At 35.8% G+C, this 72089-nt stretch overlaps 2 protein-coding genes and 1 long non-coding RNA gene across 3 annotated transcripts; 2 read left to right on the top strand and 1 right to left on the bottom strand.

The window, feature by feature from the left end:
- The first annotated feature begins 37362 nt into the window (after positions 1–37362).
- On the top strand, positions 37363–38072 carry LOC149214546 (uncharacterized). The gene is made up of 2 exons (XR_016250396.1): positions 37363–37519; positions 37609–38072. It is a non-coding gene; the product is annotated as an uncharacterized LOC149214546 (long non-coding RNA).
- Positions 38073–43402: 5330 nt separating this feature from the next.
- On the bottom strand, positions 43403–45354 carry LOC149214545 (cytochrome P450 71AU50-like). Its single transcript, XM_089390923.1, has 2 exons — positions 44381–45354; positions 43403–44269 (listed from the first exon to the last, which is right to left on the bottom strand). Exons 1-2 carry the CDS (start codon positions 45287–45289, stop codon positions 43646–43648), a joined length of 1533 nt encoding a protein of 510 aa, XP_089247049.1. The 5' UTR covers positions 45290–45354; the 3' UTR covers positions 43403–43645.
- Positions 45355–57067: 11713 nt separating this feature from the next.
- Positions 57068–59743, top strand: LOC149214544 (uncharacterized). Its single transcript, XM_089389426.1, has one exon. It carries the CDS (start codon positions 57068–57070, stop codon positions 59741–59743), a length of 2676 nt encoding a protein of 891 aa, XP_089245552.1.
- The last annotated feature ends 12346 nt before the right edge of the window (positions 59744–72089 follow it).

The raw sequence follows: 72089 nt of genomic DNA, 5'->3' as shown, positions 1-72089 counted from the left end.
CACACTACTAGAAACTCTACCTACTTATTCTTTCTTTATTTCTCAATATCCAATCTCTTTCCTTTAATGTGTACTTTCTCTCCTAGTGCTTTAATGTCATATTTATATCAATCTCCTCCTGTTGCTTCAATGTCTTCTTTCTCTCCTTCTTTGACATCAATGGAAAAGAGACATGTTGATGATAACTGCTGAATAGTTGACCACTTGCCAACTCTATATAATTATTCCTATATCTTCGTATGGACCTAATCCTTTTGTGAATGAGATCTCCCCTTGAGAATATGCTCATTGTAATGTGAAAATACATTCCCCTTTTCAATAAACTATCTTCCTAAATTCTTCCTGCTATGCACATATTCCTCGTGTAAAAGGATGCGATATTCTTTTAAAATCATCTGTACATATCATATTTGAGATATCACCTCCACAAATCCTTTTAACTTCTCTTATATTTTCTTCTTGTCACATAGAGATACTCCATTTCATGTTTCACAAATAATTGATCCACTACAAGTGTCCTAATATCCATTCATGAATTGCTCAAATTCCATGGACTACTCAATTTCTTCTTTGAACGACTGCTTCCTTGTGGATGGCCATCCTAAATTTATCCTACATAATATTGCTTCTTCATTTTTATAGAATAACTATATTCTTGAGGAATGTTTCACCATTGGATTTGATCTGAGTGATCAGATCTAACCTTCATTGTTCTTGTTTCATTATCCATGCCATTTTGTTCATTCTTGAGCTATAAGAGAGTCCTTCTCCATTGAAACGCATCTAATTGATGGTACAAATTATGTTATATGTCCTTCATTATGAAAATTGTAACATTCTATGTTGGGCTTTAATTTTGATGGGAATGACCGATATGGCCTATTGTTATAACTTCTCATTTGATTCCCCGTATATTTTTTCTTGTAAGTCTGATAACATCCTTTATACCTACCATAATCATTTCTGGCAATCCCTTGTTTTGTTACCAAATTTAGTGCATTTTTTTTTTCTAAATAAGATTAATCTATTAACATAAATGGAGTAAAATTACAATGTGACCGAAGTCAAAAACGCTGCCCTGAAGAGAGGCAAAGTTGTCAAGATAAGCTTAGAAGGAGACTGCCCCATGTCAGGGAGCTCAGTCTTGAACCAGTTATCGGAACCCACGTAGGGGAACAAGTTATGATCTTCTTGATATTGCAGAGTTTACAAAAATTCAAAAATGAACTAAAATTCCACATAGCAATCTGAACAAAAACTTGCCCAATAGTATGGGCCGCATGGCACGATAACAAGGCAACAGTGAGCAAACTAATCATCTGGAGGCTCTTCAACTATTCGGCACCAACCTGTATCAGGCATATCCCCTACAAGAGCAGCTTCAGAATTGGAAGGACCAGGATCAGCCGGTGCCATCAACACCACCTAAGCACTGCGAGCTTGAGCATCTGGAACTTGCAAAGACGCGTTGCCAATCCCCATCTGGAGGTTCGAAGTCAGAACAGTGATAGAGCTAGGGCCCTCCTGATGAGAGCTAGACTCCCCCTCCTGGGCTTCCTCATGGAAGACCACCGAAATGTGAGCGGTAATCCTTGGGCGGTTCAGAGAGCAGTTGAAGGTGAAGAGCGCGGAGCCAGATGAGGGAGAAGGCACAGGATAGTGGCTGGCAGCAAGAAGACGCCCTCTCCCACTTCGGGTGCGAGGGTAGTGGCCGACAAAGAAATCGCTGGAAAGGGAAGGCGAATCGGAGGAAGGGCTGGAAGGCGCGCGCTGAGGATGGCCTCTGCGGGACCGCATTTTATGGCATCAACGAGGCATTGGGGAGACAGAAGCAGTAGGAGGAAAATGAGGTGGGGCAGCAGCAATGACAGGGCCAGAGCAAATCAAAAGAATGACAAAGCAAAGGCCAGAGGCCCAAGAGAAAAACCAAGGGATTGACGGAGGCGGCTCCTTAGAAAGACCAGAGCAAAGCTTCAGAGCAGCCTCCCCTTTCAAGCTACAAGAGGCAACAGAGATGACGGAGCCCTCATTATATAAACAGAAACCATAGCTGAGACTAGAAGCGGGATAGTACTACGGATGAATCGACGGAAGCGGCTCCATAGCAAGCTCATAGCTTAGCCTTAAAGTATCTACCTCCTTCATGCATCGAGAAGCATAGGTCATTACTATTGCAATGAATAGAGCTGAGGTCTGAGACGAGCTGGAGCGTGCGAAGGCATTAACTAGAGCGTCAGACATTATGGGAGATCCAGAGCCGATTGACATAAAACAAATGAACACCGCACATTCCAATACCGAGAGCCTCTGTTCATAAACCGAGTTACCATTCTGTACTGGGTAGGCAGGTGTCATCCCACCTCGTGCCACCCCTGTCCCATCAGAATTGAATCCTATCTATACACCCACATCCGGGGGAGCTACGTCTCGTTGGACCAGAATTTTGCATTCATGTTCTTGATCATGATTCTGAATTATGTCCAAATCTCCAGTGAGCAGAGTGTGCCCATTTTCCACCCCCAGGTTAGCAAGTAGATCAGCGACCTTGTTGCCTTCCCGTTTAACATGATTGAATATGATGGCACGATTGGTGTGAAGCGATTGTTCTATTGCATCCAATCTGGCTTCGAGTCTCCAACTGTTGGCAATTTTATGCACATGAGCCCCATTGAGGAGTTGATTGACCAGGTTGATGAGGAGTAGGGAGTCACCTTCGATCTCCAGAGGTTGGAAGCCATGTCGCTGGGAAAGGAGTAATCCTTGCCAGAGACCCTCCAGTTTAGCCGAGTTGTTAGTGTCCCAGCCAATGTTTCCAAAGTATATTAGGAGAGGCGAGCCCTCATGATCTCTGAATATGCCACCAAATCCTGCTTTACCGGGGTTTCCCTTTGAAGCTCCATCAAAGTTGAGTTTGAAAGTGTGCTTTGGAGGGGGGGTCCATGAGTGCTTTCTGATGCTGTTGCCTTCTGAAGGTCTGAGATTGTGAGTACCTTGTGGGAGTTGAATGTTCCAGTTTTCCCATATGGCTTTCTCATTTGCAAGAGTGGGGAAATCGTCTGGGAGCCAGGTTTGAAGCACCAAGGTCTCTTTAAGATTGAGACAAAAGTTGCTCCAAATGATTTCTAAAGGAGTGCTTTGATCTTTGAATATGCATTTGTTCCTTTCTTTCTAGATTGTCCAGAGGAGGAGGTCGGGAATCAAACTCCATAATTGGTTAAGAAGCTTGCTTTTATAAGGGTTTTGGAGCCAATGACGAATGGAGTTGATAATGTCTTCGGACCCTCTACATTGCTTTTGGCAACAGAAGCTAGCCTTCTCCCACATTTGGTTGGCAAGAGTGCAAGAGTCCAGGAGATGTTGTAGCGTTTCCTCCTGAGAATTACAATTGGGACACATGGAGGGCCCATGAAAGTTTCTTTTCCTGAGATTGTCCCAAGTGAGGATTTTCCGATGCCCAACAAGCCAGAGGAAGAGAGAGACTTTGGGCCAAGTACTCGGTGACCAGATTCTATCCCAGATAGGATCCAAGGGCGTTGCATCTTTGCATACAATGTTATAAGCCTCTTTGGTGGTGAAGGATCCTCTGGGGGTATATCCCCATCTTAATATATCCCTGCCTTCTAAAGATCTAATGCGCTGATTTTGGAGCTCCCTCTCCAAGACCTCCTTAGTCTGGTTATCTGCATTCCTGATCAACTTGTTGATCTGCTTCCATTGTCTGTACCCTTGTTCTATCTCCGGAGTCCAAAGATAATTTTAGGGGCGAATGTTCGCCCTTTGGCGAAATTAAGGGGTTTTAAATTTTTAGTGGGCGAATATTTTGTATCATAGTACATTTTTACAAATCACCTCAAATAGCCCACCTTATTTTAAGGGAGAGGGTAAAAAAGGTAAATTTAGCCCTTGAAATTAGGACTTACAACCTTCCATTCGCCCATTTTCAAGAATAGGTTTTATTTAAGTGAATCCATTCGCCCATTTTCAAGAATAGGTTTTATTTAAGTGAATCCTATGGGCCAAATACCATATTTATAAAAGAGGTATGGTAAATTAATAAAAATGTAAATAAATGAGAGGTATGGTAAATAAATAAAACATTTTTTATATTTACTCCATAAGTCACCTTATATACATACATGTAAGGGTGTAAACAAATAAAAATATAAATAAAGTGGAGGTATGGTAAATAAATAAAACGTCTTTTTATACTTACTCAAAAGGTATGGTAAATAAATATAAATATAAATAAACTAGACGTATCGTAAATAAATAAAACCTCCTTTTATATTTAGTCCATAACCCTCGTTCTATTTATGAAGGCTCAAGAAAGAGGTTTTATTTAAGTGAATCCTATGGGCCAAATACCATATTTGTAAAAGAGGTATGGTAAATTAATAAAAATATAAATAAACGAGAGGTATGGTAAACAAATAAAACATTTTTTCATTTACTCCATAAGTCACCTTATATTTACGAACACTCAAAAAATGGGTTATATTTAGGTGAAACCTATGGCCAAAATACTATGGGACAAATACCATGGACTAGATTGTTATTAATACCATGCAAAAAACCATTATTAACCCTAATATTAGAATTAATAAAAATAAAAATGGCACATGGTATTGACCCATGGTATTCACCAAAATGGCACATGGTATTGACCCATGGTATTCACCTGGAATGTAGCCTATTTAAATGGGGGAATTAAACCAGTATGTAGCCTATGCTAAGATTCACTAGGACTTTACAAAGTTTTATTATTTAGTGAAAGACTCGCCAAGATCTTACAAGATTTTATAATTGAGTAAAATATTCGCCATGCCTGGTGAGAGATTCACCAAAAAATTATATATACATATTATATTATTGATAAAATCGCCTTCCATTTTTCCTATATACCATGGAGATTCGCCCATTTATTATATTTATAAATTTAGGGGGGGTTCTTAAAATTTTCCCTGCCGGAGTCCACTGTTGCTGGACGGATTCCTTTTGTTGCTCCTCCCACTCTTGGCAAGGAGGCAGACTAAGGATGTCGTTAAGCTTTGGTAGTTGGTTCCAGGCATCCGTCTAGAACCTAGCAGTGCTGCCATTTTTTATTTCCCAAAAACTGTGTTGTTGGATCAGCAAAAAGTGTTGTCTAGCAGCGTTCCATATTAGTGATCCTTTTTCAGTAGGAATGAATCTAATAAGCTCCTCTGTTGGTTTATGATTGGCATATTTGGCTGTCCATATGGCTGCCCATGGCTTATTGGGAACAGAGAGCCATTGCCACCATATTTTTGCGCCCATGATTGCATTGCTGTGACTGGGATCTCGCAGACCTATACCCCCTTTTTCTTTTGGCTTGCATGCTGTGGTCCATTTTGCCAAGGCCCATTTGCGATTTGTGCCTGTTGCACCCCAAAGAAAATTGCGCTGTAGAGCTTTTATTTTTTTAAGGACCCATTTAGGCACTGCCAGGATTGAGAAAAGGTAGAGAGGCATTGCTTGTAGCACAGCTTTGATTAGCACTAATATGCTAGCTATGTTCAGAGTTCTGTGCGTCCATAAAGTGAGACGAGATTCAAGTTTCTCAAGGAGCATACGCCAAGAGGCGTGCTTGATGGCAGAGTCTATAAGGGGGGCTCCAAGGTATTTGGAAGGAAGGGAGGCTATGGAGAAGCCCAGAATGCGGGCAATAACATGTTGTATGACAGGGGGTGTGTGAAAGAAGAATATCTACGATTTAGCCATGTTTATACTCATTCCTGAAGCGTCAGAGAAGTCATTCAAAAGGGATTTAAAAAGGGAGGCTTCCTGAACAGAGGGGTACCCAAAAAGCATGTTGTCATCAACGAACTGTTGATGAGTAATGGCTGGAGAATTGTGAATGGATAAACCTTTAAGATGCTGGGAGAGGAGGGCTTGCTTGATATGGCGTCCCAAACCTTCCGCCATTAGAACAAAAAGGAAAGGGGAGAGGGGATCTCCTTGTCTGATACCTCTGGAAGGACTGAAAGGTCGAGAGGGTATGCCATTTATGAGGATAGAGAAGAATGATATAGAAATTAAACTCAGAATCCAACAAACCCACATTGGGGAAAAACCAAAGGCTGTTAACATTTTTTGAATATAGGTCCAGCTCAACTTATCAAAGGCTTTAGAGAGGTCAATCTTGAGAATCATACCTGCCTGTTTGGAGTGCTTGAGGGAGTGTATGATTTCATGCGTGAGGATGATGTCGTCCAATATTTTTCTTCCTTCTACGTATCTAGATTGTTCAGGTGATATGAGCAAGGGCAGAAGTGGCTTCAACCTGTTGGCAATGACTTTAGATATCACCTTGTAAATGACATTGCAAAGTGTGTTTGGACAAAATTTGTTTGGAGTACTGATGTTCTCTTCTTTTTGGATGAGGGTGATGAAAGTTGAATTTAGGGAGGGTAGAAGCCAATGAAGAGTACACGATTCCTCCACCACTTGCCACACCTCTTCTTTTATAAGGTCCCAGAAAGTGTGTAAGAATGTAGTAGTGAAGTCGTCTGAACTAGGGGCTTTTCCCTCCTTGAGCTAGTTCATAGCCAAATCCACCTCCTGAGGCATAACTGGTCGCAGAAGGAGTTGGTTGTGTTCTTCTGTGATGATTTTCGGCACATTTCGAGTGATCCTTTCTATAGCAAGCGGTCTATCAGTTTGGGGTTCTTGATGGACTTCCTGGAAGTGACTGATGAACCCCTGTTCGATCTCTGCATGGTTTTCCACTCTTTCCCCTACTTGCTTTTGTATGAAAGAGATTGTATTGTGCATTCTTATCTGTATTGTTGTTCTGTGGAAAATTTAGTGTTCCTTTCTCCTTCTTTCAGCCATCTAATCCTTGATTTTTGCTTCCAGAGGATTTCCTCCTACTTCCTTCTCTCCTCCAATTGATTGTGAATGTGCTTTTCCTGTTCCAAAGTCCCTTCCTTGTATCCCTATGTGATTATCTATTGCTAGAGTTCTCTCATTTCTTTGTTAAGATCTTATTGAGCCTAGAAGATGTTGCCAAAAGTCTCTTGATTCCAATGTTTGATTTGGGATTTCAGGAATTTGAGTTTCTATTGAAACTGAAACATTTTTGAGCCTTCTAGTGAAGGGAAATTGTTCCATGTGGATTTGATGAAGTCTTTGAAAGCAGGATGAGTGAGCCAAAAAGCTTCGAAATGGAATGGGCGCCTGATCGAGTCTCTTGTTCTTTGCCATTGGAGAGAGATATGCCAATGATCAGAGCCTGAAAATGGAAGAATTGATGTCTAGATGTTGCCTCCAAGATGCAATGTGTTATCAGAGATGAGGTATCTGTCTAGTTTGGAAGCAATTTGTTGCCTCCCAGCCCTGCGATTGTTCCAAGTGTGCATTCCATTGCAGAATTGCAGATCAATTAGCAGATTGTTTTGGATAAATTATTTAAAGTGGCCATTTTCCAATTCCAGCTTAGCGTGACCTCCCTGCTTTTCCTCCAACTTGGTGATCATATTGAAGTTGCCTCCGATGATCCAAAAGGGATGGAATCTATTGAAGTTAAGCACTTGTATTGTGTCTAGAAGAGAAATTTTGTTACCTGCCTCTTGTGGGAAGTAAACATTGGTGAGATGGCCATGAATGTTGGTGCCAATTATATGAAAAGTAGCCTGTATAATGTGATGGGAAGCATGAAAGTATGAAAGCGTTATAGCTTGCATGTTCCAAGTAATTTCCAGTCCCCCGGAGGCACCTGAAGCATCCAGTGCAACCGAATGACAACTTGGCCATGCTCTGGAGAGGATGTTTCCAAGAGTGTTACTATTACATTTATTTTCCTACAAAAAGAAAATCTGGGGCTGCTCCTGTTTTATCATAGCCCTCTTATATTCCATGAGGTGAGCTTCATGATTCACTATTAGTGGTGGACATGTAATACTTAGTCAGCTTAGCATATCTGCCTGAGTCTACCAGGATTTTCCCTATTGCAATAGTTCTTTGAAGATCTGTCTTTCTTCCACGTTTTTTGGAGTCTTTAGGAAGGAAGCTGCCATCCCATTGACTGCCCAGCTGTATGCCTAGTTGTTGTTGCTGGTAAGACCAGGAGATGATGACTTCCAGTGTACTGAGCTGATTCTCTTGAATCTTGTCGTAGTCTTTCTTTCTACATCCTTGCTCAAGCTTGAAAATGTCAAGTCCTTTGAAATCAATGCTTTCCAGTTATTCTTCCATGTTTTGCGTCTGACTGCTTTCTACTGAAGTGATTGCTAGGGGTAGAGTTTGACTGGGGGTCAACATCCATTTCATTAGGTTTCCAATCAAGGTCCTTTCGAGCCACCTCAAGGATTCGAAAGCTGTCTTTTAGGGGCAAGGGAGTGGGAGAGGAGCCAGAAAGAGGGTGGGAGAGGACGAGATGATCATCGGTGGGGTTGGCAAAGAGATCTGAGGTGGGTCTTCTGAAGTTTTAGCAAGAACCTCAAAGCTGTTGCTTGTGGAGGGAATGGAGGCAGCATCCTGCTGGGTCTTTTTTTCGGTGGAAGGTTTTTTATGTGATCTTTTGTGGTTGGTGACCTTGGTGAAGCCATCATGGGCCGACTTGTTTGAGGGGTCAGAGGCTTGGGGTTTGGCTTTTAGAGGACAATCCCAGAAGAGATGTCCATGGGCATGACACTTACGACAGTGAAAAAGAACATGTTCAAAATCCAAGGGTTGGATCCATTCATAGTCATCATGGAAGAGACTTACCGAGTCCAGAAGGGCTTTGTCTAGGTGCATGAAGACACAAATATGAGCATATGAGGTGTATCTGCGCAGCTTCATTTCTTCAACAATTTTTATAAACTCCCCCAGCCCCTTGCTAATGTCTCTGAGTGATTCTTCATCCCAGTATTCCGACGGGAGCGAGTACATCCTGATCCAGACTGGTGCCCAGCTGAAATCCTCCTTGTCAGGGTTAAATCTCTCTACCCAGTCCCTTAAGTACAAACCAGCTGAGTTGAAGAAGTAGGGACCTTCATCCATGACCCTGTTCCGATCTTCGATGCAAATGAAAATTGCAATGAAAAACCCTTTAGGTCCTAGCCGCAGGGTGACATGGCCCTTGGGTTTCCATTTGGCAGAGATCCATCCTTGCAAAGCTTTTTCAGTCGGTCAGAATCTAATAAATTTTCCAATGAGCGCATGGTCTTTCATGTACTAGATGTGTCCATTGATTCTTTGGCTGGGAAGTTCTATCTTGGGTCTTTCAGCCGCTATGGGTTTGTACCAAATTTAGGGCATTAGAAATAATGGAAAAAAAACATATTTCGATACATGCTTGCATGAAATTTTCTTAATGAGGCATATCTCTTGAAGTCGTTCCTTCGAAGAGATTCATCTCCTTATTGATCGTTGACTCCTATTCCATTGTTGATTGTGGATCCCTTGAGTAGATTATCTGTCATCATGGGCCTTATACTTTCATCTTGATTTTTCTTACTTAGGCTAGATGAGTCCATCTTATTCCTGGTGTCTTTCTAAGTATCATTAGAAATGTTAAAACTAACATGCTTGGGATGATTCATCACTTGCTTAGAATCTTCAATTGTGTTGCTACAATATCCAATGATTGTATGTGCATGAATCTTAGGTTGTTCTCCATTTTGGGTTCTTGAGAGATCTTTATATTTGGATATCTCACATTCTTCCAAATAAACAAGACCTATTTTGATGAGGGGAGATTTTTGGATGCTAAAGATGCAATCTGGTGACTCAAACCCTTTAAGGAGATTTAAGTTGTGATTGAGTTGTGCTAATTCTCCTTTCAAAAGAACAACTACTATAAATTTTCACAAATATTTCCCTTTTTGTTCAACTATTTTTATAGAAAGTCATTTATCGTTTTGTCTTCTTCTAGTTCAACTTTGAGAGATACAATGTGTTTGCATCACAATATTTGTCTTGCAGTTGTTATTCTAGTTGATCAACCATCTTTCTTAGAGTTTAATTTCTTTCAATGCACTTCTGAGTTCTCCTTTATAATCTACTTCCTCTTCAATTTTTTCGTCTTCAACTATGGATGGTATTTCTCCTCTTTCATCATTAAACATGCTTCCATTTATTTCGTAATCACTCACTTCCTTTGATTACACGCTTTTCCTTTTCACATTTAATCTTTTCTTATGATTATTAGATTTGAATTTCACTTCATCATCACTATAATTCATTTTTACATCAGGACATTTAGAAGTATAGTGTCCTATTCTTCCACATTCAAAAAATTTAAAAGGATTCTTACCTTTAAACTTTCCATTTCCCTTCTTTATATTCCTAACAAACTTGGATTATTCCTCATCTAATTCATGAATAGAGTCTTCTTGATTCTCATGCTTACTTCCTTCCTTACTTGCTTTAAATGTTTCTTCCTTGATTCCTCACATAATTTTTTGTCCTCGGCTCATATGTAGTGAGTGTTCAATGAAGCATATCCATTCTCAACTTATCCATATCTGATAACTCTGTAAGAGATGATAATCTGGGATTGAATATTGAAGGAAGTGATCTCAATGTTTTTTGAATGATATCAACTTCCTTAACTTATTCATTGGGACGTATGATAGGGTTGACAATATTGTCTACTCCAAGAAAGTATGAAGAAATGTTCTCATCCTCTTCCATTTTCAATCTTCCAAACTGACTTATGTAAGTTTGAAGCTTGGCCTCGTTCATTTTCTTGTCTACTTCATAACAATTTATGACCTTGTTCCATATATCATGGGCTAACTTGTGTTGTGTTACTTTGAAAAAATCAGTGTCTCGTAAACCACTAAAGATAGAATGTTTATCTATTGCATTGGATGTACAAATATCTTTACTAATTGTATAAGAGGGAGGGGCAACAGGCACTTGGTAAACATAATCAACAACTACCCAAATATCTGTACCCAAGGACATGATGCTGATTTACATTCTTATCCTCTAGAAATCATATTTGGTTCCATCAAACTAAGGAGTCTTCCTTGACTATTTGAGAGAGGTCATATACCCTATGATCAACCTTCAAGTGATTAATTGTTCTTTAAGGAACCTACTCTGATTGAAATTTTTAGACTAAGAATTACACGAGAGAAAGGTTGAATTAGTTTAATAACCATTTTTGATCAATCTAAAAAATTTAGTAATCAATCAAAATTTCAAACATAATAATTCATCGTTAAAGAACACCATCACATCATCATAATAAAACATTGAGAAATTTGGCTGGCATTGGGGATAATGAGTTAGGGTTGGTTAGATAGTGGTTATGTATTTGATGAATATGGTGGATGTATGCCTATTTCTAGTAGGTTGAATGGGATAGTCATATGAGTCCAATTATTGTCATTGTCAAAATCAAGAAGGCCAAGCATGTTAAGGTTATTAGGTGGATGACATTGGTAGGGTGCAATTGGGAGAGTAATTCTCTTTCATTAAGGTCCATGGATTTTGGAGTCTAGGTTTCATGAGTTGTTGAGTTTGAATTTACAATAGTAGGAAACTCAAATTGTTTGCGGTGAAGATTCTAAGGTATGCAAGAAGGGTGATACTGTTGCTAGCTTGCAATGAAATCTTCAACTAAATTTCCTATATCCAAAGCAATAGTATGAAATTGTATGTATAGCATAAGTTCAATTCTATAGAAGTCAACGTAAGAGGGTTCATCTATGGATGGTATTGTGGAGTAGCGTGGCATGACACGAACAAAGAATTTTTGAGGTATACATTTCCATTTGTTTGTTTCTTTTAGAGGATCATATGACCAATACATTTCTAGCTCTATAAGTGAACCAGAGTGGAGGGGAGATGGGTGTGCGACATATTCATCTATGAAGTGCGGAAATGGAGAGGGGGTGGTGCATTTTTGTGGAAGGCACATATAAATTTTTTGGCTAGCATTTAAGGAAAGAAATATCGGCTAGAAGTTGTGAGTGGTAGTTTTTGTAGAATATGGAAGGTTTATTATGCTCGGATTTCATGATCAAAAAGGGTTCCTGCAAGGAATTTTCCAACTATGGTTGTTGAAGGGTCAACATTAATTAAATCGAGCATAATTCTATGTAGCATGTGGTGGAATCTTTCAAACTTTGTTTCTGATTTGGATGCATACTTTGCAATGTTTTTTGAATATGGAGAGAGAGTATAGGTTAGAAATCAACATTTTGCATGCAAAATGGAGAGTATGGTAGGATTATGGCTATTTAGTTGATCATACTTACAAGTGGGGGTATATGTCTTTTTCCAGCTGGAGTCAATGAATAAGGATGAGGTTGGATATAAATCCTAAGGTGCTTTATAACAACACTAACATTGAGCATTTCTTTTGCAAGCAAGTTGTTTCAATGAATTTTGTGTGCCGTTAAATGTAGTTGACGATTTATTCATAATCCTTTGAAGGATTAGATTGAAGATATTGGGTGTGGATAATAGAAAAGGATCTTCTAAATTGGAGTGAAGAACAAGTTGGTATGAACGGGGGAAAGGAAAGGGTTCCAAGCTTATATGCATGTGTCAAAGAAATGCTTAGCATTATTAACTGCATCCTCATCATCCCAATTCAGATTCTCTATATCATGTATGTTTTTAAACTAGAAAAACCATGGACATATGTAGATCCTCTATGTTTCCATTCATACTTGTAAAGAAAACGTTTTTTTTCAGAAATTATTGCATTGGTTGAAATTTGATGTATATATAAAGATGTTAGTATTATAACCGAGTGCATACCTGTACCAATAGTCTTTTGATTGTAGGTGTTTTTCTAAGATTACTTCACAAAATATTATGAATATATGGTGCATATATAGTGATGTTAAGTGGGGCGTGGAGATAATATTTTCATTTCTCCATTTTTGTTGTTTGGTAACATCGCGAGGATGAGTGCTTGGCATGACTACATGAATCTGAGGCCATTTTACATTAGTAGTAATCATTGTGAAGAATAATGTTGGGCTTATGAGTTAAGAGATCATGTATGTTAGCTCATTCTTAGCTTTGTTCTAGATATATCTTGTTCCATGGAGGGAGCAACCTAACCGCATAACTTGATATGCTAGTTTATCATCTAGTAATTGTTCTAGTTGGATGTTGAGATCATGGATAAATGTTGGGAAGTTGTCTTTAATATTTTTCTTTATGAAAATGATGGTTTTTCCCTGACTGCGATGACACATCATTATATTGTATAGGTAGTAGAAAAACTTTGGGTGATTTTCAAACTTATTGTCATGGTACCATATGAAGTGAAGTGTGTATTCTTATATTTAAACTTCTTTCACTCTCGATTGATTGAGCATTGCAACTCCGGTGGCGAAAGATGGTAAGGATGCAAGTGTGTTGTGGGTAATGCAAACATCTTTATAGTAGGGGTCATTCGATAGTTTATATTATAATGTTGCTAAAACATGATGCCTATTTATGATGCAATTGTAAGCTCGATGGTCAAGCCTATTAGCAGAAATTTCAACTAAAAAGTAGGCACCTAAGAAAAAAATTAAGAAATTAATAAAATAATGTCATGTGGACAATTTTTTAATCTATCGGTTTTATTTTATTTTTTTCAAAATTACCCAAATAAATGTCACGTTTATAAAAAAAAAATCATATATATATTTTATCTTTAAATTAATTTATTAGCACAAGATTGAATAAAATTTAAATTAAATTGATAAATTTAAAATTCTAATTAGTCACTCATTATTAAAAATAAATAATTGTATGTATATATTTTATATTTAAATTAAATTATTAACACAATATTTAATAAAGTTTAAATTAAAAAGGTAAATTTAAATTTTAAATTACCCAAATAAATGCACTTTTATTAAAATAATCATCCATATATATTTTATATTTAAATTAATTTTTTTACACGAGATTTAATAAAAGTTAAAAAATTCAACCCATGATTTACCCTTCAATAAAAAATAGTATCGAAATTATAACTTTTATAGAATAAGATATTAATTTTATTTTAATATTTAATGTAGCTTTTGGTCACTTGGGCACCATTCACGCTTAAGATAGGTAAATTATATTATCAAAAAAATATCGGTGCCTAATCACATATGTATCTCCTTTGAATTTTAAAGGATTTTGATTGGCTTACACAATATGACATGGAAATTCAATGTTAACTTTGTATAATAAATTTTTCTCTAATAAGCTACAATGGATAACCAAAAAGGTGTCTAATTCCTCAAAATGTCGAGGAAATATGTTGTTGAACATTGTTAGAATATCTTTTGGAAAACTTATTGTGTGGCCACTGTATTTATATTGGCCACCACATGCATGTGTTACTCAGAGTATCAGGTTGACTCTAACTATGAGCATTCTTTTATTTATTTAAGAAAATCTAGGACAAGTGGTTAACAACAAGGGTCCATGTTTTTTGACAATGAAAAGCAAAATGACCATTTGTTTCAGACATGCATCTGGAGCAACAATGCATGTTGTTGGAGATACAAAGATGGATTCTAGGGTACAACTGAAGACAAATGGAACATGAATTTTTTGGTAGGATTTAATCAATCCTTGCACAAAATTCATGATGTGCATGTGCATTGTGGGTGTTGTTAAAAGAATTTGCTAGTGAGTTGATGGCATGAGGAATAGTTTGATTGTTTTTCTGAGTGGTTTGTTGATAAACAAGATGGTATGTTGATTGTAAAAGATATTTTTTTTAGAAGTGAGAAGAGGTAGCCACATCTAGATTTTAGGGAAAATGTGAAGTAGTGGCATATGGCTAAAAGGGGGAGGGTTGGGTGAGTTTTGTTTCTTTTTTCTTTGGGAGCTTGTAGAGTCTTTATTAGCATGATAATGTTAATATCAACATTCATTTATTCCTTGTTTATTTGCAGCATGTTATCTTCAGGAACATTCATCATTAGAAGTAGTGGGCATTTGCAGAAGTAATTGCAAACAAGGCAAGGCACCTAGATGTGGCAACAACTTGATGGTCAAAGTTACGATGAGTGTTTCCTAGATTTTTTCTTCTAATTTTCAGATGAGTGCATGTTGGGGTTGTGATCAATTCTTCCAAATAAATATTCTTGAAAAGAAAGGTTAACTTCTTCCTAAGGATGATATCATTCCTTTTAATTTTCATGTCAAACTTCTGATGTTTTCACAACAATGTTGGGATTCGAAGAGGGCACTTTCTTTTGTTCAAATTGAACAAAATATTGCTTTGACTTACTTAACAATAGCATGTAGATATTTTATAACAAATATCTGGTATGTGGCCACGAAATTATTAAAACTTTAATAATTTAATAAATTGTTTTAAAAAATTTATAGATTAATTTAAAGAATTTAGTTTGACCAATTAATTACAATATACTCTGCCTTATACACGTATAATAACTACAAATTTCAATCATTATTTTAATTTATATAGTAAAACATTTTTTTTATTTCTCACACACATATTTCAAATTATATATATATTTTTAATTAAAATTTAATATTCTTATCTTTTACGATGTCAAAATTATAGTGAGCTCCGGAGGCTTCTCTCTAGGCTTTTTGAGCATAGGAATAAAATCTTAAATCAAACTAAATAATTTGTTTCTTTAAGTCCAATAGACCAAAGTTTGGTCTCAGTGGACGTTAACCATCATCATCATCATCATCGTTTACTAACAAAATTTCTTTAATTTGTATATATTTATTAGTTATATGTTTATGAAAAATTATAATTACAAATATCTATTATTATATTATTTAAATATATTTTAATATACTTAAATGTCATACAGATATTTTAAAAAAAAATTCTTATAATTTTATTAATAAAAACAAAATTATAATATTATAAATTGAATTAAATTAATTTTTTATTTTAATATTTTATAATTAAATAAAGAATATATTTTTATTAATAAAAACAAATCATAATATAATAAATTAAATTAAATTTATTTATTATTTTAATATTTTATAATTAAATAAATAATATATTTCTTTTGATTTAACAATTTTTTTAAATATTATTATTTTTTTATTGTCAATTATAAAATATATAACACATTATTAAAAAAATAATAATGTGAAATATTGCTCACATACAAAAAGTACATTTAAGAAAAGAAGGGTAATTTAGAGTGCAAAGCCTTTATTGAAATGTTCTCATCTTAATATAGGTATTTACGAGAAAGCTTAAAAAACACATATTTATCACTTAATTTTAAAATCTTATCCTAGTCGAGTATAGGATTAGTTTGATTACTTGATCGTAATCTTGTAATTGTAAAAATAAAATATATATATATATATATATATATATATATATATAAATTTAATTTAATAAAAATATTTTTAAAAATATTATTCTTGGAATATTTTTAATAAAAATATAAAATACTCCCAAGTATAATAAAATTTAATATTATTAATTTGATGCTTTCTATAAAATTAATCATATTCCTGCTGAACCGATGTATTGATATATCAAGCAGCACATGTAGATCTGGACCATGACACGAAGCTTTGGATCCCACCAACGGCACAGCCAATCCTCACCATTCCATGCACAGAGGAATAAAACGTGAGCTCATACCTGAAGCTCTGGCCTGTTCATATATCTGCAGATTAGACGTGGAATTTAAATATAATTTATTTATATTTATATTTATATTTCATTTTTATTGCGGAGATATATTATTTATTTTATTTTTAATATGGAGTTGATGTATAATATTTAAAAAATATTAAAATATTAGACTGAATTTATCTAAGAAGAAAAGACTTAGAACTTAATTACTTTTCAAATAAATGTGAACTTTTGATTTAATAAAAATATTATAACATTTTATTAGATGGAAGTTAAATCTTATCATTTCCTGATTATTATTGACCATTAAATTAAAAGCTTTCGAAATCCTATTTCAAAAACATATAACATGGAAAAGCTTTTCATTAAATAAAATTCATAGAAATAATTTCCAATTTTTATATTTATTTATGGTTGATACTATGATTTATCATTGAGTTGTCTTTAATGCGATTTTTTGGATTTGATTTTGTCGAAAATTTTGAGTTAAATCTTGTTTTGTGTTATTTAAACTGTTTTTTTGACTCTATATATGGATTCAGCAACCTGAAAATCCCCTAGGGAACTTCTATTGTGCACGGGTTACCCATCAAGCATGCGATTTCAATAAAATCCTGCCGGTTTTTAAAGGAAACTAGACTGAAAAAACCCATCAAAAAAACTTCCAAAAAATCTCACTAAAAAGACTCCATTTTTCACTACCATATACCTAAAAAAAAATCATAAACAATTTTTTTAATTAATCAATTTAATTAAAATTACAAAAATACCATAAATGTCAAATTTTTATTATTCATGAAAAGATAATATAGAAAAAATTATGATAATATACTATTGCGTTATCTAAATATTTCTAACAATTCATAATTTTTATATGGTATTTTCTCTAACATGACTTAATTAAAAATATAAAATCCCAAATAATTTTTTATTTAAATTATCCAAAAATTATTGCAAGCTATTGACCTATTGATCTTCAAGAGATGCTTTAAATTGATGCTATGTCAATGATCTTGAAGTTAGGTCAATAATATTCTTTTCCAGTGTCTACGAACGACTAGATCAGCTCAGAATTTTTTCTTGGCTTTAGATTTTCCTTCGATTAAAAAAGATTTAGCATTAAAAAAGATTTAGCATCAAATTTACATTTGGCTTTAGATTTTCTTGAGATAAAAGAAGATTTTACATTGGATTTTCTTTCTATAGGAAAAGATATTTCAAGAGATAAAAGGAGATTTTACATTAGATTTTCTTTTCCTAGGAAAAGATATTTCAAGGAAAGATTTTTTATGATGAGATATTTTAAGGAAAGATTTTTGATGATTTTGCAAATCTTTGACTAAGATTTAGTATTAGATTTTTTTCTTATTAGAAAAAATATTTCAAGGAAAGATATTTAAAAAAGGATTTTAGATGATTTTACAAATTTTTTAACTATATTTAAGTGGCAAGAAAATACATTTCAAAAAAATTTTGGCTTTAGATTTTCTTGAGATAAAAGAAAAAGAAAATTTCATATTAGATTCTCTTTCCATAGGAAAAGAAATTTCAAGAGATAAAAGAAGATTTCACATTAGATTTTCTTTCCATAGGAAAAGATATTTCAAGGAAAGATTTTTAACGATAAGATATTTTAAGGAAAGAATTTTGACGATTTGCAGATCTTTGACTAAGATTTAGCATTAGATTTTTTTTTCTACCAGAAAAGATATTTCAAGAAAATATTTTTTTGATGATTTTGTAAATTTTTTAACTGTAGTCCAGTGACAAGGAAAGATATTTCAAGATTTTTGATGATATTTCAAAGAATTTTTTTTTGGGAAGATTTTGCCAACCTTGGATGATTTTGCAAATTTTTAAACTGTATTTGAATGAGAAATTATAATTATTTTTTTCTATAAGAAAAGATATTTTAGGATATTTCAAGAAAATATCTTCCATGATTTTGCAATTTTTTTAACTATTTGTAAGTGACAAGAAAAATCAAAAAAATATTTTTGACGATATTTCAAAGAAAGATCTTTGAAGATTTTGCCGACCTTTAACGATTTTGCAAATTTTTTAACTGTATTTGAGTGAGAAATCATACCAAGCAGTGAAATTCCATCCCCATGTGCTAGTGCGCACCTCAAATTCGACCTCCATACGCGTGTCAGGAATAAGAAAGGCAAAGCGAGCTGATGACGGCATGAAAAATTGATTAGCAACACAGGTCGTAGGTTCGAGCCTCGCAAACTATCTAGTTAAGTGATCTGTCAGCCACCTCATGAAAGGGCGAAATAGCTTGACCGAGCACAAATACTAAACTGTCAAACCCTAACAGTTGGGAGTTCATTTTGATTCTAGGGTTGGTACTGTCCTTGACTCCCGCAGTCTAAGCCACGACATCTTCCCCGTGAGTCACCGCTGCCTGGTACGAATTATCAATAAAAATGATCATAGTACTTTTAACAACCACGAAATGTTTTCATTATGTTCCTTAGGTCATCCTCTGAGAAAGCAAGGCACAACCTGACTGAGCTTAATACAAAGTTTATAGATTTTTAATCAGTTTCATAAATCAATTATGAATTTAACATATAGTTAGAGATAAATGGTTAGTTGTGATTGTTATTTCAATAAATATAATAATTTATTATATATTTTTAAAACTATTAATTTTAATAGATATTAGTTATTATATAAAGCATAAATTGAAAATATTTGTAAATTTCTATTTATTTATTTTAAAGTCTGAAACCTCACCACGTCGCTTCAATGAATTTGAATTTAAGTAAATAAAATTAGTGGAGAGTTATTTCAATTTAGGATTTATTTTGAGTATAAAATTTGATCTCTGCATTTCATAGATTTAGATTTTAAATTAATCCAAACTAGTTTAATAAAATATTCTAAATAAAGATTCAATCTTATAAGTAATAATTATTGATATTTATATTAAAAACATTATAAATTTTATTTGGGTAACAATCTAATGAGACGGGACCATTAGATAGTAGGACTACTATCTCTGCAATCAATGAATTTGTGAACCTTTGATGTGTGAGATCTCTTATAGTATATAGGAATAGTATATAGGACGTAGGCATTGATACCTTTGTGAACTAATGCAGAGATCCCTACCGTTATACACCCAATATATAAATAATTTGTGCCATGCTTTTCATGAACAATGTGTTGTGGTTAATGCAAACATGTTTATAGTAGGGTTAATTCGATAGTTTCTATTCTAATGCTGTCAAAACATGATGTCTACTTATGATACAATTGTAAGCTCGATCGTCAATCTACAATGGATAACCAACAAGATGTCTAATTCTTCAACATTTCGAGGAAATTTGTTGTTGTTGTTGTAATTTTTGGTGGGAAACTTATTGTGTGGCCACTGTTTTTATATTGGCCACCACATGCATGTGTTACTTGGAGCATGAAGTTGAGTATAATTATGAGAATTCTTTTATTTATCTAAGAAAATGTAGGACAAGTGGTTAACAACCAGGGTCCATATTCTTTGAAAATGAGAAGCAATGGCCATTTATTTCAAACATGCATCTGGAGCAACAATGTGTGTTGTTGGATATGCAGAGATGGATTCCAGGGTATAATTCAAGACAAATGGACCATGAATTTGTTGGCTGGAATTTATCAATCCTTGCATGAAAGTCATGACGTGCATGTGCATTGTGGGTGTTGTTAAAAGCATGTGCTAGCAATTTGATGGCAGGATGAATAGTTTGGGTGTTTGTTTCAGTGGTTTTTTCACAAAAAAGATGGTTTATTGATTGTAAAGAAGATTTTATTTAGAAGTGGGAAGTGGTAGCCACATCTGGGTTTAAGGGAAAATGTGAAGTAGCGGCATATGGCTCAAAGGAGGAGGGTTGGATGAATTTTTGTTTCTTTTTTCTTTGCGAGTTTGTAGAGTCTTTATTAGCATGATAAAGTTCATGCTAGTGTGCTTTTATTCGTTCTTTATTTGTAGCATACTATATTCAGGAACATTCATCATTAGAACTAGTGGGAATTTGCGGAAGTAATTGCAAACAAGGAAAGGCACCTAGATGTGGCAACAACTTGATGGTCAAAGCTACAATGGGTGTTTTCTAGAATTTTTCTTCTCATTTTGAGATGAGTGCATGTTCGGGTTGTGATCAATTTTTCCAAATAAATCTTGTTGAAAATAAAGGCAACTTCTTCCAAGGATGATATCATTCCTTTTCATTTCCATGTCAATTTTCTGATGTCTTCACAACAATGTTGGGATCCAAAGAGGGCACTTTCTATTGTTCAAACTGAATGGAATAGTGCTTTGGCTTACTTAACAATAGTGTGTAGATATTTTATGACAAATATTTGGTTATGTGGCCACACAATTATAAAAACTTTAATAAATGTTATAAATTGTTTTAAAAAAATTAAAAATTAATTTAAAGCATTTAGTTTTACCAACTAATTACATGCAAGTATAATAAATATTAATTTCAATCATTATCTTAATTAATATAGTAAAATGCTTTTGTTATTGTTCTCACATATTTCAAATTATATTTTTGTAATTATATTTTAATATTTTGATGTTAATTATAAATTTATTAAGAAAAATTCTTTAATTTTTATATATTTATGAAAAATTATAATATATTTTTTAAAATATTGCTTGTAATATTATTAATAAAAACAAAATTACAATAGAATAAATTGAATTGAATTAATTTATTATTTCAATATTCTGTAATTAAATAAATAATATATTTCATTATTATTTTTTTTTTCTCGGTAAAGACTAATTCTATTAAGAGGAAATATGGTACAATAAGAAGATACAGCCAAGAGAGGCAAGAACACAGGCTGCCGGAAAGGAAAGACTATCCACCTCGGCCCCTGAAAAGGAAAAGAGAAGAGAGTTGTGCTGAGCGAGAAGAAACAAGAAGAACAGATGAGCCAGAACAGAACAGAGGATTCTACCCAACATGTGTAGAATCAGAAATACGGCTCTTTTTTCCTTTCTTTTTACCAACTTTGACCCAGTCAAGAGGACTTTGCTGAACCGGCATGATTTGCACACTGAGCTGAGCTGACGGGGAGGGCTCCTTGTCTGAATCCGAGGCAGAGGATTCATGATTCCTTTTCTGTGAGGTTGGAGGGACTGACGAATCCTCAGGATCGGTCAAGGGCGGATCCTGTGCCAGCTTTGCTTCCCTTTCTTCCTCACCCTCTTCCTCTTCATCCGAGCTGAAATCAAAGTCATCCATGGGGGGAGGATCATGAGGCTTCCAGCTTTTGGATTTCTGCTTAGGATTGACTTTCTTCTTTTGGGCAGGCATCGTGGGACAAGAGCCCTTAAGGTGCCCTGTGTGATGGCAGTTACGGCAACGAAAGGCTGTGTTCTCGTAGTCCAGGGTCTGTGTCCAATGGAAGTCTCCAATTTTGAGATTGATCTGGTCAGGGAGACCTTTGCTCATGTCGATCTCTGCACAAATTCTGGCAAAGGTATATATTCCTTTTTCCCCCTGGAGACGTCTGTATCTAGAAAGCGGCCTAGGGAATTTCCTATCCCTTGGAATACTGCAAAATGCCATAGGTGCGCTGGAAGATTTGGAAGTCTAACCCAGATGGGGAGCTTGGTGATGACTGCTGAAGAGGGATCGAAATCTGGGAACCAAGGGGTTAGGAATAAACCTGCTGAACCCCAGAACCATGGGCCTGCTGTTAAGGCTTTCTGGTAGTCCTCATCTAGAACAAACACTACAATGAAGAAGCCCTTTGAGCATAACAGCACCTTGCAATTGTTGGTCCAGTTAGAATGAATCCATTGGTAGAGGTCTGCTGTGCTCGGCCATAGCCCGTTGAACCTGCAAATAATGGCTTGTTCTGCAAACGTTTGGGTTTGCTCATCCAGCGATGGATGCATGATTTCAATGGAGGGGGTTTCCTCCAGTTTGTCCACCAAAAAAGGCTTGGGAGCCTGAGCTGGTGGAGCTGCTTTCTTAGGCATCTGAGCATGGACAACGTCTTTGTATGAAAACTTCTTAGCAGAGGATGACTGTCCAACAGCTCCCCCTCTCAAGCGAAGGGTAAGAGTAATTGATGCATTTCTCTTAATACTGTAAAAAGACAAGGGGAGAGGATCCTCAAGTTGTTTACCTTCATGGAGAAGTCGTTGAGCTGCAGAGGGTATCCCCAACTTGAGATCCAGAGCATGCTTGAGGTCCTGCACAAGATCCGACGAGCTTACCCAATGTAGCAGCGTTTTGCCGGAGATAAGCCTGATCTGGATCTGGAACTCGGCAGAAAGATCAGGGTTCTGCTTTCCTTTGCAGATCCCATATGAGAGAAGGCTGGAGCTTTGAAGGGCTTTTTCCTCCTGAACTTGCCGCAGGGGATTGAGAGGAGAAGAGGAGAGGGTCCAAAGATTAATGAATCTGTCAATGCGATCCGCCCAGGAGAGCTTCCGGATGATCCATCCAGGCAGATCCAGGAAGCTTAAAAAATTTTGAAAATCAAGAACAGGGTACTGGCTATTCTGGGGGAGCAGAGAGAGCGCTGATATGAATGGGCATCCTTCCAGAGCGGAGTAATTCTTCCCGGGGGCGGCTGCCTGAGGATAGACAAAAGAGTACCCTGCGCGTTCTTCCTTAGCCGCTACTCCTGCATTCTGTTGGGGTCGGCTGGCGCGAGAAGCGGCTGCACAGGTCCAATATCTGTCCGCTGCAGGGCCGAGGGCTAAGCAAATGAGGGGGAGTGGGGTTTTCAGAATATAATGGATGGCAAACGTATCAGAGGTGAAGATAACCAGAAATCCGTAGATGAAACGCGCATCTCCGAAGGCAAGCGTATCAGCGGTGAAGTTAACCAGAGATCCGTGGATGAAGCATGCATCTCCTGTATCGACAGTGCCGTCCTGAGGCCAGACGGCGGCCGAAAGCGAGGAGGCAGCGACATTGTTAGGGTTCATCTTCGGCGGAACTTAGTGGATGTTTTAACCCTCAATCAACAGCACTAATCAATATATTTCATTATTATTATTTGACTTAACACTTTCTTTTAAAATGCTACAATATTTTTCATAATCAATTATAAAATATATAACAAATTATTAAAAAAATAATAACATAAAAGATTGCTCACAAGCATAAATACTCAAAATAATCGTACATTAAAAAGGGTAATTTAGAGTGAAAAGCCTTTATTGAAATGTTATCATCTTAATTAGGCCGATAGGCCTTCCTATGCACTCACTTCCGTCGTCAACACTTTCATTCTCCTATTGACATCTGTCAAGCATCCCTCGATCATATATTCATTTTACTTGTTTTTGATGTTGCTTGTTTGACATTCTCGTCTCACTGTCAGGCCGGAACTAAAATACAATTCAACCTGCACGTCTTTGTATTCAAAATGGCATCATATTGCAAAATATATAAATAACTAAAAATAGTTGCAGAAAATCTAATAGAAATAAAGCTCAAAGTAACATGGGAGTGAGGTGGTTTCTTGGTTTACAATAAACAAGATCCTCTCAATCCATGTTTCTTGGCTTTTTAAATTAATTCCTACATTCTCGTCTCACTGTCAGGCCGGATCTAAAATACAATTCAACCTGCACGTCATTGTATTCAAAATGGCATCATATTGCAAAATATAAAAATAACTAAAAATAGTTGCAGAAAATCTGATAGAAATAAAGCTCAAAGTAACATGGGAGTGAGGTAGTTTCTTGGTTTATAATTAACTAGATCCTCTCAATCCATGTTTCTTGGCTTTTTAAATTAATTTCTCTGAATTAGACCCTCTTCATCCATGTTGAGAGCTGGTTTCTTGTTTTTATAAATTAATCCTCTTCATACATGTTGAGGCCGCAGCATAGATCCCTCGTTGCACAGAAAGCCAGAGAAACCGGGCTTGCCAATGTTACTGTTGAATATGGCTAGCATCGAAGCGTTTTTTTGGAGGAGAAATTCCTGTAAAGGGGAGATGTTAAAGATGGAGTAAATGGCGTAGTTACACCTTCGTATATAGTGAGTGCATAGGGCAAGGAAAAAGGGATTCTCAATGTGGATTCATCCCTCGGAGGTAAACATTTTGTTGACTGACATTGTTTTCTTGACTGACTCTATTCATGTGTGATGAAGAGATTTTTCAGATTGCACTGTATGTCACTTAACATGAGTTCTTTACTGCCCATTCCAAATCGGCGATCCCTTCATGCATACTCTGGACACCTTAATTAAATCCTGTGCATCCATGCTGAGGCGGTTTCTTGGTTTACAATAAATTAGATCCTCTCAATCCATGTTTCTTGGCTTTTAAAATTAATTACTCTAAATTAGACCCTCTTCATCCATGCTGAGAGGTGGTTTCTTGTTTTTTTAAATTAGATCCTCTTCATCCATGCTGAGGTAGCAGCATAGATCCCTTGTTGCACAGAAAGCCAGAGAAATCGGGCCTGCTAATGTCATTGTTGAATATGGCTAGCATCGAAGCATTTTTCTGGAGGAGAAATTCCTGTAAAGTGGAGATGTTAAAGATGGAGTAAATGACGTAATTACACCTTCGTATACAGTGAGTGCATAGGGCAAGGAAAAAGGGATTGTCAATGTGGATTCATCCCTCGGAGGTAAACATTTTGTTGACTGACACTGTTTTCTTGACTGATTTTGTTCATGTGTGATGAAAATATTTTTCAGATTGCACTGTACTTCCATAAAATTTCTTGCAGATTGCTTCTCTCCTAGCATTCTATCGGTTCGCTAAATAATAATACAAGGGATTGTTTCTGCATTAGCTATCTTAGTTTTGCACTGAATTATTGATTCACTCTGTTATATTTTCTAGGTTAAGCATATTGCATCCAAGGGCCCAGCAACGCTCTTTAGTGATTTATTATTTTATCATTTGTAGCTGAACCCTAAAACCTTGTGAATTTCTTAATTTCCAAGGGTAAGTAAGTGAAAAAAATGTGTTCCTATTATGTTAAAATTTCCACCGCTTAATCATAAATAGTAATTTTCAATTTTAGTGGTTTCGGATTTATTTAAATCAATTAGAATTTTTTACTTATTTTTTTTGTAACATATAAATATAATTTTTTTGTTGGGTTATACATATATATTCCCAAGTAATCTTGATTAGTTGGGATTTAATTTGGGAAATTTATTGATTTGATTTATTTTGAATGATTGATTGGATTTTATTATATAAATAATTGAGAGAAATGAAGAATAATAATTTGTATAATTTTGATTAAGGATTTATTTTATTTTGGGCAATTTATTGATTAGGTTTAGTTTGAATGATTGAATTATTATAATATTTATTATTTTGAACCAAAATACAATTCTTTCAATTTAACATTTCTATCGGCCTCTCTTTGCACCTTTTGGGGCAATTGCTAGTATACATATTTACGGGAAAGCTTAAAAAAATGTAAACCATAAAAACAAAAAATCACATATTTATTACTTAATTTTAAAAGTTTATCCTAGTATAGGATTGTTTTTTAAAGTTGGATCGCTTTATCGAAATCTTGCAATTGTGATAAAAATAAATATATTTTGTAAAATTATTAATTTAATGAGAATATTATTTGTTAACACTTAAAGAAAACTATGGTTGTAAGGGAAAAATGCTAAGGTAATCTCTAATTAATTTTTTGAATTGACAATTAGTTCTTTCAATTCAAGGGGATCCTTTGTAGAACTCAGTTAATTTTGATGGTATTTACTTAGCATATCAACTAGATATGATTGGATTCAAACAAAATTGGTATGGAAAGGACAAGAAAAACCATTGGGCATGAGTCTACTTCACAACAAGTTATTGCTTAAAGGTTATATGAACAAAATACAGAGGCAAGGTAGTAACAACTTTCTTAGACAATTCCTCGTTTAGCTATGATAGAAGAAAATAGAAATAAATACCAAAAACAGAGCAACTCGTGAATTTTGTTAAAGATATTTAAGCTGAAAACATATAACACTTTAGCAATGGTAAATCTGAGTTAATAAACAAAATTTAGTTTTAATAACTCAATTTCCAAAATGAAGAAGACATATGAATAAGATTATGAAACAAAGAAATGACAAGTACTAGAAGACAAACCAAAAAACCATCACACAGGAATATTTGAAATTTTGAACAAATAACACAATCACATTAACTTATATTAATGTCAAAATGTATACAAAATATATCAAGGTTCTGCCAAAAGTTTCCAACCCTTTCTCATTCTTTAGAAACTGTCTTTATAGGAAAGCCTGCAACTTACAACATATTTCTAGCATATCTTAATTACAAAATCTAAAAATAACAATTTATTTTATCAAATACACACATATGAAAAAACTTCCAAACCTATATTGATCTAGATATAAAAATGTACTACAAATGCAGCTGGAAAATAGGTTCAAAAATTGTGACTAATCTTTTGGCTTCTTTGTCAGAATTTGTGTGCGTCATTCCTTAAAAAATGCCTTTTGTTGCATAGCTTTTGTCTTCGGGTTCCTTTCCTAAAATCGCTGATAACCTCGTTATCATCCTTTAGTAGTCGAAAACTGATAATTCTACTAAGGGGCCGACTTTCAAACCTTTTTTCTAACTTGTTCACTAAAATGCATTGACAATGAAATTGTCAATGCTCCTCCACCTTTTCTTGTCATAAAACACTGACAGACACTCTGTCAATTGAAGACCAAAATTTCACTTTAAAAGTGTCAAAAAATCAAAGATCAAATACCAATTCATCTAAGGGTGCTAGCTTCCTCTAACAAAACATCCACATTGGCCATCTTCTCTCTTTTACATCCCCAAGTCTCCATGATAGTTCCTTTCTTCGAAACCTTTTCTTAATTTGGTATTTTTGAGCTGGTATCTTTCTCCTTGTTTATGATCAGGTCTCTTAGAGAAATTTTATCCACATCTATGACTTTCATAGCTAGTTCAAGGTTCTGTTTTAATTTTATATTCAGTCTTAGCTTATTCCAGGGCCTCATGTGAGTCTTCTTTCCTCCTTTAAATGTTTCAAATAAAGGTGGGTTCTTTCTCAGATGAGGTTCTTTCATTTTAGGGCTTAGTCATTTTACCCTTATCCATCTCTGTCAGTTGGATGCCTGTAGGTAGGGTTTCAGTAGGAAGAGGAGTCTCTTGTGTTTTCTTGAGCATATCACATTTTCTGGTGTAAACTTTGGGTTACTGAGGGGTCGGAGGAGGGGTTTTTCTACTCTTTTCTACCTCATTGTCTCTACAGCAGAAGTCCTATGAGATGAAGTTCCTATTTCAGGGTGTTGGGTTTGTTTGCTTTCCTTCTTACTGCCCTTCTTCCTACGTTTTTTAGATTTTGCGGGTTGAGGTTAAAACCCTGAATAAAATAGAAAATGCTCTCAAGTTCTCTCAACTTTCCTTAATTGGCTTTCAATTAATAACTTTATCAGACTTTTATGGTAAATAGAATGGGAGAATGCATCTATTCAATCTTAAGCTCGATCATTTGTGTGTTTTAAGCTTTCTAATAGGAAATAAGAAACATTGATTTTTATCTAACTTGACAAATGAGCCAAAAATCGGAAATGATATAGGTTGACACGGTTGTAGCACCCCTCACAAGTAAAATAAGACTGAGTGATCCACAACAAACAATGTCATTCATCTTTTAACCTCTCTAATTCATTTCTTTGAATTCATCCTTTAAAAAGAAAGGTACATCAACACCAACCAAGATATGGCTTCTAAAAGCTCTCTCTCCATCTGTGGGCACACCTATAACAACAGAGATCAATTCCTATCTCACTTCAAAAGAAAATCCTCCAACAACCACTCATTGTCCATCAAAGCCCCGGGATAAGTCTCTGGCCACTTGGTTGTGAAAATCAATACGCCATTTGAAGAATTTCTCACTTCTGCCTTCCCGAAACTATTGCTTGATCCCCGGGTATACTTAAAAAAGATCAAGCCGTTTCATCTAACTTCTTTTTAACTTTCGATTTTTTCCCATTCTCCTTCACAGCCAAATGAACACACAAAAACAGGGGATCAAGATTTGATCCTTGATCTCCAACAATCACTTAAACAAATGAGTAATTTTAGCATAAATGATAACAATCATAAGTGATACGAGTGATTTTTCTATATGCGGTAATTCAATTAAAATGTGAGATTGTGCATTATGATAACTAACTAACAACAAACTAGAAAGAATTTAACACTGCATCATGGATTTTGAACCCATATACCTCTCAGTGGTGGAAACAATCCCTTCATCACGTGATCTCACCTTTTGGAATTAACATAGCATATTTGAGATATGATTTCCTTTTGCTGACATGGAATATGTTAGCGCAATATAAAACAAAATTTTGAATTCCTTTGTTCTGGAGCTGATACTCTGGTTGTCTGATACGAGATAATGACACAGTTCAAGGACTCCAAGAGTTGATCTCTAAGTGTGCAGGATCAGGGGAGCCGCGCATAGTTAGTAAGATGGGAAAGCATACTTTGTGTACAGGGAGGGAAATGCAGTTGACCGCACAAATTGGTGAATATGAGATGGATCAGGTAGTCCTTGACTTGGGTTTTGACAAAAATGTGTTACCAAAATAGACCTCAGAATGGATGGGTCGACCCACATTACAGTGGTCTCCTATCCAATTGAGGACGGAAAATCAGCAAAAGATTGTTACCATGGGAAGATTACAAGGAGTAACAATGGATATTGATGGCGCGAGCACACAGATAGATTTCGAGGTAATAGAAATCGTAGATGACAGTAACCCTTAACCTACATTACTTGGAATAGATTGGGCAACGGATATGAATGGAATTATCAACTTGAAGAAGCAAAAAATGATTTTCGAGAAAAAGTCACTACGTGTAATTGTGCCGCTGGATCTAGCTGAGGGAGTGCGCTACACTGAACCTGTGCGCAATGAGGACAGTGATGATGAACTAGACTACATTTACCAGATAATGACACAAGACCAGGATCGAGTGAATCCATCAACGGATGGAAGACTCTCATGGGAATGCTATAGCTCCTGCATGTCAGATTCAGATGAAGAAGTAGAGCATTGGCAGAACTGATTGCATGAGGTAACGATGCTAAATTGTAATATGATGATCAGATCACTGCGGCGCGTGACAACCAAAGTAAGGATGCTACCATCCAGTGATGGCGTAACCAATGGGGAAGAATTTGTAGACCGCTGGGGAACTATGGCGCAGAAGCAAGAAGGAGTACTGTGCGCAACAACCATACAAGGGTGGAAAGCACCTAGGAATATTAGGTGGAATGGGCGTTTACGAAAAAGGTGGATGCAAGTATGGGTTGGAGGCCCTCAACGTCAAATGTGGGCTGGGTAGCCAGGACGGAGTGGTTTGGGGACCAACTTCCGACGAAGGATGCAGTTGTGTGCTACGCAACTACCGCCTCAACTAAATTTGTGCGTACCAAGGGTTCGGTGGTCATATAGGACCATAAAAAAGACAAAGTGTGCAAAGATGACCATATCCACGCCTAGATCAGATGAAACCAGGAAGGCGGAGAAAATTTCGCCGCACACTGCCTCTGTAGTACGAACTAACCTGGGCGAAGAAATTCGGCAATTGCATGAAGCTATTTGGAGCGATAGCTTGAGACTTCGCAAACTTGATAAGGAATGGGAAAGGTTGAGGAGGAAAAATGCGAGGTTGGACGAAGAAATAAGCAAAATAAAAAGTGAAGTTGCACAAACGAGCTGGGCGAATATGAGAATAAGGGGACCAGACCTAGTTGGCTCTCCTATGATACTAGAATGAACTATGACCCTGCTATCATGGATGCGACTGCACCCTACTGAATGGAGTAGCACAGAACGCAACACACTACTAAATGCAAAGGTACGCGAAGGGTGCCAACGGCCCGGGCTAGCAAGGAAGTGGAAGCCTCGCATAGGAGGTGCGACCACCTGACTATCCATAGGAGGCCCAGCCTCAGCGCTTCAAGTAGTTGGAAGAAGGTGCGGGACTATAAACAAGTCTGCACGAGAGCTGCGCGGAAGAGACATTCTGTGCAGAACCAGTAGGTCATCTGGATCGCAGTTGCAAATAAGGGGTTGCGCTGCCGCATGGAGAGGCTGGGAGGTGACCGTTGACAACACTATTCATGACAATAAGTTTGATTTACGGCTGAGAGGAGCAGGCGGCGGGCCATTAAGAAAAGCATTCAGAATTGGATACGAAAAGATCTGTCGCCAAGAAGAAGTTAATGACTCAAAAGTAGAGGGAAGGGTAAATTTTGAATTCACACGATCCTATAAAAATGATAACCGACCGCCCATGCATATGAGAGAATCCAGGATAAAAATGATGTCTAGAACTAAAGCCAGGTTCGCGAAAGAACCCTATCTGACCCAGGAAGAGGCAGGAGAGGCGGCTGCTACCCTAGAGATTCCAAAGTCCCCACGTACGCCGTGATCCCGAAAGGATAAGTAAGCTATGGGGCCAGTTTGGGCATCACCGCGACTCAGTAAGTTGTCAATGGCAGAAAAAGGTAAGGCCATCACTATGGAACTCGAGGAGGATGAGGAAGATCTACCAGCTCTGATTGCTCAGATTGAAGCACAGGAGGAGGAAGAGGAAAATGTTCCCCAAGTACCTTTAGCGATAATACTGCCACCATATATCCCTCTGTGGAAAGGAATGGCCAAGATTTCGAAGGACCTACATCCCACAAAGAGTACGCTCCAGACCCCGCTTCTTCCGGATGAAATAAGGTTTGATGGTCTGCCGATGGGTTGGATACTGAACACCAAGTTTGAATATTGGGATCTCGCAGACAGTGAGAAGTTTCCCCAGCTAGCCGAGGAGAAATTACTGCAACAGAAGTGGTTATGGGGTGTGGCGAAGGCGGGATTACTCAATCTAAGGTGGATACCCCACTATCACCACACGACCATCACAATCCTGGTTATCCAATAGTTACTATGTCTCATCCATGATGGGTATCTTTGGCTGGAGGATCCAATTCCCATCATGGCTGATCTTATACACCGAATCTCCTAGCTGCCACAGTCCTGTAGATATAGCCAGAACTAGTAGCGACATGGGTCTCGCTGAAGCCATGAAGGTTAAATACAAGCTGGAAAAGAGAAAGTGAGGGTATGTAATAGCAAGCATTAAAGACCGAGGGGTGCGCCTCGCCACCTAGCTACTGGCTGGTAATATGATGAGAAAATGCCACGCAGATGAGGTGCCAGCCTCTGTCCTTGCACTCGCGGAACAATGCATAGAGGGAGTTCAATTCAACTAGGCGCAGTTTCTTTGTGATGAATTTTTGACGAATTTTTGCAAAGCCCAGGAGAAAGGTAAGACTTTCCATTATGCATGATTGCTCTTAAAAATCTTATTGGTTGCGGGAGAACTGCCGGAAGGCAGCCAGTTTCCCAGTGTTGCGAAAGACCTACCTGAAGCCGTGCGGTATAATTCGCTCAGAGCTACGAAAGATGCCACGAGGATTCGTGAGATCAAGGTATTTTGGATATTCATGGAGGCAAGTATACGGACATAGATCAGCCGCAGGCCGCGGTTATCCCTGACATTATACAACTGGTTGCAAAGTATGGCCGAGTTCAAGGTGGATATGCATAATCTGTATATTCGAGCGCGAAAGGATCCTACTCGAGCATGGGTAGAGCTTCCATTCATTGCAATGGATGATGAACGAGGTAATTATAGAATCTAAAGAATTAGACAAAACCAAGAACGTTACTCACATATATGCTTAACTAACCTTATTAAGATAATTTTATCCGAGAGACTGATAAGAATGCATAGGGAGGAAATATTTCAATTATAATTGATTTTATTTGTTATAGATTGGTTATTTGGGATCAAGGTATGACATATAGCCACGAATAATCCAACATTGATGAAACGTCCAACTCCAGGAAGACTTGAACCAAAATAAAGGTCTGTGCGAAAGCCAAAACCCAAATGCCAATGGACGCAAATATGCCGAAAATAGATGCCCATTCAACCTGAAACCAATAAGCTGTTAAGAGAAAATCTTTCTTCATGGGAACGGGACGTTGTTTACTTTGAAGAAGAAACATCCAGTTAACTGAAGCGAGCAGACCGACCATCATGTTCCAAATAAAATATCTCCGGCCAACGTAACTCACACACCTTAATGAATATTACCATCTTGTACCAAACTTGGTCATGCATGAAGCATGGAGTAATTTGTCTGTAAATTAGGTTAAATTGTGTTATGATTTAAATTGTATGGAAAACAACGGAAACTGAGATGATTTAAATTTTATTGAAAAAAGAGGGGGTTAGGAATGGAAGTGATTTTTGGAATTAAAATTAGTCCGTTCAATAATATAGGTTGGCATCACCATTTCTTGGGCTCAACCTAGGTCCAAGAAAAAAAAAAATTCAAAATTCAACTAAAAAATGATAGAACCAAAAAAAATCAAAATTATATTCAAAATTCTTTTATAGGGAAATATTATTTTAGTTTTTATTTTAACAATTAAATCAAAAATCAAAAAATAGTTACTATTTTTTTTAATTTTATTTTTCTTTTAAATAGAAATATTAAAACAATTTAATTATCAAAAAATAAAAACGCATTTCCAATGGTGATCGTATAATTATAGCAAGCAAAATTATATTAATTACGCCGAAGGCGTTCTCTCTAGGGAAATGCTATTTCCAACCCTATAGCAAAGTTAATGCGGCCTGACATGGCCGCTCGATAGCCCAATATAACACGACTTTTTTTTTTTCCTGGTCATCACCGCGCACATGTTATATCTGGGTATCGAGCGACCATGTCAGGCCGCATTAACTTTGCTATAGGGTTGGATATAAGAGTCGCCCTCTCTCTACGGGGTTGGGGTGAGAAGACACTTTTCACCCCGACCAATCCCCGCTCTAATTTCACTCTCCTCTTTCCAATAAAAATGTGACACGTGGTTAGAAAATGCTGCATTTGAATGCACCGCTGTCAGCCTCTCAAGCCATTCATCGCTCAATCGTCCCTTCTACAATTACCCTTCATTATTGGTAACGCGTTGTAATTAGCGCCCCTCTCTGTGTAGCTATGGCCCCTGAAAATCATAACTGGAATACTGAGAGCCAACTACTGTGCTATTACTAGCATAAAAATCATTCATATACCTTGTCAGGCCAAAATTTAAAGCATATGCCAAAAGCCTATGCTGAATAGAGAAATCTAAATTTCTCAACACACTGCGTCATTTTTATTTTGAATGTGTTATAGATTATATACAACGAGCTATATAGCACTAAAATAAATTATCTATATAGCACTACATCCAGATTTCATTGGGTTGGGTTCCATTTTCATCACGTTCTACTCAAGAATCCCCAATTCTGCTTCCAGCTAAATCTGTATTAAGAAACAAAAAATAAAGTTGTTTTCAAATTGAAGTTGAATGCTGTGAATAACTTGAAACATTTAAATAGAAATTTATTTCTCTTTGAATTGTTTAAGGCACCTGCCATTTGTGTGAGAAATCAGGCGTCGAGAAACTTTTGGTGTCATCGAAGATGGCTCACCAGATCACTGTAAATGTCTCGACGATTACCCGAGGATGATGGCAAGAATTTGACAAGAGAAAACACTACAAAAATCTTCTCTAGATCGTTTCTTTCGAAAATCTACTTCTCTAGAATCATTTCAAGCATTGAATTCCTGAAATCATGGTAGGGATCTTCTGATCTTTTCATCATGGCACTGCTTTCTCCGACCTTACTATCGATATTGGCCAGGACGAGGCCCTCTCTTTTCTCGTATTTCCTCCTACATGAGCGTTTCTTGCGGGAAGAATTTGGCAGCGATTTTCTGGGTTTTCTTGAGGTTCTTACTTTACACTTTTCGACACGACCATCTCTGGTGCAGACAACCATAGAAAATGGTAGACAATGTTGATTATGAAAAAAATATGAAGTTTTATAAATCACGGTCCTTATATCATCCTGCCGATAGCCAGACCCTCCTACTTCCCATGTCTTTGCATTCACCTCAAAATTATCCTCTACCACGTTGTTTAACAGAGAGCTTAACATGCTTTTCTCCAAATTTGTATCATTTAGCAGAGAGCTTAACATGCTCTACTGTGCATTTGCATCATAATCCATCCTCTCAAACATATCAAGAGGTTGGGAAGGATTATGAACTAGGTACGTGTTGTATTCAAGTGTGGGTGAGGAAGGGATTGAGGGCAAGAGCTAACCAGCCATACATTGGGTATTAAATGCCCCTATGTAGGCTGGCCAGCTATGTATGTCATGGGGGCGCATCATGTAACTCCGGCGGCCGGCACCTTTGCCTTTCCGGCAAGCGATGCGAGACCCACCAACCGCGAGCCCGGGCCCAAAACGCAGCTGACTCCAAAACCAAAACGCGCGCCAAAACGCATTCGTTTCCCGTTCGAAACTCTGCAACCCGCCTTCACGAAGCTCTGCAACCCGCCTGGACGAAGCTCTGTTCAACCGAGGAATCTGCTTCCCCTCGCAGGCTGGTTCATTCACATAAATTTTAAAGGTATACAGTATACGGATACGGATTTACAGTTTCTTGCCCAACATGATGGAGAAATTCCTTTTCTGATATCATCTGGTCTCATAATTGACATTTTTTTTTACGAAGAACGAGCGTTTTACAGCTTTTAAGATATCCCTTTATGGCATGTTCTACTTTTAAATATCTTCCAGCTCTTATACAACATTTTACAAGTTTATTTACAGTTTCTTGCCCAACATGATGGAGAAATTCCTTTTCTGATATCATCTGGTCTCATAATTGACATTTTTTTTTACGAAGAACGAGCGTTTTACAGCTTTTAAGATATCCCTTTATGGCATGTTCTACTTTTAAATATCTTCCAGCTCTTCTACAACGTTTTACAAGTTTAGAAGCCACACACAATTCTGGTAACGGTCCTTCCTCAAACACGAGGGCACATTGTCCAATGATACAGGAGACAGGAACACTTTTCACAGTGAAGGCCTGCAGTTATTTCTTCTTACATTTAACAACCTCCTCAGTATAATATCATCAGCAACAAGAAACAACGGTAGAAGAAGAATCATCTCTTAACATTGGAGAAATAACTCCAATGGGGTATTTTTTAATCTCTGAAGAAGTCAATGACAATATTCTATCAGGCCATGCAGGTTCTAATACCCAATTGTCTATTTATTTAGCTTTTGAGATTGCCCCAATTATTGTACCTTTTCTGGGATGAAAACATGAGAGTTTTCTTATCAATGTCATTTTTTTTGTACATTGTGTTTTTCTAATGGAAGTGGGTTGGCTAAAGGTATATTTGCAGTCACCAAGTGGTGGGATTTACTGTCAGAAGCCAAACGTATGTTAAGTGGTGGGATTTACTGTCAGAGGCAAAACATATGTTGATTTCAGACAGTGAAGCAAGAGAACAAAACCAGCTGCCATATAGTCCAAACTACTAGCAATTTAGGGTCAGGGTCAGGAAAAATGAAGAAAATAACAAGTTCAGATTACATTCCTTAGGTAATAAGAGAAGCCTTCTTGGCATATAACAAGTTCAAATTACATTCCTTAGGTCACGTACTGACAAATTTGCAAAACAAGGTCCAATCCTCAAATGACAAATATAATCACAAGACCTTAAAACTCACCAAACTTCGATCATTTTCAATAAAAATAGGCTAACCTCATGACTATGCTTTTAATAGCCATGAATATTATCATCGAGTAGAAACTCATGCTGTCCAGACAGACAAGCAAGTGCACAATAAACCAAGTGCAGAGTCCAGACAGACATTGTACCTATATAAGGTCATATGCATGAAAACAGACATGTTGTCAAATTTATGTTACCAAACTCCTTACAAGATATTGCTCCTGAGGGCAGAGATCTGATTCTGTCGCAGAAACTACTCTTCTCCAAGGTTTCCTTTATGGTCTGTCCTGTTTATTCTATAATGCTGTAAAAATTTTTAGCACATGATCATGGCTTAAGACATAATTAACCTATAAGTATAAGAGCAAAAGTTAGGAAGACTGTTCAAAAATATATTTTATCACGGGGTGTGGAACCTGGTATAAGTATTCTTAAACTTAAGTTACCAGGCTTCAAATATCCAGTGTGCTATAGAAGGAGAGATTACAGTAACAAAGGTCTTGGATCCTGTATAATCAATTATTAATTGGAACACATTGGGGAATTGATTATATAGATTCTTTTATAGGCACACATAAACTACACTGGAGAACTGAAAGTGATACTTGATCAAAAACAGTGAAAAATGTCAGCTGCTTATGTAATTGTAATTGTTTTGGACTTCATCTGAGCATAACAAAGTGGAACAACCATAATTTGGGCATAACCATAATCTCTTTCCGTGTCTTGTTATTTTGTTGGAAGCTGTAGATTTCTCTAAGAAGCTGCAAAAGTAACTGACCACTATCTTGTTTCTATCCTCTGCTTGTAGATTGCAACATTCCTTGCAGTTTATGCAGACTTTAGCTTTGCAAACATCAAACCTATTGGTTGGGGTTGGGCAGGAGTAATTTGGCTATACAGTCTAGTGTTCTATTTTCCTTTGGATGTCCTTAAGTTCGCTGTTCGCTATGCCCTGAGTGGGAAGGCTTGGGATAATCTTATTGAACGCAAGGTATGTATGCCTTTACATGTTGCTTTTATCTTCTAATGCTCCATGGAATTATTTGAATCTCCTGGGTGTTAATTGGCACAAACTGTTCTAATGTCATGTGTTCACTGTTTTTTATCTCTTGCCTGCAGATTGCCTTCACATCTAAGAAAGACTATGGTAAAGAGGAGCGTGAAGCACAATGGGCTCATGCTCAGCGTACATTACACGGTCTTCATCCACCCGAAACGCATTTATTCAATGAGAAGAGCAGCTACCGAGAGTTGTCAGAGATTGCTGAACAAGCAAAGAGCGTGCTGAAGTTGCCAGGTCAATATTTTCATATTTTGTTTAGATGAATTTCCTCAGTTGCATTTTTTTTCACATTGGTTCTCATGATTTGCCTTTTCTGATGACAGGCTTAGGGAGTTGAATACATTGAAGGGGCATGTGGAGTCTGTGGTCAAGCTGAAGGGTCTTGATATAAATACTATCCAACAGTCTTACACTGTGTGATTTTAATGTAAAGTTTTAGATATATTATTTCACTTGGTCAAATGTAAAGTGATATTCATTTTAAACTTTGAAGTTTTAAGAGAGCTTCGAACTCATTGTAACGTTTCTTTGTAAAAGACTCTGCTTTACTTACTAGTTTGGATGTGAAAGATGCATGTACATGAGGGTAACAGAATGTTGTAAAGGTTACCTAAATTGCCATTGAGCAGGTAGTGGTGTACAAGTACTTGAGCTCTGAACAGTTTAGGGTTGTTGCTAGTTTTGGGTTGTTACAAGTGGGAACATTGTTTAGTTTTGGCATGCTATTGAAGGGTTCTTGCCATATTGTGTGGATATTGAATGGAGCATTGTTCTAAATGTTTGATAACCTACTCTGTTCCATCAGGATTCTTGTAGTTGCTGTGTATATGTTAATAAGCATGGTATTTTGTTACATCTTTCTTCGTTACACTTTGATGAATAACTATGGTGATGATGTACTTCCCTGTTATGGTTTATGGCATGCTTTTTATGGTCGCACATCACCGTTGATTCTGGTGTAAAGTCAATAGTGAGTGTTTTATACCATAACAATAATAGTTTTCTGATTTGTAGGAAAGCAAGTAACCATTAATGGTCAAATCACATGTTGGTCATATTCAAATCCATAGTAGAGGCATATGGAGCAGTTGGAACAATTCCAGGGCCTTTAGGCTGAAGCTAACAACAATAAGTGATTGCATAGTTACTTGCTACATCTAGTTATGTGAAATAAAGCTGATATTATCTCAGTGCAAATCAATTGTTTTGGATCATATAATTTGTCCAACATCACAAACAAACTGAGAAAACTACTGGTAAGAAATACAAACAAAAAGAAATAAGAAACATAACCTCTCCCTTTAACAGATTTATGTTATTACAGAAGAAACAACAAGTATTTAACTAGCCAAACACTCAATTTTAGAGACAAATTATTAAAACTGTTTGCCATCAACAGATATATGCATTCTCTTCCTTTCTAAGATGATATAATCTCAACAACTATTAATCTTCCTTGAGCCTCCTAGACAATTGAAAGTCCCTATGTGAATTCATCTTCTCCCTCTCTTAAAATGGACTAAGTATTGTCTTATCCCTGCAAAGAAGTTAGTAAGTATCGCAGCCTTGCAATTAAGGTATGTCCTCATAGTTTTGAATTTAAGAACACAGATTGTGGTATTAAGACCCATTATCAGCCTTGGGTTTCTTTAGAAGTTGTATGCCAATAATTTTGATAACGACAAGGAATGATGATTGGTATTGCCATTCTGTCCATGATTTTGATATGATCCAAATTGCAGTGCCTAAGCCTAATTGCATGACAATGAAGATTTTGAGTCTAATTGCAGTAGTCAAATTGTGATTGAAACACTCTCCTTTGCCATGGTGTCTAGAATTCACTAACTATACATATATGAGTGTCAAGGAGAATTAAGTCGACCTGTGCAAGTTCAAGAGTGAAACAACTATAATTGAATGTTTCAATCTCATTCTTCAGATTGGCTCGGAGTCTTTGTCCTAATTTTTTTGAAGACTGGACATGGAAGTTTGCACATTTATCAGTGGTCTAATTACAATAACTTCTACAACAATCATTTCAATCAAGAATGGATCCCTGTGTAATGAACTAGATTCAAATCTGGCATATACTTATGACAATGATAAGATTAGTATTTCTGGTTTGGGAATTCAGTCCTTGAAAGTGAGTTCAATTTGAAGAAATAATATGGCACAAGTATGTTAAGAAATGTCAAGTTCTCATGTACAAATCATTGAAGCTTCAAATAATCATTAATGGCATGTCTGTGTAGTCCAATGTGTCGGTAAGTGAAAAGGCAGTGTTGAATGTGTGAATTGCATTAAGCTTACATCTTGATGCAGTTCATCACGGACTGGCATAATCAAGACGATAGCTATAGCTAGGGATTGTCATATACAAGCTTGAAGCATCTGTGAGTGGGAAAGTAACCAATCATCCAGAAGCATTAATTCAGTCTTCTAGCAAAGAAGAAATTTAGTAACACATTGTTCACCAAACAAAGTCTTATAATTATCTTACAACAGTAGTGTTATATGTATACTTGATAGGCATTGTTGATTCTGAGTGAAAAGACAAAGGACATAACAATAATAAGGATATCAGCAGTTGGGCCGTCATCATTTCACTATATCATTATTTTAGGATATATTCATGAAAGAATAAGGAGAGGGATGGGGTGCCCTATTTATTTCCTACTTAATGATACTTTATCTAGGTCAGTTGTGTCCTTTGGCCGTCAGCTCTCGTTTATTGTCTTTATATGCAGGGAATGTAGATTTTTTAACATATTGAGCATTTGTTTTGGGAAACTTTAGTTCGGGATTCGAAGTGATATTGACCTGGGGACTATGGGGCAAAGATATGAATAAGTCATTATAGGTTGGCCTCTTATACTTGTTCATGACATTGATGATTGCATCAACTGTCCTACAATTTTTATCTCCCCAAAAAGGAAATTAGAATAGGAATTTTACATTGCACTGTTGTAGCATGTGCAGTATTTCTTTTTCTTAATAGGTTGGATACACTTCTACGGGGGAAGATATATTATAGGAAGTTTCCATCAGTCTCATATCTTGCATGCCTGTATCATACTTTAAGAATGTGATTCACATGAACAGCTCATGGTGATATAAAAGTAGTTGGAAGAGATATGAGTTCTCCCATGTTGTATGAAACAAAATGCATATTATGTTGAGCTGATCCGTGTGTGCTTTGCAAGAAATTATACATTATTAACTGTAAAGCACTGTGATTCTTGTTGGCTTCTTCATTTACCAATTGTAGCTAGCTGTTTCTTGTCTGCCTGACATAAAGATACAAAATCTCTAAATTTTCTTTATAGACAATCTACTAACCAATAGAAATTTACATGCTTGTCTTTATAATTGAAATTCATCGTACAAGGTTTCAAAGACTGGAAAAGCAGAGAGTTTTAATCTCTTTTCTGTTATGGTTTTCCACTTTAATGCTTTTGTGGCAGAATTGAGGAAGAGATTGCAAGGCGAACTGCTATTGTCAAAATGAGCGTCAAAGATACTGAAGAATATGAACAACAGAGGCAAGAGCTTATTGAAGCTCATGATAAAAGGAGAAAGGAGTTAAAATTAATACACTTACAAGAGGAAGTAACTTTTGAGAAGGAATTTGAGCAAGAAAGGCTTCAAATCTTGGAGAAGTATGCCAAGAGAAGGCAAGAGGCAGCACAAAGCATCAACTTGTAGTTAGAACAGAACCAACAATGGAACTAGATAACATATATAATAGGGTGGTTTTGTCAAGATTTTCTAAAACCTCTGTAGGGCATACAACCATATGGAAATGTACAAAGGACATAAGCTGTTGACCCTCCTTCAGTTTTGAGAAGAATCTGTCTCATACAATAACTTACCTTACAGAGAGTGGAAGTGTAGGGGATTTAAAAGGGCATGATTTTGACGGTTAAATGTTGTTTCATCTGCGCCAAGAAAAGAAGGAACTACAGAAAATTGAAGTGCAGGATATTAAAAAATGTATGCAGTGCATTCCTAACAACCAGTTTTTCAAAATCTGCCAGGCAATTTTTGCAAATGATTTCCAACTGGCAATGGGAAATTAGCTGTATTCTTTGATAGAAATCAAAGGTGGAGGGTCATGCAGAAGCAACTGAAATGAAACCCTGAGTTGGCTCCTCCAATGCGTGCCTGGGAACATGAAACCCTGTTATGGTTTATGGCATGTTTTTGACAGAAAACCTAATGGACAGAAAATGGACAGAGCCATGAGCAACCGGTTCTGGACTCGAATTTGAAATTTTTAAATGTGGAAACTTGAAACTAGATTTCTGACTGTACATGAATACAAGAATGTAATTATTTTGCATCATATTCTTAAACTGCCTGAAGCAGTTGTACCAACAGTTTTCTGCGCCTTAGAAATACATTTCAGGGTTTTTGACAGAAAACATAATGGACAGAAAATGGATGTAAACTTTCAAAACAATGGAGAAGGAAATTTTTATTTTTGAAATTTGTTTAATTCAATTTGTCTTTGAAAATAGATGTAAACTTGAAAAGAAAAAAAAGTTAATTCAGTTTGTCTTTGAAAATAGATGTAAATCAATATCGTTTATGCCAATTAACCAGCCTGAAACTGTAAATCCGTATCCGTATACTGTATACCTTTAAAAATTATGTGAATGAACCAGCCTGCGAGGGGAAGTAGATTCCTCGGTTGTGCAGAGCTTCGTGACAGGCGGGTTGCAGAGCTTCGTGAAGGTGGGTTGCAGAGTTTCGAACGGGAAACGAATGCGTTTTGGCGCGCGTTTTGGTTTTGGAGTCAGCTGCGTTTTGGGCCCGGGCTCGCGGTTGGTGGGTCTCGCATCGCCTGCCGGAAAGGCAAAGGTGCCGGCCGCCGGAGTTACATGATGCGCCCCCATGACATACATAGCTGGCCAGCCTACATAGGGGCATTTAATACCCAATGTATGGCTGGTTAGCTCTTGCCGGGATTGAGTTGCAAGTGGTGAGCTGGCGTGAGAAAAAACCGACTCTCATGCGTCATTTAGTAGAAGAGAGATTAAGGTGTACATGTCACGTAGCCACATATTTATTCTAAAGTTGAAAGCTTTCACCATGGCCAGATGAATCTCGGAGGACTGTTTGTGGGGCTACTTTTGAAGCGTTCCATTTCCATCGCACCAGGTAAATCAATAACACTATAACTATAACTAATCCTGATACGACAAAAAGACCCCACAAATTTTCAATTTGAATTTGGCCAGATTCGGGTTGAGTATATCCACTACAATCCTCATGGTAATATGGAAACCACTTTTTTCTTAAGACTTGGAATGAAACCACTTTTTTCTTAAGACTTGGAGTGTGTCATTTTCTGCTAGTTCGAGTATTATATTAGAAATATTCTCTGCCAATTTCTCATGTGTGCAACTAAACACCTGCACAGAAGCCGTCAATCTATCTAAATGAGATTACCTACAAACCGAAAAAAATAGACTAAAGATCCTGAATAGTAAGTTTGGTGGATGTTTGAGTGCTTTTAACTGAAATCAAATGACAGTGGTAAATATGAATCACTTACAAATCCCCAGCTTTGTGTGGTGAATGTTTTTCCAGCAATGGTAAATATGAATCACTTACAAATCTTCAGCTTTGTGTGGTGAATGTTTTTCCAGCAAAGGTGAGCATACCACCATTTTTTGTTACTAGTGATTCCATGTATAGACTCTAGGATGGCTTGTACCTTACCACTAAACAAAGCATGAAAATAGTCATCGTCATTGTTTAAAGGTTTTGTGCTTTAATAATTGGTGTCTTAACTAAAGGCGACATAATTTAATGGTAGGTGTGTGCCCTCCACTTCCAACTTTATTCATGAATGACTTTCATTTCAATTAATCTATAGCCACTTACATGTGCATGAAAATTCTTTAGGTTAGACAATATTTAATAAATCATTCTAACAACTATATAGAATAATAACTATAGCAATAGAGTTCAATTTAACCTTGCATAGTTTATGAATGTGTAAAAACAGAAAATTTAATAACCAATGTTGCTCAGAAGATCATCTTGAAGAATTAACCTCTAGAGACCAACTCGTTTAAAAGTCAATTCAAGACTTCATGACCAAAAGTAAGTAGATTATTTCACATATGGATTGATAATATGAACATATAAGATAGCCTGTTGCCATCCACCTCATACCTTATACACCTATTTAAAAATATTTAAAAATTTTCTTAGTGCCGCAATAAACTTCCCAAATCTCGTATTCCTTCGGCATACTTTGCACCTTGGACGGTAATTGCTAGTTCTAATGTTTCTACGCACTCTGTTTGCATCGTAGTCTAAATTAATGCAGACAGTCAGCAATACAGATTACAATACAACCGTAACGCGAGGGGTCCCAATAGCAGACAGATCATGTGCTCTGCGCAGTGTGAGTCCAAACCTTTCAGACATATCCAGTTCCTGCCCATTCATCTTATCGGGCAGTGTCCAATCAAGACAGTGCAATAGCTGTGCCAATGGAAACTCAACAAGAAGCATTCCCAGCTGCTCTCCCGGGCATCCTCTCCTCCCTGCTCCAAACGGAATCCACTCACAGTTACGAATATTTTCATCGAGGGAGCAGCCATTCATAAATCTCTCTGGCACGAACCTTTCCGCATCCTCCCATGACGTTGGGTTCCTTCCGATTGCCCAAAGATTCACCAAAACGCGAGTATTTTTGGGAATTTCATAGCCCAACACATTGCAGTCTTCCACAGATAAGTGAGGAAGGGCAAGGGGTGACGCCGCGTGGAGTCTAAGGGTTTCTTTCACCACAGCTTGTAAGTAAGGAAGAGAAGGAAGATCAGATTCACGCACCATTCGGCCCTTTCCAACTACACGTTCCAGCTCGTCCTGAACCTGCTTCAACACTGGCGGGTTCCTCAACAATTCGGACATAGCCCACTCCAGGGTTGTGGATGACGTGTCCGTGCCTGCCGCCAACATATCCTGCCATTATCGTTACCATGAAGACATCAATACAATATCAAAGAATCACTATACTGCAATATCATATTTAAAAGCTGCCATTCAGATACAATACGTGCAATTTTTACATACATATAGGATGGCCTTTATATTCTCTCGTGTAATTTGTGGCTCCATATCTTTATCTGCAGAAGCTGCAAGCAAAACATCTACCAGATCTCGCTCAACGTTGGGGTCATTCTGGGCAACGTGTTCCTCTATTACTTTCTCTAGGAACTCGTCTTGTATGCCATGTATTTCCTTGAAGCGTCGGTTGAGACCTTGTAGATCCATCCAGGCCACGAGTGGTATATAATCGCCAACATTAAAGGCACCGGCTAGCACAAAACTTTCCTTCATCATTGAATTGATTCCTTTACCGCCAATAGAGTCTTGGTCAGAGTACTTTCTACCGAAGGTCATCCTGCACAAAATATCGCTCACAAGGGTTGAGACTGTTTTGCTAATGTTTAGGGGATGATCTGAATTAGCAATACAACGAATCATAGCAGAGACCTCCTCTTCTCTTATGAAGCGGAAGTAATCCAAGCGTCTTGAGCTTAACAACTGTAAAACGCAGACCTTACGCACTTGCCTCCAGTAAGGGCCATACGGAGCAAAACCGATATCGGTGCAATTATACCAAAAATAATTAGTGGCCGCGGATGGAGGTCTGCTAGCAAAAAGCAGATCACGTGTCCTCAGAAACTCCTTCGCCATATCAGGTGAAGAGACTACTAATGTAAGAGCAGAGCCGAGGCGAACCGACATAAGAGGCCCGAATTTGAGAGAAAGAGCGGCCAGTGCCTTGTGTGGAAGCTGTCCCAGTAGATGGAGATTTCCAATGATGGGTAACGGGGACGGCCCAGGGGGTAGCCTCTTATTTCTTCCCTGGACAAAGAAGCTCCATGCCCCCACCAACGCAACTAGAGCAATAGCTAGTTTCATATAAAACTCAAGGTATTCGAGAAGGGGCCTCTCCGATCCTAACTCGTTCGTCATTCTTATCGAAAATACTATGTGGTCTCGTTTCAGGTCGCACGAAAATACATACTTGCGTTGAAGGCGCATACCATTAAAACCCTGTTACCTAGCATTCCTGACAAACCACCGTCTCGTCAACGTATGTCATGGAAAACCCTATCACTACGATTCATCACAATCCATCGTGTCATCGATTTGCCAAAAGACGTTACGAACTTTTGTCGTCTTTTTTAATTAAAATTCGGGTACGAGAGAGAGCCACGATGTCTGCCTGGTTACTTTTTATCACATTTCAATGGTTACTTTTTATTGATGAGTTATCAATGTGATTTCAATGTGATTTGTTTATATAAAATTCCATGATAATATCGAGTGTTTTTATATATATATATATTAGTTTTAAGGTTGGATAGAAAAATAAATTTATTATTGGTTATTTATACATATAAAATTAGGTTGTTTTTAGGTTGGAGTAGCTTTTAATGTTGGATGGAAGAACAATTTTTTTACTAATGGGATGTTATCACTATGACCATGATTTTTCTAAGCTCGAGAAAGTTTGGATGGCCATTTGGATAGTTGGATAGTTTAATTCCCGAAGGTGGCTCCCATAATCAACATCTCCCTATGAGGTTTGACCCTAAGATCTATTTTTTTCCATCCCCGTGAGATTTGAACCATTGACCTCATAAGCAATAAACTTCACATCTAATGAGTTGGAAACACATAATTATTCAACTTTTCCATGACAAAATGGAAAAAAAAAATTCATTTCAATGCACAATAGTAAATAAATACACACTTTAAACAAAATTCTAAGCAAAACATTCTCCTTTTAATAATTTAAAATGGTAAAACTTAACTAACAACTAAATAGAAAATAGAAAAGAAATTTCGATTACAAATAATAAGTATAATTTGGAATTTCAAATATAACAATTTGATGATTTATATATTTCAAGACTCTACTCACTATCGTGGACTAGATGTCATAGAAATTGGTGGTGATTTCTTATCTCGAGTGCACCTAAATTTGCCCACTAGGCTTAGTAGGTGGGATATCTCAGGGTATTGTCATACTCTTTTAGCTTAATTACTTTCTTCTCTCATTATGTTTTTCTCTCGTGGAAGCTTAGTGGTTATGTTTTTAGTTCTTCTTGGGTGAGTTGTGACTCACATTACATTGTCTCCTAGCAAGCGAGTGGTCGTGCGAGGAGTCTTTCATATGCCTTATTGTTTCATTGGTCCACCATTGTTTGCTAGCTTTGGCTTCTCATAATTTTTATAAATCCTTGGTTTTCGCTTCTATTTGGTCTTCCCACACTCATTACTCTCAATTATAGATTGTTTTGGGACATCCTTCTTGTTTGGACAATTTTCTTCTCGTGCAACATGCTTAGTAATGAATGTGCAATTGTGAGGGAGTTAGGGGTAGAGGAACCAAGGGTAGGTTGTGTGCCTAAGCTCATTCCTAAGAAGGTACAAGCATATTTCATTTTGGTAATCACCCCTCAACTGAATTTCATGAAGAAATTCGCCAACTTGAAGTCCTCACCACCAGTGACCAATTCGGTTCCTGACACTAGTCATACAAGGGGAAGACAGAGCTAGTACTTCAACTCCATCGCCCTCAATTAGTATATGAAATCTCTTATTTTTAGAGTCTTGAAGGAGAATCATGACCACTATAATGATATTATCTCTTCTTTGAATGAAATCAAGTGAGTGCGGCGATATCGACACTCCTCTCTGCCTAGTTTGAATGCTGAGCTAGCTCACCTTGAAATGCATCTATAGAGTGAACATAGGGAGAAATTTGACAAAAAAGGTTGGATGAAGAGAAAAAATGCATGTGTAAATTGCACATAATGACCTTTGTGGTCCCATGAGAATTTAGTGATGGGCAAGTCCAAAATATTTTATGACATCCATCGATGCCCTACAAAGAAAAATTTAGTTGTGCTTTCTCAAGTACAAGTCATTAGCTCTGATGTCAAAACCATATTATTATACATCATAAAATCAAGCAGATATTAACTCAAAGCATGCATAATATCCAAACCATTCTCAAAACATTTTGAAGCTAAACAAAATCTACAATCTCATAGTTTACAGTCAATGAACAAGTTGTCCCATTTGAACCCATAAAAATGTACATTGCATGTCATGAATATGCAACTAAGTTTGCATATTCTTTGTATATACAACATAATTTGGTGCATTTTAGGGTTCACAAGACATTTAGAGTGAATATCAAGTCCAACACACTTAATCTAAACTCATAATATATAAAAGGTATCTCTAGAGATTCACATTCATTACTAACTGAGAAGACACTCCAAATGCACAAAATATCAAAAGAAGCTCAAATATTGATCACCTTTGCTAATCAACCTCAAGGGAGATTTCCATTTTTGAAATAAAAAGGACAAAATGTCAACATCTAGAGAAACTTCTCCAAAGAAAGATGAACAAAGATAAATCTCCAAATCATGAGAGAATTGACTTCCTACCAGTGCAAAGAGGTCAATCACTTTTTAAGTGCCCCATGGTTAATTGAACCTCTGGCAACAATCTCGGAGTCCTCGGTGATATAGAATTGGGTTTCCCATTAGGAGTTGCTGGAAGAGAATGTCTCCATATTTTAGGAGTTCCCTTCCCCTGAACATCTGGACTCGACCTTGAAGAATGACCCTGAAACTTTTCTTTTTCCAACTCAATAGAAATCATGTAACCTAGAATCAATGAGTGCCTTGAGAAGCATGTTCAGGATGCTCAATTTTAACAGATCCAAATGAACTGCGTCTTTTGGTTTTTTTCTTCTATAACCGTATTTCACCTATCTTCCTGCCTTAATAGTAATTTATGCCTAATAATAGAAGTATTGTGAGTTATACCAAACAAATAATCTAAATGCCCTTACCATTTAAAAAACATCCTCAATTCTTGTACCACCCACCTCAGCATCCACTCTATACATCCTAGGTTATTCTTAATTGATCAAGAGTATATAGTTTTTAGGGTGGTGTTCTATGTGCACTATGTATGGGGGTTCATTTGAGCCTTGGATATATTTTGTGAGTTGATGTGATGTTTTTTGTGAGTTTATGTGAGTTTTTTGTCACTTAGTTATCATGATTCAAAACTCAATCATCATCTCAGATCATTACAACATTGGATATATCTATGAGCTAATGTGATTTTTTGTTTATCACAACGATTCAAAACTCAGTTACTATATCTCAATATTTACTTTATCATTATTTGTTCTGTATATGAAGCCTTTAAAAAAATTGCAAGAACATTTGATTTTACGTTGTGATAATGTGATGTTTTGTTTGTCACAATGATTCAAAACTCAATTATTATATCTCAATATTTACTTTATCATTATTTTTTTTGTATATGAACCCTTTAAAAAAACTACAAGAACATTTGATTTTACATTGTGATCTCCACAGCATGCATGGGGTTTTCAGAAATTGGAGAGCAACTTGAGTGGTTATTTCTATAAATTGTTGTATAATATTGGGAACATTGGATGCATTCCATAATAGATATGTATTTTGAAATTTCAAAGTCAATCTAGATGCCAAAATTACAAAACTTTGTGGTTGATTCTCCAATACGAGGAACCTAAGGATGACACTGTATGATAAAAAATAAGGATAAGGATCTTATCTATTACTATGAATAGATTTGTGTGATTGGAAAATTCTAAAATGTAATCCCTTTCAAAGTTTTATCGACTGCCTTCTTATGTTTATGCATAAGGGATATGTATTTCGAATTTTCAAAGTTGATCTAGATGCCAAAATTACAAAGTTAATCAACTTTGTGGCTGGTCCTCTAATAGGAGGAATCTATAAGGATAATGATCTTATCTATTATTATGAATATATTTGTGTGATTGGACAATTCTAAAATATAATCCTTTTCAAAAGTTTTATTGATTGTCTTCTTATGTTTATGCATAGAGAAATGTAATTTGAATTTTCAAAGTTAATCTAGATGTCGAAATTGCAAAGTTAATCAACTTTTTGGTTGATCCTCCAATAGAAGGAATCTAAGGATGTCACTGTATGATAAAAAAAGGATAAGGATCTTATCTATTACTATGAATAGATTTGTGTGATTGGAAAATTCTAAAATGTAATTTCTTTCAAAGTTTTATTTGTTGTCTTCTTATGTTTATGATTTGTTATAGTCCATGCCATTGGTTATCTTCTTATGTGTATGATTTATTGTAGTCCATGCTATTGGTTATGGAATATTCACTACTTCGAATAATTTTGTTTAATTTTTCAGAATAATTTATAAGAATATAAAATTACTAATTAATTCTTTGTATGGTTTAATATTTAAAAAAAAAGAAGTAGAAAAAAAACTGAGATATTTGATAAAGTATTGTCTCATAACAACATGATTTTTTTTAAAATTGTAAAAAATAATAATTAAAGTATAATATCTATAATTAAAAAAGTAAGAAAAAAAATAAGAATAAGGATCTTATCTATTACTATGAATAGATCTGTGTGATTGGAAAATTCTAAAATGCAATCCCTTTCAAAGTTTTTGGAGTGTCTGGAAAATTCTAAAATGCAATCCCTTTCAAAGTTTTTGGAGTATCTTCTTATGTCTATGATTTGTTGTAAGTCATGCTATTGATTCTCCAATATTCATTTACTTTGAATAATGTTGTTTAATTTAGAAGAATAATTTAGAAGAATATAAAATTACTAATTAATTCTTTATATGGTTTAATATTTAAAAAAAAAAACTGAAATATTTAATAAAATATTGTCTCATAACAATATGATTTTTTTTGGTTAAAATTGTAAAAATTTTTTTTATTAAAATATAATATTTATAATTGATAAAATAAAATACTTAATCACATCATCTTAGACCAGAGTTCGTCCGTAGACTTTTTATATGCTTTTTCTTTTGAAAAGAAATTAATATAGAAATTACTTGATATCTAATTCCTGTAACGAAAGATAATCATAGGTGAGTCAATACTTCATCTATAGAAACTTATATCGAATGTCTTGTTAAGAGAAAACCATATTACTGTACCCTTAACCACTTCCGAAGCTAGAGTTGGAACGTAGATTCCTGCATATGATTCTCTGTTAATATAAAAGCGATGACTCTTGATATTCTTCAAACCACTACTGGAACACAAACGAAACTGTTTTCATTGGCAAGAAACGACAGGAAGATATTTGCATTGGTAAAAAGCGACATCGTGTCTGCATAATTACCAAATAAACATATTTTCATTGTTAAAAAATGACAGGAAGATATTTGCATCGGTTAAAAAAACGATAACGTGTCTGCATAATTACCAAATATATAGCTCCAAGAATTAGCTTAGCCAGTCAAAGCAGTGCCTCACCATACGGGAGGTCACAAGTATCGAATCTACCGGAAAGCTCTTGGGGTCAGGTCAGTAGGCCGCAGGGATGTGATCCCCTTGGGGTTGATCTGCCCAGATTGTGGACGTAGCGGCTACCCAATGACCAAGGGTGCCCGTGAAGCACCGAAGCAAAAAAAAATAAAAATTACCAAATATATTTCCACATCTTTACTATATAATTCATGATTGCTATTTTTTCTTTTCAATCAAAAAACTCTAATCAATACAAAGCATATTACCAAATATATTTCCATATCTTTACTATATAATTATGGATTGCCATTTTTTTGTTTTTATCAAAAAATTCCAATCAATGCAAAGCATATTAAGTGAATCTAATATTAAGTGCCTCTAATACTAGTGAATCTGGAGTTGATTTTCCAGGAAAAGATGAAAACCTTCAAAAGAAAATTATGTGTATGTGAATATGTCTGCATATCACCAATGTCATAATCATTAAAGTTTTCAAAATATGAATAGCCAATTCCACATAGATAATATTTGACACCTAGTTTTAAAAGAATAATATAATCTTTAGAATTTGATTTCTAATTGGATTGACGAAGAAATCTAGCAATTTCATTGTTAGATTTGTCCTTGCTTGGTATGGTCTCTGTGTTTCTTGTTTCCTTTCCTTAAGATTTGTTTCCTCTGTGTTTGTGGTTTATTTGCTTGCTTTTCTCTTGATTTGATTTGTTCTCCTTTTAATTATCGCCCTTATGATCTTGATTTAGTCCCCTCTTTTTCCCTTTATATTTGAAGATTATTAAATTTGGCAACCTGGGAATATTTAACATAATATATGATTGAACTATCCTTAGATTGTACGGTAATTATTTACTTTTTATTAACCTTATATTTTTAACATCCTTATGCTATAAATACATGTATAATTAAAATATGCATTTTTCTTAACTAATCAATATTACTTTTCATTTATTCATTTGATTAATTTTGATTTTTTGTTAGTTCTAGTTAATTGAACTAACCTTAAGAGATAGTGTAGGATAAAAATTTAAAAAAAAAAAAAAATTAATTATATAAATAGAAATTGATATAATATTTTAATATCTATACTTTAAATAAAAATTTTATTAGAATGATTAGTTATTGAAGAATTTTAAATTGATATATTTATATATATATATAATTAAAAAAAAAAAAAGAAAAAAAAAAAAAAAAAAAAAAAAAAAAAAAACACATATATATATATATATTTAAACATTAAATATAATATTATTAGAATGTTAGGTATGGTAATATATTAATTTATATATATACTTATATATATATATATATATAATATTTTAAATAAATAAATGATTTAGTTTGATAACTAACCATTGATCTAATTCAATTTTTAGTAAAAATTATAGTTTTCTAATAATTTAAAAACTAAATATTAAATATAGTATTATATTAGATATTGAAAAATATTATATATAATTATATATTAAATATATAAATAGATTAATAATCTCTGATCTAGTTAATTTTTACCCAGTTTACTTAGCTCTAGTAGTATAATAATAATTATAAAGAATATTAATATTAATTTAGTTAAAGGGGTTTGACTGGGTCCTTAAGTTGAAAAATAGCCGTTAGTCTTTTTAGCCGTTGGAGTCTCTGCTTGGACTATTTAACTCGCTATACTGGATCTGTATCTTCAACTTGTCCTGACGATGAACCACACTAGTTGGTTCGAAACGCGTCGACAAATGATCAATTATGTGATTTCGCCAAAGATTTTTCTAAACAAACGTTATGGATCACAGAAGTCTAAATTCCTTGATAATTTCATTGTTATATAAGTTCTAGAATTCTTCGCCATTGAATTCATGATAGAACTTAATCAATATAAAAAGGAATAAGTTTAATGAGTGGAGAACAGAACAATGGAGTTTACAGGTGAAGATGGGTTTTGGAGCGCGACGGCCAAGCGGAGGTGTTCAGGTAATGGCAGCGAACCAAAGTCGGGTTTTGTGGTATGACAGGCCATATTATCCAGGTGTGTAAAACTTCGCAAGAGCTCAATATCCCAGAATCGACGCCATAGCTTATATGGAGCCCATCTCATGCATTCTATTCAGACGACAGTTGTTCTAGACATGCAGGCCTTCCTACCTGTCCTTAAAAAGAGCTCGTCCCGTAGACTTAGCTCTTTTCTCATTTCCTTGTAGTTGTGCATTATCTTTTGTCCTATGATTTCTCATATGCTCCCTGATATTCACTGCCTTCTCCCTGCGTCCTCAAGATGTAGTGGTGACTTAATCCCCTCAGTTGTTTCTTCTGGCTATCTTCGAGTGACACATTCTCATTGTTTTTACTGAACACACCTCAGCTTCGGTTCGTCTGCGTCTCCAGGTTTGGTTTTCTGATCTTTTAATATGTTTTCACTGCTTTTAAATGGTTTTAGATTAAAAGGAAAGGAACAGTTTACATGATTTAGCAATATCAGGGAGTGATTATCCATTACTAAAGAATTACATGAATTTTATTACAATTAGATAGAATCATTTATAGAGGAAATGAGTTACTTTCTCTGCTATATGAAAATCTTCTCATGTCTGAAAAGTCATTCACTTGCTGGTCATGGTTTCGGGTTTTAAGATTTCAAAATTATTGTGTCATCTCAAAGCCATGCACTAAGTTTCGTTTTAAGCTAGGGCCATGGTGGTGTGTATGTGAGGATTTTTTCTGTTGTTGTATAGTTTGCCCGGAAGAGGTATCATGAGGATATTCTCCATGGTCAGGGATGAGCAATTGAATTTCATTGCTTCTGGTTCATGAGGATGTCTTGATGGACCTATGCAACTGCAGTAGAGTATTCAGCTCCTACTTCTCTCCTGTCTTCCATTCTAGTTTTCTTGAACTGGTTTTTCCCTGGATTTCCAGTTTCTGGTTTTCGGTTTAAGGTTTGAATTTCCCTTACTTTTCAGGGCTTTATTGGGTAGATCATTCTAGATGCTTATCTATTGCATTACAGATCATTTAAGTCCATTTCAGGACGAGAGTAAATGCTTGAATCAAATGGAGCCATCATATTTCAAATATCTCTCCATCATGACGCAAACCAGCTCATGATTCTATCAGCCATCTATTAATAGGGGGACAGCTGGCCTAGTTTTTGAAATATATCCCATCGAGAATGTGCCTTTTGCTTCCCGACGTATCCTTTAGCAGGTACTTTGGTTAGCTGGGAAGTAGTTGAACCTTCTCTCTCCAGGTTTTTTGTTCAGACATCTCCTGTCCAATCTGTTTACAGTGTCCGACTCACATCTCCCTTGGATTTTCTCCTGTACTTAGGGGATAAGGATTAGGTGGTCTATTTATGAATGGAGTTTTTGTTGGACACATCCGCCACAGAGGCAATGGTCCACGCGGCCATCCAGGTGGAGTCCCTCCAAGGAAAGGCCAAGCTGTCCAACGATTGGCAGTCCACTTTGGATGAAATGATGATTCATCCTTCGGACCCTCAAGGGGATAATATATTCGAGAAAGAGCTAAAAGGAAAGGCTTATGTTGGAGATTGATCTCGAAAGAGTCAAAAGCCTGTTAAATCTATACCTCCTCCTGCTGCCATAAAAATTGACAGCGTCCACTTGGCAGACTGCATTGGAAGCCTTCAAGATAATGCACTGGTAGGCCGGTGGCATTTCCTGGAGATGGATGACCAACATATGAGAGACTAGCTTGAATTGCGGTGGAAGCCTTTAATAGGATATGTCCCGATTGTGGCCAGGTTATTAAAAGAGTGGTACTGCTTTCACTTTCTTAGCGCGGTGGACCTGGAATCCATTCTGAAACATCAATGGGTCTATGGTCGTAGCTTTCTGGCCTTGCATAGGTGGTACTCGGGTTACAACCCTTTAAAAAACACACCTTCTAACAACCTCATTTAGGTGGAACTTCCCTGGTTGCCTCTGGAATTATGGTCAAAAAAGACTTTAACAGAAATCGGAAATGCTATAGGTAGGTGTGTTTATGTTGACCCGTGGTGTTTAGGGGAGAAAGAAAAAAGAATGGCCTGGATACTGATTGAAAAAGCCTATAGAGGAGGCTTTCCGGAGCACATTGATATCAGTTGGAATGAGAAGAACATTAGACAGAGGTTAGATTTCTGGGGTGTGCCCTTTAGGTGCGCTGCTTGCCATCTCATTGGTCACCTTATTAAGAATTGTCCGCGGCGTCCTATAAAAGGCCGAAAGCATTATGGTCTAAATAAATTTGTGGAAATGCCTCATAGATTAAAAGCCTCTTCTTTGGATTCGGAGAAAACGACATCTCAAAAAAGCCATTCTCGGTCTTTTCATCAAGAGCATTTTGATGGTGACTATCTGAAATCTCCCCCGCCGCTTAAAGTCCCAGATCCCTTGTATAGAATTTCTCCATCCATGGCATCGTTGGAGACTGCCTCTGATTATGAGATTCCACATCCTCCAAAACCTCCTTTGGAACCATCCTCCAATCATGCTGTCCCAAACCCGCTTCCTTTTTCTCGGCCTGTAATTAGCAAGGAAGTCCTCCATATTCAGTCTTCATCGTCGCCCCCTAAATAGACAGAAACTCCTGTTGGAAAAGGAATAGAACCTCTGATTTCTCCCACTCCTGTAAACTCCCCTATTTCTTCACCTTCAAACTCTATCGGTAGTGATCTAGACTACCTTTTGTCCAAAAAATCTCTTGACCTCAGGCCGCTCACCGTTCATAAACCTGATAATCGTAGCTCTCCTAAGATCAGCCCCAATTCTGCAAGTAATATCACAGTGAGGAGAAAGAATAATTGGGGCAGTAGGCGTTTTGGGGGGAGGAGAGACGGTTCTGGCAGAGGTATCAGTAATCTTTCCCTGATCGACATTCCAATCATTGATATGTCTGATGATAGGCCTCTTAGAGCAAGCAAGGCCGAACCGCTTTCGAAATGAATTTCATTTTATCGGTTAATATTAGAGGTCTGGGAGCAGACCTGAAATTTTTGGCCTTAAAGAATTTCTTTTTGTCGGCAAGTCCCAAAATCATATTAATACAAGAGACCATGCATGCAGCATCTGTAACAGTGTCTTACTTCAGGAAAATGTTTCCCCTCTGGCACATTTCTGCTGTAGAGGCTATCGGCCTATCTGGCGGTTTAGCGGTGTTATGGGATCCACATTGGATAAATGCTAAAGCTTATAGCTGCATTGCAGGCATTCTCATTTCTGCTCAGATAAGGGGGCATAAATGTCCTATTAATATTTTGAATATATATGCTCCATACAAGAACAGATTGTCATTTTGGGAAAGTCTCTTTGCTTCAGAAATTTTTGATGTTGAATCTTTATTGATTGCAGGTGACCTAAATATCACTCTTAATATGGATGAAATCTGGGGCATCAATAAGAAACAGGATCCTATTGCAGACAAGATTAAAAATGAGCTTCTAAGTAGAAACTTTATTGACATTCTCCCTCCCAAAATTCTTCCAACTTGAGAAAATGGAAGGGTCGAGAAGGCATATATTGCTAAGAGAATCGACAGATTTCTCCTTCATGTCAGTATAATTGACATCCTGGGCATGCCTTTTTCAACAATCAAGAATATCTTCATTTCTGATCATAGACCGATCATACTGAGATGGAGGGATAAGGGCTTCAGAAAAGGCTAATCTTTTAAATTCAGCAGGCAATGTTTAGAGGATCCAGAGTTTAATAACATTATATCAAAAGCGTGGAACGAGATGTCGTCTTCAAAAGCTTTTCTTACTTTAATGACTTTCAGAGATAAGATGGAATCAATCCGGAAGGTTGTAAAAGAGTGGCAGTTCCAAATAGGCAAGCGAATAAAAAATATCTCCGGGAAATTCAAATGGAGCTAGACAGTGTTGCGGATTCCATGGCTTATAATTCCTTATCTTTTGAAATGAGATGTCGAATAGAGGGTCTTCAAAAGAAAAAATTGATGATTTTGAAACAAGAAGAAGCTTTCTGCAGGTTAAAAAGCAGAGCGATATGGATGAAAGAAGGAGACAGGAATTCAAAATTTTTCCATAATTTTGCCAACTCCAGAAGGGAAAAAAATTCTATATGGAAAATCAGTGATGGAAAAGGGGGCTTCCTTTATTCCCAACAGAATATTACAATGAGGCAGTGGCATATTTCAAAAATCAGTATAAAAGATCGAATAAATGCAAAATCCAGGATATTTTATGGGGAATTGATCTATTCCCACAGATGTTTGATGGTGATTTAAATGATCAAATCTTCCAGCCAGTTTCAGAGGAGGAGCTGCTTACTATTATGAAATCCTTCAAAAGGGACAAGAGTCCTGGTCCAGATGGCTAGATGATAGAGTTCCTCATTCATTTCTTCGAAATCATCAAAGCTGATCTGTTGCGGATGGTAGAGGGCACCAGAATGGTGGGCAGTATCAATCAAAAAATCTCCTCCACTAACATAGCGCTCATTCCCAAAAAGGGGGATGCTCAATCTTTCAAGGATTTTAGGCCGATTTCGCTATGTAACATCTCCTTCAAGATTGTTTCGAAGATCATAGCTGAGAGAATCAAAGGAGTTTTTTCAGAGTTCCTATCAAAGGAGCAGCACGGTTTTCTAAAAGGAAGAAACATTCATGATGCAGTTGCAAGTACTCAAGAGGGTCTGTATGTTATTCATTCAAAAAAATGTGATGCGATTATTCTCAAGATCGACCTCTGGAAGGCATACGACTGCCTGGATTGGGGCTTCATCAGGTGTTTGCTCGCAAAGATTGGTTTGAGAACCAACATGATCAACTGGATCATGGCCTGCGTTGAACCAGTGGACTATGCAATCATCATCAATGGGATTCCATCCCCTTTCTTCCGTGCGGAAAGGGGTCTTCGTCAAGGATGCCCCCTCTCCCCGCTTTTATTTATTCTGGCAATGAACTCTCTTAGCCTGCATATCAATAAGGCTGTCAAGGAAAACATGTGCTGCCCCCTAAAAATCTGCAGAAATATCTCAATCTCACACAATTTATTTGTAGATGATATCATCTTATTCGGCTTGTTTTGCAGGTTCACTTGGATATGCTTCTATGAAATCATAAAAAACTTCCAAAAGGCTACGGGTTTGCAAGTTAACAATGAGAAGTCAACAATCTATCACAATGATATAAATCAAGAAGTTGTTGCATGGTTATCTGAGATTTTTGGAATAAATGCGCAATCTATCAGTTGTGGTATTAAGTACTTGGGTTTTCAGATTAAAGCTAATGGTTACTCAAAAACTGATTGGAAATGGATCCTGGATAGATTCTACAGGAGGATTTTAGCTTGGGAATTCAGATGCCTCTCTTTGGCGGGAAGAGTGATTCTGGTGCAATCAGTATTAAATCAACTCGCGGTTTACTGGGCGCATTTATTTTTTCTCCCTGCGAGTATTATTAACAGCATGAATAGATTATCAGCTAACTTCATTTGGGGTGGTCAAGTGGATAGGAGGAAATACCATCTCACAAAGCTAGCCAGTATCTCTTTACCAAAAAGCATGGGAGGTTGGGGTTTGATCGATATGCGCTCATTCGGAAAGGCCCTTTTATGCAAGTCGCTGTGGAGAGCTGTTCATGGTGAAGGTCCATGGAGTAACATGATTCAGTCGAAATACTTAGGAAGGAAGGGCTTACCATTCTGGTACAGAAAAGGAATGATCGGTGCCTCATATGGTTCTTCAATTTGGCTTAGCTTTCGCAAGATTGAAACATATTTTTTGAAGAATTTAATCTGGCATTTTCAATCTGGTAGTAAGATTCTTATTGGTAAGGATCAGTTCAAGAGTGGCGCTGAGGAGGTTAATATACCAGAGTCTTTATTGAATTTCTTTCATAGAAGAGGTCATTTCTATTGGGATAGTTTGATAGCTGGCTGGCAGGGACCCATTCCTCTGTGGAAAGATGCAGACGTTCTACAAATGCCTCAGGCGATCGCACTTCAATGGGATTGCATTAGGGTGGGCCTTAGAAACTGTGGCATTTTTCGTACTGTGGATTCTGATTACCTTATATGGAATCTTTTGAAAGAGATGAATGTAGTAAGAGTTAAAGATGTATATCAGCATATAGTTGGCTCGAAGCGTCTTGCGCGCAATCCTATTTTCCCTCAAATTTTCTGGAAGGATGGCTGCCCTTCGAAAATGATCCTATTTGCTTGGCTAACCTTTCACAACAAGAATTTAACCTGGGAAAATTTAATGAAAAGAGGATGGCACGAGCCAGGTCTATGTTCATTATGTAGGTCAGAGGGGGAAAGTAATGTTCACTTGTTTTTAAAATGCAAAAAATCGCAACAAATATGGCAGGCTTTGGAGATCAGTTATGGAATTCAGCATATGGCACATGCTTCAATTTCTGAAATGTTCCTATGGTGTAGCGAGCAGAAGGAATCATGGAGAAGGATCTTCATCCTTTCTCTGTGGAGCATTTGGAAGTGGCGTAACAGCAATATCTTCAATGGCATTAAATCTTCTTGCTCGGAAATCTTCTTTAAAATTGTCGCTTCTTTTGAAGCCCTTCCGCAGAAGCCTATCAATCAAAAAAAGGTCGCCTATACTGATCAATCAAAGGAGCTCTCATCTTTCCCTAAGGCGTTCTTCGACGGAGCTGAGCAGCAAGGCTCTTGTGGCTGTGGTATTCTCATTATGATTAATGAAAACACTCATTTCTCCATTCACTGGAATGGGGGGAAAGGCTCCAACAGTAAAGCGGAGGCTATGGCTCTCGCTGGACTATTAAAATTTTGCCTCTTTCTTGATATTCAGCATGTCTCGGTATTTGGAGATTCGAAAGTAATGGTAGAATTCATCTCAAGAAAAAATCATATATTAATGCCTCACCTGATTGGCTGGATGGATAGGATCAATTTCTTCTGGGGTTGTTTGGTTGGAGGCTCTATTCACCATATCAGTAGGGACAAAAATTTGCAGGTCGAATCTCTGTCTAAAATGGACCTTCAAGCTGCTCCAGGTTTATGGTTTTTGCATATTTTTTCTGAAGGGGAAATCTTTTATATCCAAGAGTTTTCTCTCCCGGACTTCTAGGTTGCATATCTTCTTCTCACAGGTTTTCCTTGGATCATTTTGGTTTTATGTTGCTGCTTCATGAATTCCTGCTCAGCAGAATCCTCTTCCTCTGTCTTTTGCTTATGTATATATTTTGCTTCAGATAGGCAATTTCTGCTTTTGATTTACGCCCTCTATGATGTCTGGATCTTTATACAATGGGGATCTCCCAGATCTTTATATCCTGGCTGGATCCTGTTTTTATTATCTGGATATGCTTCCATGCTGATCCCTTTTTGACCAAATGTTTTGGGTCAACTACAGTTGTAAACATATTGCCTCTTATATCTCTCATATAATATAATATCTAGCTTTTTCGTCCTGAAAAAAAAAAAGTTTAATGAGTGGTTAGACTCAATGATTTTTTCCTAAGTTTTTTCATTTTTATCATGAAACTGTCTTTACAAGTTTCCACGTATTGTAATACAATTGCAATAATCGAAAGGTACAAAACATCGATCAAAATTTTTAAAACGAATGGATCAATGAAAAATAAACTCATTAAAAAACTGAGTTATACACTTATTAACTTAATCCGTATAAAAATATCAGTGCAAACAACCTTTGACCAAGAATACGGATTTTCACAATCATTGACCACGGTATGGATTAAGTTGTAGGCTAGGCAAACTTCCCTTTTTTCCAACTTTTGATCCCGATAATGTAAGACTTTGTAATTTTAAGGATATAATGAATTTCATAATATATATATGTATGAAAAATTATAAATTTTATATAATAAAACAATTCATTCTTTACAATTTTACAATTTTTTTTGTAGTAAGATTCTATAATTGAGAATTCAAAAGATGTACTAAAGGAGATCTGCATTATATTTTTCATTAAAAAAAAATATATTACTATTAAGGAAACTCAAAATTCATATAGTTAGACACAATTTTATAAATAAAAATTATATAACTAAAAACCTAATTCATTCTTTTGCATTTTATCTTTTTATAGCATCTTCAAATTCATTGTTTAAGTACCTGTAATTATCCCTCCAATCTCTCCAATTTAATGGGTTGCTTTTCCAAATTTACATTGTCACTAATACTTTTTAGAAAAACCATTATTAACTTATACCACCCTACATTTTTTATATTTTCTTAAATAAAAATAAAAATAAAAATAATAAAAAACACAACAACAACTTAACCAATTTTGTTCCTAAACACTATGTTCTAGTATATTATTTCAGGCCAACCTTCACCTAATTTGCTATTTGTTATAATGTTAAGCGTTGTTTATTAGGCTATATCACTATAGATGTCAATGGATCTCACTTGAACACCATAAGTAGCAATATGGTATGGAAAACATTAATCGAAGAGATATCCACCATGAAGAGTGAAGGCCATGCCCAACGATGATTCAACATAGAATCCTTTAAGGATGGATGAGGAATTAAAGGATTGATGGGGCAAGTTTAGTCATTTGAATTATAGCATGTCGGTGTTAGTTTCCGCTAAATATGATTGGATAAAATTGTAACAATAAATTGTTGGGTTCCACTAAATCTATTGAGATGAAGTTGACTTCATACAATCTATACATAACTTTTATTTTCATTCGTTACATTGTTTCCTAGTTTGTAAATATTATTAAAATATATTTGGAAGGTTAATGTTGACCAGAAATGGAGGAGATGCCGTGACATGCTTTTATTGTGAGTTTTTTTTTTTAAATTTAGAAAAAAAAAATGGTTTTTTTTTCCTTTAAATTTATATTTAACAAAAATGGTGTGATGTATTTACTATGATTTGATAAAAAAAAAATTTCATTGCTTTTATTATTTTTATTTATTCATATAATGTATTATCAACTAACACAATTATATTAAATTACATTAAAAGTATTAATGTGGTTAATATAAGTCGAAGGCTTCATTTTTATCTACTATTGACAAATATGTCATGTGTGTCTACCATTTGTATTCACAAAAAAGACACCATTGAAATAAAAATATTATTATTATCATTATAATTAATAATTTTTATTTACTTATAATAATTTTTATTTAATACTAAATGTTATTTATTATTATTTAATTTGAAATTATGTAATATAAATATGAATCCTAGGAATATGAACCTTTATATTAATAAACTTTATGGATTGATATTATATACCAAAGAGAATAATAAACCTAAGGGGTTAATAGTAAAACCCGAAGGGAATAATATTAACCCAAGGGATTATTAATAAAATCCCTAGGATTTATAGTATTAATCCCTTGGGTTTACTATTCCCTTAGGTTTATAATATCAATCCCTTGGGTATATTAATCTAAGTGTTCATATTCTTAGGGTATAATATTATTCATAGGTTTATTATATTAATTCCTTAGGTTCAATATAAATCATTGTCAACCAAGGGTTTATATACCTTGGATTTATAATATTAGTCCCTTGGGTTTAATAATATTACTCTTTTGGTTTTATAATACCTTTGGGGTTCAATTTCCTAGGGTTTAATACAAAACCCCAAGGGATTATGAACCAAAAACAATAATATTAGCCCAATGGATTAATACTAAAAACCCAATGAATTATTAACCCAAGGGACTAATATTAAACTCTAGGGATTAATATTATAAACCCAAGGTATATAAGTTGTAAGAAAAATATTATAAACCCTAAAATAAAGATGGTTGACCATGGTTGACAATGGTTGATTTTCATTTTGAGACAATCCTTGTCACAATGCGACTTTTGACCGTGGTTATTCTAGATTTTATAATATTTATCTCATGGTTTATATACCTTGGGTTTAAAATATTAATTCCTTTGGGTTTATAATCCCTTAGGTTTAAAAATAAAAATCCGAGGAATTATAAACCATTGGGAATGATATTAAACCCAAGGGGTTATGAACCCAAACGAATAAAATTAAACCTACAAAATTAATATTTTAAAACCAATGTATATAAACTCTAAGATATTAAATACCCTCGAATAAATATGGTTGGTCGTGCTCAACCATGGTCCAACGTTGCATGGTGATAACGATTCTCTGAAAATGAAAATCAACTATTTTCAACCATAGTCAACCATGTTTATTTTATGGTTTATAATATTTATTTAAGGGTTTATATACCTTGGATTTATAATATTAATCCCTAGGGTTTAATATTATTCTCTTGTGTTTACAATTCTTGGATTTTTAGTGTTAATCCCATGGGTTTATTATCCCTTAAGTTATATTATTCCCTTGGGGTTTTAGTATTATATCCTAGGAATATGAACCCTTAGATTAATTGACCCAATGAATTGATATTATAAACCCAAGGGAACAATAAACCCAACGGGTTAATACTCAAAGCCCAAGGGGCTAATATTATAAATCGAATGTATATAAACCCTTGGTTGACCATGATTTATATTGAACCTAAGGGATTAATACTATAAACCTATGAAAATATTACAACCTAGGAATATGAAACCTTAGATTAATATACCCAAGGGATTGATATTATAAACCCAAGGGAATATAAACCCTAGGGTTAATAGTATTATTGGATTGGGTTTATTATCCCTTGGGTTAATATTATTTCCTTGGGGTTTTATTAGTAACCCCTTGCGATAATTATTAACCCCTTGGGTTTATAGTATCAATCTGATGCGTTTATAATAAAAATATTATAAACCCTTGGACCATGGTTGACCATGGTTGACCATGATTGATTTCAAATCGAGAGACTCTTTGTCACAATGTGACAATGGACCATGTTTAACCATGGTTGATTCTCATATCAATACAATATTTTTCATAGTCCGACATTGGACCATGGTTGACCATGATCGAATTTATAAAACATGGTAAACAATGGTTGGCCATGGTTGACTATGGTTGATGATAGTTAACCATGATTGATATTATAAACCTAGGGGAATAATAAACCCTAGGGATCAATACTAAAAACCCAAAGGACTATAAACGTAAGGAAATAAAATTAGACCCTAGGTATTGGTATTATAAACCCAAGGTATATAAACCCTAAGATAAATATTATAAACACTAAAATAAACATTGCTGAGCATAGTTGATCATGATTAATTTCCATATTGAGACAATCCCTGTCACAATGTGACATTGGACCATGGTTGACCGTGATTGATTTTCATATTTCATATCGAGACAATCTTTGTCACAACGTGACGTTGCACCATGGTTGATTTCCAAATTGAGGAAATCTTTGTCACAATGTGACATTCGACCATGGTTGTCCATGATTAATATTATAAACCAAAAGGAATAATAAAACCCCAAGGGAATAATATTAAATCCAAGGGACAAATATTATAAACCCAAGGTATATAAACCCTAAGATAAATATTATAAACACTAAAATAAACATTGTTGATTTTCATATTAAGAAAATCCTTATAACAATGCGACATTGGATCATGGTTGTCCTTGGTTCATTTACATATCAAGACAATGTTTTTCACAATGCAACGTTGAACCATGGTTGACCATGGTTGATTTTTATATCGAGACAATCTTTGTCACAATGCGATGTTTGACCATGGTTGACCATGATTGTCCATGATTTTCTTATGGAGACATTTTTTGTCACAATGAGACATTCATCCATGGTTGACCATGATTAACCATGATTGATATTATAAACCCAAGGGATTAATACTAAAACCCAAAGGGGTTATGAACCAAAGGGAATAATATTAAACCCAAGGGACATATATTAAAAGGCCAAGGCATATAAACCCTAAGATAAATATTATCAATACATGGTTGACAATGGTTGATTTTCATACTGAGACAATTCTTATGACAATGCAATGTTAGACCATGGTTGACCATGGTTGATTTACATATCGAGATAATCTTTGTCACAATGCAACGTTAGACCATCATTGACCATGGTTGATTTCCATATCGAGACAATCTTTGTCACAATGCGATGTTTGACGATGAAAACCTTGGTAGATTTTCATATCGAGACAATTTTTGTCATAATGTGACATTCGAGACCATGGCTGACTTACATATTGAGACAATATTTGTAACAATGTGATGTTGGACCATGTTTACCATGGTTGACCATGATTGATTTCCATATCAAGACAATCTTTGTCATAATGCGACATTCGACCATGGTTGACCAAGATTGACCATGGTTGGCCATGTTTTAATCTATAAAACATGGTTGACCATGATCAACCATGGCTGACCATAGCTGACCATGGTTGACCATGATTGTCCATGATTGTCCATGATTGTCATACGGAGACAATTTTTGTCGTAATGCGATATTGGACCATGGTTGACCATGACTGGCAATGATTGGCCATGCTTGATATTATAAACCGAAAGGAATAATAAACCCAAGGGATTTATATTATTGACCCAAGGGAATAATGAACCCAAGGAATTAATACTAAAACCGCAAGGGACTATGAACCCAAGGGAATACTATTAAACCCAAGGGATAAATATTATAAATCCAAGGTATATAAACCCTAAGATAAATATTATAAACAAATGGTTGACCATGGTTGATTTTCATAATCAGACAATTCTTATCACAATAAGAGGTTAGACCATGGGTGACCATGGTTGATTTTTATATCGAGCCAATATTTCTCACAATGCGACATTAGACCATGATCAAACATGGTTGATTTTCATATCGAGAAATCTTTTTCACAATGTGACATTGAACCATTGTTGATTTTTATATCGAGACAATCTTTGTCGCAATGCAACGTTCGACCATGGTTGACCATGGCTTGCTATGATTCATCATGATTAACCATGATTGATATTATAAACCCAAAGGATCTATATTATAAGCATTAAAATAAACAAGGTTGACCATGTTTTATAGAATAAAACATGGTTGACCATGATTAACCATGGTCAAACATGTTTCAATAAGAAAATCAACCATGGTCAAACATGTTTCAACATCACATTGTGAAAAAGATTGTCTCAATATTGAAATCAACCCTGCTTAACCATGGTCAATCGACAATGTCAACCATGGTCAATAACCATGGTAACCATGATTAATGATGGTTCACGATGGTTGATTTTCATATTGAGACAATCTATGTCAGAATTCGACGTTGGACCAAGGTTGACCATGTTTGCCACAATGTGAAATTGGACCATAGGGTGGTACTAATATTATAAACCTAAGGTATATAAACCCTAATATAAATATTGTAAACACTAAAATAAGCATGGTTGACCATGATTGACCATGGTTGACCATGATTGATATTGTAAACCCAAGGGATTAATACCATGCTTGACCATGCTTGACCAATGTTGACCATGATTGACCATCGTTGACCATGATTATCATATTGAAATAATATTTATCATAATGCGATGTCAAACATGGTCAACCTTGGTCAAGTATGGTCAACCATGGTCGAACATTATATTGTGACAAAAATTGTCTTGATATGAAAATCAACAATGGTTAAGCATGGTCAACCATGGCCAAGCATCGCTAAATGTGTAATAAAAACATAGGTATGGAAATTGAACAAAAATCCATTGAAGATTCATTCCCGCATCTGCGAACATAAATCCAAAATAAATGCATATTCTAGATTCTATACAACCTAATGTAAAATAACACTAAACCACGACATATTATTAACAAATGAAGCATAGACATCATTTATCGTTTTTTCTGTGAGACAAATGCATTTTTTCATTCTTGGGCAACTAACATTCATATACACGTGAAACTGAAGTTCGGGGAGAAATTACATATTTTATTCAAGCACAACAAAATAGATACAGATATCATTTATGTTAATCAACTCTGTCAACGGCAACCATATGTGTTATTCACCACCCAGCCATAAGTGTTATTCACCACCCAACCAACGCTTCTTTCGCCTGGTAAGAGTTGTGTACTGATTTGCATACGCCCTGATGTAAGATCATGGATAACCCTTATTGCTTGTTTTTTAACGAATAACCCTTATGTTTTTAACCGATATTCAAGTTATTTAATATAAAGATCTGTGTGAGTTGTAAACCAACAATATGTAAGCAGCAGAATGTCAAATGTGTGTTCCACACAATCTTATTTTGCCGAGTACGTTGTAGAAGGGACACACAAAGTTATGGAAAAGACTCTGTCACAGTATGATTCGAGATCATACTGAAATCGCCCTTTTGCAAATTTTAATTTCCGTTTTTGAGCAAAGTTTTCTTCAGCTTGACTTGGGGATATTCCCGTCACCTCAAAGGACAAACACCATCAGAATTTCCCATCACCGTCAGGACAAATTCCCTTTTTTTGTAATAGTTTCATTTCGCAAAAAAAATATATGAAAATAGTTAAATGTAAATGTAAGAGAAACATTTTAGCTACACCACTACATATCTAGACCAGTACACCCCCTTCTGTATCTAACTAGAAATCCCATAAAGGCTAACTATAGAGTAAAAGATTAATTTGAATAAAAATATTCAACAAATTTATAAAAATAATTTTATATTAAAAAATTATTCATTCATATATGTTAAAAAAATTATATAATTTAATGATTATGAAGTTTTCAAAGTACTCTGAGAAATTGTTGAGGTTTGGGATCACCTATAAAAAAAATCCTTTATTTAAAACAATTCTAATAAATTAAAAAGATTCACATTGAATAATTATATATAATTAATCAAAATAATCTACAAATATTATTAAGAAAGTTGTGCACTTAAAATATTATTTTTATTAATTTAAAATTCAATAAATATTATTTTTATTAATTTAAAGTTAAAATAAATTAATGATGATGGTGATGAATGTCCATTAAGACTTTAGCAACCAAATCGTTATGAGGAGGTGGGTCTCTTGTCTCCCACAAAACAACGGGTTCCATACACTAATTTGTTGTCTGGCTTCGTTGTGACCTTAAAATTGGATATCATAACATATCTTTAATAAAAAATAATTGAGACTATAATATATATGGCATAAGGCATTTCCCTCTGGCAAGAACTTCCCTGTGTGCCACTGTGTAATGTTTTGAGTCGTTGATCCAATGTGTTAGACAATTAAAAAAATCCCCCTCGTCGGATCATTATAGGATGTTGCGTTGGAGGTTGGATCCTTATAGGCTTTTGCGTTGGAGGTTGGTTATAGGAAACACTATGCTAGATGTTCGTTGGATCATTATAGGTTGTTGCGTTGGAGGTTGGTTATAGGAAACACTACGTTAGAAGTTCGTTACACTAACGACTCATTCCACTTTGTATCCTGAGAGACGGTAAAAAGGTGAGAAGGTATGTTGCACCTGGATTGTTTAGACGTTGTAGAGTTCCCCATCTTAAAACCCTCCGTAGCTATGGCTTGCCTAGTGAGGGCTATCTTTATGTTCTCTTGGTTTCAATTTTTTCCAATCCTTTCTTTTCCAATAGCGACGGTGTAGGCACTGCTACTTCACCCGTCTCTCGGTCTGTTGCACATTCTTATGCACTGTATAGAGTCGAGGGGTGGGTAGCTCTAGCAGTTGTGGTCAAGGCATTCCATGTGGCCTGTAACTATAAAAGGGTAAACCATCCCATCATATGCAGTGAAAGTTGTGTTTGTGCATGACGAAAAGGACTCTGTATCTGTAGTTGTGGCTGGAATGAATCTAAAGCCTTTGGTGGATGATTTTCCTGTGGAATTAATGGGTGAGTATAAGTTGGTCATGGCTTATAATCCCATGGGGGATAGCCACAACAACAAAATCTGTGTTGAGAATATGAAAGCAAGATGCCTATATTTGTTCAAGGAAGGGTGCATGAGGCTTGAACATTTGGCCACTATTAATGGGATGTGTGACATATATTTTCTCCCGCTGAAGCGCCCGCTGTGTATCATATTAATATGTTATATTCCAGTGAATTTCTGACTTCTGGGCAATTGGGCAGTTGTTTCCAATGATGCCTATCCATAGCCCCAATAATCGGTCCATTGTGTGATTAAGTTAGATTTGACCAGAGTATTTATCTACTGGTGAATATTATTGACTTTGACCAGAGTATCGAAAAACATCCTCCATTTCTTCAGGAATTGTAGAATGAAAAACTTGAACAAACTTTTCTCCATGTTTGTAAATGACAACATCATCCACTTTATCATGACACATAAAAATAGGCATCATTTGTGCATGCTTTACAACCTCCTAAGACTCTTGCAACTTGTTTTGTAAGTTCTTGGCATAAGGAAGCTGCCCACTTAAGCCAACAACTACACTAATATTAACTGGATATGGATCACGATTAGAGTACTTTTGATAAATACAACAAGTTGTTGAATACAAGAAAATTGTTGCACCATAGTTAGCAATAAAGACAACACCCTCCCACCATCGATGCATAACATAGCACTAAAAATTACACAATTACACAACAGGAGGTATGCACTATGTTTTATCTGAGATCAATACATCAATCATTTATTCTATATGTAGGCTTCAATACTCCATATGATCCAACAATGCATTCATGTTGTCTCTATCATACTCGTCTAGCCACTTAGAGCATTTTCACCAATTTCGTTGACCTTGTCCAAACTCTTATCAATTTTTGTTGCCAAAACCACAACTTCCTCACAATAATATGGCCTGCAACACTGGAACATGCTTTGCATTTCTTTCATTTTTCATGGAATGAAATGTCAGGTAAAATTGAAATTGCCTCGTCCATTTCTGACTTCATCTCCTTACATAATCACACTCGATGTCTAAGGATGCCATTTGCATGCCAACTCAACTTGAATGAGGTTGTAAATTAAGCCATTTCATGAGCCCTTTTAAATCCATTGTGCTAACACCTCTATCACAAAGGTCTCGCTAGCAATTCTGATACAAAGAGGAATCCCATTTACTCCTCAGTGAGGAATTGTCGCTGCCTTCACCACCTGTGTCTCCAGCATTGCTAAGGCACCTAGATCTACACCAAAATGCTATTGTTTTAGTCATTTCTGAGTGTAGCTTCAACATTGCTCCAAGAATCATTTCCTTACTTCTTGCTTCAGTGTCAACGCATGAATATACATATAAATCACTCACTTTGATCCCTATTTACCCTCATAATCATGGATGAAAATAGGTATAATCAAGAAAGAAATTAAGAAATAAGATATAGGCTTAAATCATAAGAAATCATTTAAAATTAAAATGGGTGGAAAGGGTTTCCTTCCCTTTAGTTGGAGGCAATAAAGATATAATGACATCACCATCACCAGGGATAAACAACGTTTGGTTTTCCTGCATCCAACGTCCTACCATATTCTCTTTGTTGATTGATTAAGGAGAGGCATGAAAAGGTCCTGTGGTAACCAATGCTTCTTAGTTATCAAAACCAAAGAAAAAAAATAATATACATAAAATTGTCTGGCCAAGAAAAACTGTAAAATGTCCAACCAAAAAAATCTCACTCCGATTTAAAAGAATTTCTTCCCACAAAATGGCTTCATCTGGAATTACGAAACAAGAAAACCAGACTACTATCCTCCAGAGGTTGCAATTATGAAATCAAATCTCATAATTAGGCACTTGGAACCAATATAAAAGCCAAATACCATCCTCTAGAGAATAAATTCGGCACTAGGACACAATAGAAAACCATCCATGTATATATATTATAGTGGTATATAATTACAGTGGTATAAAAATACCATGTATATATATTATACAAATACAATAAGTTTGAGTAATGTATTAAGAAATTTCCTAAATATAGGTTCAACTAATGCATTGGGTTTTAATATAGGTTCAATTAATACATTGAATTTTAGAGGTTTTTTTTATTAAATTATGTTTATTTATATAGGAATTATATGCTTATTCTTTTCAATCTCTCAAATTCATCTAACATACAAATAATGGAAATTATTATTATTATGAATTTAAAAACTATTTTTTGAATTCCAGAATACATGAATGTACATATAAGCACTTGCATTTCTATTTTCCCAAGATTTAACCTCGCAAATTTATTGAGACATAAATAATAAATCCCACATAAATATGAAATCCCATCAATATACCATGATAAGAGGCATCCAAGTATACCTCAAAATCATGGATGAAAATAGGTAGATTCTAGAAAATAATCAAGAAATATAAGCTTAAATTATAAATCATTTAAAATTAAAATGGGAGGAAAGGGTTTCCTTACCTTTAGTTGGAGGCAATATAGATATAATGACATCAACATCACTAGGGATAAACAATGTGTAGTTTTCCTGCATCCAACGTCCTACCATATTCTCTTTACTCACTGATAAAGGACGCACAAAAAGTTGTTGTCGTAACCTAATGCTTCTTGTTCATCGAAAGAAAAGAAGAAACATAAAATACATAAATTGTCTGGCTAAACAAAACTGTAAAATTCCCAATAAAAAATATTTAAAAACATTTATTCCCCTAAGATGGATTTAGTTGGACTTAGATTTCATAATTAGATCTTGCTACGAAACAAGAAAACCCAACTACCATCCTCCAGAGATTACGAAATCATATCTAATAATTCGACACATGGAAAAATAGAAAACCCTACAACCATGCCCCATAGGTTAAATTAGCACTGGGAAACATTAGAAAACCATCCTCGAGAGATCACATATACATCATAAGAAATTTTTAAGAGAACGTGAACGTGAAAATGTGAAGCTTTATGTCTTGTCATACAAGTGGAAATGTATCAAAATTTCTCTCTGCAATAGTCAAGGGTCTCTTTCCTAGTAATGAAGAAGAAATGATTTATTGGTTCCAAAACATCAAATAAGAATGACCACCCAATTGAGTAGCATAATTGAGAGCACATATTAGGCTTGTATAAGCGCACCAGATTAAACTTGCATAACGAAGCAGTTCCCAACACTCTAATGAGCCCTGAGCTTAGGAAGAAAAATGGAGTGGGACAACTCACTCGATCATCACTCTCATCCTTATGCATCAGGTTGTTAACTTAAAAAAAATGTCACCAACCTAATCACTTATTATATAATAATTTCCCATCCCCTCTACCCATTGTAGTTGAGCGAGCTTGCATATCGAAAGCTCGACTAATTTTTGTGGCATAAGTAAGTGCAGAAGGTCAAGTGAATGATTTTATTTATAGCCAGTTGAGACAGGTGGTCCAAAGGAAAGAACCCACATAATATACAAGAGCGGGTGCAGTTGAAGAGAAAGATCGAGAGGTGGTTTTCCGAGATGGCCCTGTAGATTTATATCATCAATTTTAGTAGTTTACCCTTAATCCATTGAAGTTGGTTGGCCCAGTGAATTAGTCAGTACCCCAATCTCAAAAGGATTCTACGGATTTGGAATTCATAACATGT

This window comes from Pinus tabuliformis, chromosome 1_1 (assembly GCF_031772625.1).
Source record: "Pinus tabuliformis cultivar Carrire ecotype Pingquan chromosome 1_1, CPIR1, whole genome shotgun sequence".
Lineage (NCBI taxonomy): Eukaryota > Viridiplantae > Streptophyta > Pinopsida > Pinales > Pinaceae > Pinus > Pinus tabuliformis.
The sequence above is the reverse complement of the archived record's forward strand: the minus strand, read 5'-3'. Positions and strand labels throughout refer to the sequence as shown.

Coding starts and splice junctions, on each gene's coding strand:
- LOC149214545 (XM_089390923.1), bottom strand. CDS start 45,289: ATGACGAACGAGTTAGGATCGGAGAGGCCCCTTCTCGAATACCTTGAG. Junction 44,270..44,380: donor ATATAAAGGCCATCCTATAT/GTATGTAAAAAT, acceptor CGATAATGGCAG/GATATGTTGGCGGCAGGCAC.
- LOC149214544 (XM_089389426.1), top strand. CDS start 57,068: ATGGTAGAGGGCACCAGAATGGTGGGCAGTATCAATCAAAAAATCTCC.